The 72,089-nt window shown below is 37.4% G+C and overlaps 1 protein-coding gene across 3 annotated transcripts; it reads right to left on the bottom strand.

The window, feature by feature from the left end:
- Positions 1–44,265: 44,265 nt before the first annotated feature.
- LOC114284774 (kinase superfamily with octicosapeptide/Phox/Bem1p domain-containing protein) lies at positions 44,266–55,389 on the bottom strand. Of its 3 annotated transcripts, XR_003637030.2 has the most exons (10): positions 52,122–55,358; positions 51,918–52,022; positions 50,940–51,092; positions 49,884–50,047; positions 49,513–49,660; positions 49,120–49,242; positions 48,892–48,979; positions 45,127–45,324; positions 44,874–44,958; positions 44,266–44,774 (listed from the first exon to the last, which is right to left on the bottom strand). XR_003637030.2 is itself a non-coding variant. In XM_028227720.2 (9 exons), exons 1-8 carry the CDS (start codon positions 54,639–54,641, stop codon positions 45,164–45,166), a joined length of 3,462 nt encoding a protein of 1,153 aa, XP_028083521.2. In that variant the 5' UTR covers positions 54,642–55,358; the 3' UTR covers positions 44,266–44,774; positions 45,127–45,163. The 3 variants fall into 3 exon arrangements, 1 of the variants encoding a protein (XP_028083521.2); XR_003637029.2 differs by having other exon boundaries at positions 44,874–45,324; positions 52,122–55,389; XM_028227720.2 differs by lacking the exon at positions 44,874–44,958.
- Between the last annotated feature and the right edge of the window lie 16,700 nt (positions 55,390–72,089).

The following is a 72,089-nucleotide window of genomic DNA, read 5'->3' as shown; positions in this document are numbered from 1 at the left end:
TGGGAAAGTGCATCGCAATGCGAGAGACACGCGCGTGACAACGCAAGTTAAACATGGAGGTATGAAAATACCAATGAAACGTGCACAACAATGCAGGTGGTATGCATAAGAATGCAAGTGACGTGCATAATAATGCAGGATAAGTGCAAATTCGAATGCGTGTTTGACGCGAAACAACGAGCAAAGAAATGCAAATTTCTAAAGAGTGCGACTCAATCGCGACCTCCGGTTTACCTCCCGGAAGGTTCACAGCGTGCTCAAAAAGGATACATCTTGCTCTTGACGAGTGACGATGAAACATGCATCGAAAGTTGGAGTTAGAGTTCCTGCGGAGGGATTGCACGACGAAAAGTCCACTTTTCTTGTGCTTTCTCGGGTGCTGAAGACTCCGATGATTACCAAAATTTGCAGAGACCTTGGAGACCCTCTTGGGAACACCACCAACTAGGTATGGAGTCCAGGGGAGGCCACCGACCAGGTTTGAGTGCAAGGGGTGGTCGGCCTACCAGAAAAGGTGGCCGGCCGACCACTTAGCCCAAATCCGGGGCAATTTGGTCTTTTTGCTCTCATTTCTTTAAATGTACATGTCCAAAGCTCTTTTCCTCATAACTTCAGCTCTGAAACTGTCTATGCTCTATATGCGTTTTCCAACGCCCCACGCCAAGTTGTTTCGCGAAAACTTTCAGTTTTCTTCACTTTGAACTGATTAAAATTTGATTTCGGAGCTTCTTTTCTCATTTTCACCATTTGAGGTAAGTTTGTCTCAATATTTGGAAGATTTTCTCGGGAGTTGACTTTTGTTGACTTTTTCATTTCCCGAGAGTTGACTTTTGTTGACTTTTTCCAATTTTGGCTCATTTCGCTCATTTTTGCTCCTTTTTGCAGATTCCCTGAGATGGCGGGTCAATTTCTCCATGGCGGAGGTTCTCTAGATGTCGGAGGCGATCCAGATATCATGTCTTTGCATCCGAGGGTTCGGTCATTCATCCCCGAGAGGTACGATCCTCCGACTCATGTCCTCCCTCGAGCGATTTTTTATCACTTTACCGACTTCGACCCTCGAGCTCCTGTGGACCTGCTACTGCGGGAGCCGGAGTCCCATCTCTTCCATCAGGCACGAGAGGTACGTACTTCACCTTTTTACATTTCATGCCTTAATTCTACATTTTCCCTACATTTCATGCGATGTATGCTTATTGCTCGTTCTAAACACATTCGCATGCCATGCTTCTGCTCATTTTAGTACACAACTTGTTTTGCATGCTTAGTCTATAACACAATACCCCGTCTTGAACACACAGCTCAATCACTTGAATCACTGAAATCTGAACACACAGCCCAAATTTAATTGTGAACACGCAGCCTACATTTGTTGAAAGTTGAACACGCAGCCCAAACTTTAAATTTCTGAAATCTGAACACACAACCCAAATTTGATTGTGAACACGTAGCCCACATTTGATTGAAAGTTGAACACGCAGCCCAAACTTTGAATTTTTGAAATATGAACACACAGCCCAAATTTGATTGTGAACACGCAGCCCACATTTGATTGAAAGTTGAACACGCAGCCCAAACTTTAAATTTCTGAAATCTGAACACATAGCCCAAATTTGATTGTGAACACGCAGCCCACATTTGATGAAAGTTAAACACGCAGCCCAAACTTTAAATTTTTGAAATCTGAACACACAGCCCAAATTTGATTGTGAACATGCAGCCCACATTTGATGAAAGTTGAACATGTAGCCCAAACTTTAAATTTCTGAAATCTGAACACACAGCCCAAATTTGATTGTGAACACGCAGCCCAAACTTCTGAATTTCTGAACACGCAGCTCATAACACAACTCTGCTCGATCTGAACACAGGGGATGCGATGCCTGAGCTTACAGAAGTTGAAACAAACTCAGATGCCCGGCATTTTCCCTTTTTCGTTTCCTCCATGACCCGGGTTGAACCCTGTGGTTTTTGAAAGAACAAAATCTTGTTTTGTCCAAATGTGGAGAACGGCACGGCACTCTAAGCACAAAACGATTTTTTGAAATTAAGAAATGTATTCTTAACTGGGTATTGAGCCTACGACTGAACACAGCGAAAAAGACTCAACAACGGAGAACAAAAGGTAAACAACCTGAACATAATGAGATACGCTCGGAACGACTCAAGGCAAGAATCGAGACAAGCAAAACAAAAGACACGACACACAGACATGTTACAAAGACGAGAGACCTCTTAGTACGCGAGGAGCCAGTTTCTTCGGGTATTATTTCCCACCCTTTCTCATTTATGATCCTCACACCACTCGACCCTCAGGCTCTATTTTTGCGGAAAAAACCCTTTTCCTCACTTTTCTCTCAGCGCACATCTCTCTATTCTTTAATCTCTCATTTTTTATTCCTCTCCTGGGTGGTTGATGGATGAACAGGAAGTTACGGACTCACGGCCAATCATAATCAGCTCGCGGTTATTTCCTCCGGTGACATCTGTCGACGCACCGGAAGAGGGAACTGAGTATCTTGATCCATTCCAATCTTGTGCTTCGCACTTGGCTTGATATCTCGCTGCTTGGAGGATGAGAGAGCTTTCAGCCCTTTTGCTGTTAACTTCAGTTGTGCCCTTTTCTGGCAAGTAGAGTGCCCTTCTTGGCGAGTATGGTGCCCTTTTTGGCAAATGCATTGATAAAGGGGAAAAGATAGAAAACCTGACTCAACTGTGTCCCTAGTTCATCATTTTGACCATTTTTTGTTTTTGGTTTTCCACTAAAATAATTTGACCAAAATGAGGGTTAGATTAACACGCTTGTTCGATTTTCTGATTTGAAATCATGCAAGTCATGTTATGAGCACTGAAAATTTTCCTTTTTTGGGTTCAAGAAATGGTCCAGTTTTGAAAAGTGGAATACTTTTTGAGAAAATTAGTCAACCTCAGTAAAAATTCTCAAAACTGTTTTTGCAAATGGCCACCGCTCAACGAGCATGGAATCCTACTCTTGAGATGCACATCCTCAGATCCGAAGGAAAATTGCCCCTTGTCTGAACGACACCGTATGGCAATGGGATATTGCCCCTTGTTTGAACAGCACCGCAGTACACTGTATGGCAATGAAAGTTGCCCCTTGTTTGAATGGTGCTACAGCGCACTGTATGGCAATGGAAAGTTGGCCATTGCTTGAATGGTGCCGCAGCGCATTATAATCAGTCCTTAGAGTGCCGAACTCAACCAAATCCTCGGATACAGAGAAAGCAAAGATGATCAAAACCACTACATGGACACAGTCGAATTTGAAGTGTTTTACGGCTGGACTTCAGAATGAAGTTGCCTACGTATCCCAAAGATGGGAATCAAGCCTTACGTAGTTCGGGGTTTAAGGTACACTCGTGTATTAACCTCTCCTTTTGCGCTCTAACTTTTGCCAAGGCCGCCCTTCTGGATTTTCGGCCTTGCGAGCTTTGTTCTTCCTTTTTTTTCTTTTTTTCTTTTTGATTCTTTTCATTTCTTTTCTTCTTTTTTCTTTTTTCTTTTTTTTTCTTTTTTTTCATTCTTTGCATTTTTCTTTTTTTGTTTTTTGTTCTTTTTCTTCTGTTTCTTGCTCTAACTTTTGCCTGGGTCGCCCTTCTGGGTTTTCGGCCCAGCGAACCTCTCAAGGGTAAAAGTGTAGCTTTGTCCATGTCAAATGGTTTTGAGATCCTGAAGTCATCTGAATCCAGGAGAATGGCTATTGTTCGCAGATGATGTAAGAGTCTATCTAATGGGGGGTTGAATTTGCCCCTAGTGTTGTGGGTAGGAACTCAGTTGTCCTTCAGCAATACTTTCTTCTTTCTTCCCTTCTAGGATTTGGCATTCTTGCCGATCTTTGTTAGCTTGAGAAGCATCCCAATTTTTGACTCTTCGAGCGCATCTGACATTTTTCCTCTGCCCCTAGTTCGAGGGCTTTTGATCTAGCTTCGCAAGCTTCCTTTTGATTATTTCTGACCTCCTTGCCCCTAGTTCATGGGCTGCTTCAAATCTGGCCACACAGGCCTCACATCGTAATCGACCATTGAACATTCTGAATTTCAAGTTCAAGGTTTGAAAGTGAGAGGTCGAGTCTCCGGGCTGAGAGCGATCCTAAGCTGCACAATCTCAAAAGCGATTCCACACAAGTCTTCGCAGGACTGCGCAAAACATTTTTTGAAATTTTTTTTTTAAGAAAGCGACTAGTCGCTCGCGCCGAAGACAATGTAGAACCAATCTGGATCAAGCCAGGATCCTTCTCAGTACTCACATTAACAAGCATGATTTCATTCATTAAGGGCTTAGCACGCCTCTCTTTCTCTCAGTTGATCAAATTTTTGCAAACCCCGAGGAATTCCTTCCTCTTTGTTTTCAACACATTGTTCAAAAAAAGTTTTGAAAAACTTAGGCCAATACAATGACTTAAAGGCACAAAAGAGCAGGTGAAATGCACTGCCGTTTCATTCAAACTTCTGGCACAACTGGCGCAAGGCAGAAGCAAGCACAAGAGTGTGAAAGTCACTGCTGTTCATTCAAATCTGTTGGCATAACTGGCTCCAAGGCAGAAACAGACTCAAAAGAAAGTAGAAAAAAGACAAACACAAAACAAGACAGTGATGCCCAAGGTAACACCCTCGAAATCACCCGACTCCTATACAACAGGATTGACTCGATACAACAAGACAGACCTTAACAAAAAGACTGACCCGAAACAAAGAGACAGACTCAAAACAACACAACTGAACTGACCTAAATACCCCAGTTAGAAACCACAAAAACTAGCATTCACAAATGCTCAAAACAGTGCGTGCCATACGCCACATCTGGAGTAAACCGAGTGCCTCCCGCAGGGGGTTCACCCCCTGATCACATTACATTATCCTTTAGATTCACTAATCCAGGGACGATAGACTTTGCTAAGCTTGGTGGGAGGACGACCCCATTGTCAAACAAATCCTGTACTTCGTGGCGAAGACGGAAGCAATTGTCGGTGTTATGACCGGTTTGTTGATGGTACGCACAGTACTGGGTAGTATCATGCTTAGCTGGAAGGGGATTCGGGAGGGGGCGAGGCTCAAGAGGTTTGAGATGGCCATTCTCAACAAGGATTTGAAGAGCCTTAGACAGAGGCATATAGAGGGCATGGAAGACCCTACGACCTCGGGGTAGGTACTTCGAGGTTTGTGGATTTTTGCTGGGTGCACTAGCGAAAGGGTCAGCAGGTGCTGGCTTGGTTTGCCAATCTCTTCCGAGCACAGGATTAGAGCTCAAAGGATCGTTTCTGGTACGGCAGCCCTTTTCTCGGTTTTTCCCTTGGCTTGAACTGCTCTCACTCTGAGTGGGGAAAGTGTCATCCACAGTTTTTACAGCAACAGCGAGCACCTGCTGTTTATTCAGTCCTCCGGCTTTCAAAGCCTCAACAGCCCACAGGAGTTGTTCGTAGGGATCAGTGTCCACCTCCACCTTGTTCATACCACTCGCCTCAGCTTGGTAGAAGGTTTGAGTTGCTACATCTGAGCGGAGCCCTGTTGTTGTCGACATACCACTGCCGGAATTTGGGATGGCTTCAGGTTGGCTGAGCTCAATTACAATTCGCCCCAGTAGTGGGGGCTCCTCCGGCATGAAGTTCCCGGCATATGATGTGGTTGGTGGCGGAGCCGACATTACGTAGGTCAGATCAGCCACAGATCTCTGAAGATCGCCAATCATTTCCATCAACTCGAAAGTGGTCGGCTCACGAGCTTGAAATAGTTGGGATTCCCAGATCGGATGTGCAACAGGTGACCTGGGCGGTTGCGGCATGTCAACATCAGTCTCACCCTGCATGGTTATTCCCTGGTTTAATGCGGCTGCCATAACCACTATTTCGTCTGAATTCAGTGTTATCACGAGTCCGCTGAACTGATCGAAGGTGATGTGACTGGTGACTAACGGATTAGACGTCTGCCTTGTCCCAGCGAAGAAGAACACCAACTATTCTGAACTAAGTCTCTGAACCCCCCCTGAAAGAGAAGACAAGTAGCATTTCAGCCCAATTTCATCAGAACTGACACAGGCATAGCTGAATGACTGTACTCTACTATTGATCACTGTTTTTCAAATTCACTGCCCCAAAAACTGAATCTAATGCCCGCAGATAACTGATTTCGAAAATACTGAACTGGTGCCCGCAGGCCTGATACCCAAAATACTGAACTGGTGCCCGCAGGCCTGATGCCCAATACTCATAAACTGATACTTGCATTCGTATAGAGACGCACTCTAAAAGCACATAACAAACAAGTGAGAGCCAAAACACCCCTATGTTGGGGTAGGGTTTCCCTGTCCTATTTTGTCAGGAACTAAGGTTTCACTACGCACGCAGCGGTTTCAAACAACCTATAAATGGGTAAACAACCTGTCCTAGTTTGGAATGGTCACTATGGATTCCGAATATGCACTAGGTTGAATGGTCAAAAAGGGTGCCCCAGTAAAACCGGGATTTGTGTTCCCGTCGTGGCAGAGCCCGCAATCGGTCAGCCTTATGGCACGCTTCTCGAAGCGAGCCTCCGGCAAACCGTTCAGGAATAGCATACGACAAACACAGTGTCCTAGGCGCACTAATGCAAATGCAATGCAAAGAAACACATAAGTGTAATCAAAATAAGATATCATGAGTTTGAGTCAAGTTCTCTAACTCCCCAGCAGAGTCGCCAAAAACTGTAGATGCCCCTGAACGTCCCGAGAGGAAATCCCCCCCTATTTTGATCATTGGGCTCACTACAGTTCAGGACTCAATGTCATGGTCCTGTATCTAGTCTCGCAGAGTGCAATGCAAGACCAATGAAATCATCAAAGAGTCCAAATCCGGCAAATCGTTTTTAAAAACAGATTTTTTGAAAGAAGTGCCAAACATGGACTGCTTTGCCAGATACAGAGTCGCCACCTAAATATTTTATTTTGAGAAATTTAGGAAACCCTGACCCATTGCCTAAGGCCACGTGTCCGTCATCACCAAAGTTGCCTCGGCTCGGGAACTTGGGTACGATTGGGGAAGGTCACTTCGTGAGCACCCCCGCTTGCCCGATCAAAGATCGGCCTCTACTAACCATGATATCTAATTTTGAAAACATTATGTGTTCTTATTCTAGTTATTATCCTAGATTTACTATGTGATGCGCACAACATACAAGTATAGATTGGATCGCCTGAATTGGAACAAAACATTTCATGTTTGTTTATTTTGAAAATGGTTTGATGGTGCTACCCGCAAGTAGGCTAAAATGTGGATTTGCCACCCTCAGGTGGGCTTAGAAAACAAGATGATTTGCCACTATCTAGTGGGCTTAAAACTCACAATTGATGAATTGTTCCAATCCAAATAACCTAACCTTCACCCACAGGCATTCAGGCAGTTATATCACATAAGCAATTAGCCTTATGGTAAGCATGCTATCATGGCAGTCACTCACACACATGCAAGGATGCTAAAGCATAAAACTTACCGAGTACTCCAAGCCAAAACAGAAACTAGTTAGAAATCAATGCATGATCCTAACTATACGGAAATGCCTAATGTAACACATGCAAAAATGCAACTAAGATAGGCTCGGCTATTCTAAAGATGACATATGAAATGCTACAGCTAACACGTATTCAACTTGGAATTGAAATACAAATACAGTTAGTATAATGCGCCGAGCCCGGTGCATACAAGATAGATGAATCAATGCAAACATGCTATCATACTGTATGCTAATTGAAACATGCCCTAATCTAACCATCATAAGCAGGTAAATAAAAGGGAGAAAGACGTGGGGTTGGAAGACATACATCACACTCACGCACACTTATTACAACATTGCCCTCGCTCGGAGGGTCCGAAAGAATAATACAGTCCGAATGAATAATTACAGTCCGAATAAGTACAAAACCCTAATTAATTAACAGTTTAACTAGGAAAGCAAGTAAATTAGCATGCAAGTTATGGACTGCCTCGGCTCTGTTCCGAATGATAAAAGATGCATGCTTGAGTTGCTTGGCACGGAAATCCATTGCAATATCCCGATTCACCTCTGTTTACACTTAATCCCGGAATGTTGTGCGAAGCTCCAGAAGGCTATTGATTTCTTATTTGCTGTAACAGAGAGCAAGAAAGGGGCATGGCAAAGTATTTTCACATATATATGCATGACTACTCTTCAGGGAGTGTAGTCCTCGATCCTCATGCCACCAATCACGCATCTCGATACATGATGGCCGAGGAGTCGAATTGCACGACTCGATGTGAAATGAATGTACATATAAACACAACAAGACCTAAACTCCATCATGAGTAATCCGGAGTGTCGGCGACTGGGAATTGAGATACGTTCCGTCACTCGGAGTACGAAACGTCCCTCGTTTCCCGTGCTTGGGCTAACTCCTATGCCAAACACAATGCAAATGAGATGGCATACACAATGCGACTAACATACAACCTAGCATACGCAATGCTATGAGATGGCATGCACAATGCTCGATGTAACATGGCATACACAAAGCTCTAACACGCAACCTAACATACGCAATGCTATGAATTGAAAAGGCATACACAATGCATAATGGACTCACACCAACATGAGTGGACCTCAGCCACACTCACATCTGTGGCCATTAGATGAAAATGAGACAACCGAAATGCGTGCACACATGCACGCATACCGAGGATCGAACCTAAGGCATTGAATGCCACTCTACCAAAACATGGCAAGGATGAAGCATGGCATTCAAACATGTAATTTTTAGCATTGAAACATAATGCTAAATGGTCCCGAAACATGGAAATATGGCACCCGATGCTTGGAATAAGCCCCGAAACTCAATACTAGGCACATGCATTGAACCACAAGTATACAAATCAAGTATCATTTGATCATGAAGTCAAAAGACAGAGCCAAGTCAGTCCCAAAACATGCACATTTCTAGTTTAGAGCATGGCCAAAAGATGCTAACATGATGGACTAAAATAGCATGTAACATTGGCTAGTAAGCATGATTTACATGGCATGTATATGAAGCAAATGAGAACTCATCAAACCAGACAAAAACAGTGAATAAAACATGCCAAAATATGCCCAAATAATCACTGAAATGCAGCCAATGCATGCAAAAATGAGGGGCTTCTTTGGAAGGCCATTCAATGGGTTGTTAAGCACATATAAGATAGACACTTAGCATGACCAAACCAACTCTAGAAATGAGTTATTACAGCCCTAAAACTCACAAAATTGGCCCTGAAATCAGTCAAGGAAGCATACGATGAAAGACCCCCTCAAGAGGCCTTGAATGGAATTGTTCTACACATGCACTATAGACATAAAATATGATCAAAAGGGCCCCAGACAGACATAAGGCAGACCTTAAAACCCACAAAATTGGGTCTAAAAAGTGACTTCAATGCATGCAAAATAGAGCCCCTTTGGAAAGTCAATAATGCTAGTAAAGAAAATGAGGGGTGAGAGGGTCACCCCTCTATGATTTCAAAGCTCAAAACCTCATCAAAGCCACTAAAAATCCCCTGGATTTTAGTGGCTAAGAGGCCAAAACAAGTCCAATGCAAATGCTCTAATGCATAGCCCTAAATATGAAGGAATGAAGCATGCAAGGAAGGAGATGACTCCAAACATAAAAGTGACCTCAAGAAAACTTAAAGAGGAGGTCAAAACAAGGCTTTTTCTAGTTTATAATAAATCTCGAAAATGTTCACAAGTAAGGCTAAAGTATGATGCAAAAATAGCCCTAAAAGAGAGATAGAGAGTAAGGGGAAGTAGATGACCTCAAACAGCAAAGTGCTCTTAAACAAAGTTGAAGAGGAGCTCAAAATATGACACTTTCTAGTTTATTATAAATCCCATAAATACTTTCAAGTGACGCTAAGTAATGAAGCAAAAAAATGCAAGTTTAAGGGAAATAGACACTTACCCTTGAAGAGCCGACCTCCAACAGCTTTTGGACCAAGTTGGTGAGCTTTCAACCTCTGCAAATGACTTCCAAGGTGTTGGAATAGATGATGGAGGTGTGGTGCTAAGGGTTGTAGTGCAAATGGACCGAGAAAATTAGGGTTTTGGAGCTTGGAATAGTGACAATGGAGGAGGGAGGTTATATGCCTTAGTCAATTTTATTCAACCCTTTGATATGAAGCCAAGCCTCTCCTTTATAGAGGAGAGGTTCCAAAATATCCAAAAAGGTCCCCAAGTATCCTCCATACACGTGTATGGAGGATACACCAAATGGCCTCCAGTTGGCACAGTTGGACTACACTCAGAAAAAGCAAAAAGCAAGAAGCAGGCTGGCCAGTTCAAGTGGCCGGCCGGCCACCCCCCCTGGTCGGCCGACCAGGGGTCAAAAGGGTCAACAAAATTTTTTGGCCGGCCACCCCAGAAAGGTGGCCTCCCAGATGAGTGCAACACAGCTATGTAGAGAAAAACCAGAAAATGTGACCCAAGCGAGAGAAAAGCTAGCTTTTAGGCAAGGTTCAAAAGGGTCAAGAAGAGAAAACTGGTCGGCCTACCATATTGGTGGCCTCCCAGATGAGTAGATCCCAATGGTGGTATGAAAAGCCAGAAAATGTGGCTCAAAAGTGAGAAAAACCAGCTGTCTGTCAGAAAAATCGGCTTTTGGAGAGAGAAAATGAGAAAACTGGTTTTTCAGGGGAAAAGGTGGCCGGCCACCATCCTACCACCTTCCCAACAATGAAAATAGAGTCTCTACCAAAAATGGACCAAAATGGATGCAAAACGAAGGTTCGGGGGCCAAAACGCGCGGTTTGGGGCCCCGAAAGCAGGCTGTTAGGCATCGGAAGTGGCGTATGACCACGAAGGTGGTCTCCTGGGCCACAGTGTCTCTCTAAAGGGAGGAAATAAGACGTGTGCCAAAAATCAGAGCAAACGGAGGTAGTTAAGCGGTCCCGAACCGAGGCACACGGCCGACGGCTCCGAAAACCGAAAACCGGGCTCCAAATGGGAAAAATGGACTACGACCACGAAATGTAGCCTACGGCTGCTGAGAGATGGTCTACAAGACCTCTCTCTCCCTTCGGGTAGAGAAAATAGGACCTGATTCGCAAACCGAGACAAAGCACAAAAGAGCCTCAAAGGCTGGAGGCAAGGCTCTCAGCCGAGACCTTGAAACCTCAAATCGAGCACAAAATGCAACATCACCGAGCGCTCAACTGGTGACGTCTGAGTCTTAAGATCGGTCAAAAATGGGGTGTCTACAAAATCATAATTAAACATGCATATGGTACTGTTACGATCCCACATTAGTTAACACAAACTTTGACGATGTATACATAAGCCTCTTGGGCACCCTTCCTTCAAGTCGATTTTTAAGATTGAATTCTACCTAAGGGTTCGTATCATTTGATATCAGAGCCACCCACCACATCGAGTATGAGATTGGACACAACTATGTGGGTACGGATTTTAAGAGTGAGTTCTAATAAAATTTATACACCACGTCAAGTATGAGATTGGACACAACAATGTGAGTATGGATTTTAAAAGTGAGTTCTAATAAAATTTATATTAGTTTGAGATTGAGATTATCAAGTATGAGATTGGACACTACTATGTAAGTATGGATTTTGAGAGTGAGTTCGAATAAAATTTATGCTTGTGGATTCATCTTTTCTTGATAGATCGACTATGTTAAATATGAAATATTCAAAAATAAAATAAAATTTATCTTCACATAACAGTTAGATTTACCAGTTTCCATTTTAGGTCTGTTTTTCATTGACATTTTTAGATTTAACAATTTCTATTTTTGGTCTATTTTCTTCGACATTTTCTTATAGCCCAAACTGTAGGTAATTTTCAAAAGTGTTTTAGTTGGGTGATATAAATATCTTAGGAAACCTCAAAAGATTAATTTCATGATTTTTGTGGAACGTTGAGTTCAAACCTCCGCTTTTGCTCATTTCAGTATCTCTGTGCAAATTAGTGGGTATCTTAATAACATATTGATGAGTTCTAAAAAATTTCATAATTTATCATTAAGTTTATTTGATTTGTTGTCCAATTTTACGTCGTATTTACTTGTCATTTTTGGTGGTCATTAGGTTAATTTTAACATCATTAACTAATATAATTGCACACAACTTAGGGTCACTGGAAATTTGTGTGGTCGTTAATTTCAAAGCTCCAAGATTAGTAGAGATATGCGTAAGCTGACCTGAACACCCGATTATAAAAAAATAACAATTATTATTATTGCACACAACTTACTGATTTAACATAGTTAGGCTTAACTGTAGGAATTAAATGATCATTTTTAATGTTAAACTTGTGATTATAGTGAACAATTATACTTTACTATACTGTTAAAAAAAAATTTACACTTTACTATACACAACAGTCAAACTGTTTAATTGTTTTTCTTCTTGGTAAATTACACTGCCCTCTCTTAAGGTTTAGAGTAATACAATAATTTTTACAATTTTGATTAATGCAAATGATATGAAAACACAAAGATACACGAGAAAAAATACACATTTCATTGTAAAACAATATGAGTACATTATTTTTTCATTCATACGGCTAACAAATTTCCAATGAAAATAGGACCAAGTGTTATATATAAATTAAAATTTTAGGAAAACCCAATGTAATTATGCTAAATTTGTAGGACTTACTATATTTTTTTCAAATTTCAAGAAAGGTCAATATAATTTACCTTATTTTAGTTTTATTTTATTTTATTTCATTGAGCAATAGTTTTTTTTGATCAACCAAAAAACTTCATTGATGAGATCAAAATGTATATACATAAGGATTACATCAACAAAGAAGAAGAAAAATAATAAAAAATATAACTGTAGACAACTAGCATCCTATCCATAATTCCATATTTAAATAAATATTCCATAAAACACTTTATTAAGTGCTCTAATTTTTTATTATTTTTATCAAAAATATTAGAGATTCAAAAGTTTTACCAAAATTTTTACGGCCTCGTTTGGGAACAGGCTAATTTAGTAACTTTTTGGCTATTTGGCTAAAAAGGTAGGTAAAAAAAACTTGTATGTTTGGGATGACTTTTTGGCTAATTACGAAAAGATGTGCAAAAAGTAGAGAGAAAAGAGAATCTTTGACTTTTTGGTATGGGTTGTTGACTTTTTGGCTAATTTAGTAACTTTTTGGCTAATTGGCTAAAATAGCCTCTTGCCAAACGAGGCCTAAATGTCTCACATGGGTGTAAGACCCACATGGGACTCACATGATGTGGATCCAACACCCATGTAAGATATTTAGTAGAAATTTTGATAAAACTTTTAGGGCCTCTAGCATCACTCTATTTTTATTATCTTGCTAATGTGGGACAAGTTCCAAAAACTTGTTTCAAAATTTCCTCAAACAAACTGAAAGTTATTGAAAACCCAAAATCTAACTTAAATTTTTAGAAAATTCCCTAACAAAATTATGTTGTATATTCACTTTTTTGTAAGAACTTTAAGACACAATATGAAATATGTTAATTAGTAAATAGAATAAGAGGCAATATAAAAAGTGTTTATTTAGTATATAGAATAAAATAAATACTCCAAAAATATTGAATAATTTTTCTAATTCTATTGAGAAATTCTCAACAAAATTTACTAGAATTATAGTATTTAGGGTGTAGACTTTTAAAATTTATTCCATTCAAACTTTGGCTAAAATTGACACTCATCATCCTCTCTTTCTCTCCTAACTTTATTTTTCTCATGTATATTCCTACAAACTTTGCTCAATGGATGAATTCAGTTGATCAATCATGTATATTCTTAATTAAGAGGCTAGGGAGGTAATTTTTGTTAAAGGTAAATATATGTCTATTTTTAATTATTATGAGATTATTTGATCTAATTATTCTCATATTTGTAAAATATTTTTGCCTAAAAAAATAAATAAAAATTTGCTCGGGGGTTGATCGACATGCCATTGTGTATATATCTATACAATCAACAAAGCACAAGTTTCTATGCCTCTTTCGCTATGTTTTCTATTTTAAATCTTTTCTACTATAAGTTTCTATATTTCTTTTGCCATGTTTCTAATTTTAAATCTTTCTAGCTTATTTGGGGTGTGTTATATAAGCACACTTTTTATCTTTTTATTTTTTTTGAGCCATATCATCTCTTTACTTTTTTATATATTTTTTCGTAAAAAGTTAAAAAAAAAATACCTATTTAACCATGTAATAACAATAAGAGATAAACTTGATTGTAGGGTAAAGATGAGAAACAAATCCAACACTATTGATAAAATGCAATTTGGGATAAGAAAATAGGAGAGATAAGGAACAGGTGATCCTTAGCCCAATCAACCATCTATAATAATGGAAGAAGGAGCCCCTTATGACTTTTTCTTGTATAATAATAGTTTAGTATCCATAAATTAATGAAGATATTATTATCTCCCTTGCACTTTTTGTAATATAATCAACATAGATGCAGCAAACAGACGCAGTTGCTGAGCTCAGTTTGACTCCTAATCCCTCAAAACCTTTAATTATTATATGTACCCTTAATTGTCAACCCCCTTGTCTTAACTAACCCATCAATTTTTAGCATCCAAGAAGTTGACTTTGCGTAACTACATGGGATTTGATTTCTTTTCATCTCTTTATTCCATTTGAAATTTTTTTACAATACACACTCCATTTTTTTAGCATGTATCATATGTTTTAATTATCCCGGTCGTTAAGCTTAGGGTCCCGAGATTAGTTGAGGTGCGACACTCCGAAGGGGTGTTGGCCCGGACACTCGATTATTAAAAAAAAAAAGAAATCATATGTTTTAATTATAATATTTGTATTCTTTGGTAACAATTTGCGTTTGTTATGATTTAATTATGATTTATTATGATATAGTTATGAGTTATTGTGATATTAGTAATATTCTATTGTAATTATTATTTTGATTATCATCGAAAAAGTTTTTGATTATGACTCATTATGTGTTTTTTTAGTTATGATTGAAAATAATTTAATTATGACATTTGTAATAATCAATACACACTCCTTTCATGGCATGTATTATATAATATAAGCAAAAAAGTTATAGTTTCTTTGAGATTGGAAGTCTCGCTCTACTTTGTTTTATCTTTGTAATTTTATAATTTTCAAAATATATATGTCACTCAGCGGTGAAATCAAGAAACTAAATTAGAAAGGGCACTTATTGATTACAACTTAAATTTTTTTTTTCTCCTATAACCAACAATAAGAAGATAATAATAATTTTTGAATTAATAAGTACAAAAACTTAAATGAATTATTACAAAAGTATTTCACATAAAATTTTACAATTAACTTCAAGTAAAATAAAAAAAAAAAGTATTGTGTGTAACTAGTATATCATGGACAATATAAAAAAGTTATATATTTAAGTCTTAAAATAAATTATATAATGGTAAGATAAATCAAATTTTTATAAAATTTAAGCAAAAATTTCATATAATAGTGATATCATGTCATTATTGACATATGATATCACCAACCAATAGTAAAACAACATATGAAGGGTGAACTCCACATATAAATATTACTAACACTCTAATAATTTTTACATATATATAGAGTGAGATTAATTATATTTGAATATCAATAATGATGGATATTACCTTTTATATTGAGATTTTTTTACAAAATTTTCATACATAAAAATATAATTTGTTGTAGTCACTTCATTTTCAATAAAACAATCACTATTGTTTTCATAAATTTAAAAATACCCTTAATATTTTATTCTAAATATTATTTTTGTTTAAAATTTTATTTATATAAGTATGCAAAAATTAAATATATATATATATATATATATTCAGGAGGGCACATGGCGCCCTGATGCCACCTTACAATTAGCATAAAATATAATTTTGTTAAATTAAAATAATATTTAAATTCTCCTAATGAATTCCATTAATATAACAATAGTTATGGAATTACAATCACTTAATACCAATAATAGAATCAATAATTATGAAAATTATACAACATTAATTCAAAAGACTTCTCATTACCTTCAATAACCACATATTTTTCCAAAAATAAATTTTTTTTAAAATTTTAATTACACGTGTCATAAAAATTTCTTCATTAAATTATGTCATTATGGATATAATTTAATGCTTTATTTATAGAAATATCCAATAATGTAGTGCCTTAAATTATGGTTAAAATTAATAGAAATCATGTATTGTTTTTAATATTGGCATATTTTGTCCCTTTTTTTTGTTGTTGTTATTTTTCAGTTTTTAGTGATTTTTTTTTTTAATTTTCAAAAAGTTACAGACTTTAAAATCTGCTTAATTAGATGAACCAGAAAAGTAAAAAATAAAAATAAAAATTTTTGAAAAAAAAAAGTTAAAAACTTGCTTTTTAATTTTAATTTTTTTTTTTTAGATTTTTTCAAATCTATATATATATATATATATTATAGCAAAGTGACATTTCAGTGATAAAAGCTAAGGAATCTCCAAGATTTCATCATAAAATTCTTAATATTTATTAGTTTAAAAATGTTTTTAAAAAATTCTATTGACTAACACATCACATTGATCACATAAAATTTATTATTATGTTGTTAAATCTTTACCATTATTTCCTAAAACAAAAATATGGCTATAATTGACGAGTTCTCCACATTAAACGGTTCAGATCATTGTAGACGCGCCCGCGTGGGGGCCCTCACTACAGTTCGGACTCGATTTGTGTCACGGTTCTTAATCTGAACCAAAGAGTCCAAATCTGGCAAATCGTTTTGCAAAACCGATTTTTTGAAAAGAAGTGCCAAACATGGACTGCTTTGCCAGATACAGAGTCGGTGCCAAAAATGGGGGAATTTAGGAAACCCTGACTCGGTGCCAAAGGCCACGTGTCCGTCATTACCAAAGTTGCCTCGGCTCGGGAGCTTGTGTACGATTGGGGAAGGTCAGCTATGAGCACCCCCTCTCACCCGGTCCGAAGACCAGCCTCTACTAACCGTCATATCCGATTTTGAAAATGTTATATGTTCTTATTTCAATTATTAGCCTAGAATTACTATGTCATGCGCACAGCAAACAAGTATAGACTAGATTGCTTAATTTGGGAATAAGCATTGCATATCCATTTGTTTAGGAAAAATGTTTTGAAACTTGCTACTCGCAAGTAGGCTAAATACATGGATTTCAATGAGCTATTCCAACTCAGGCAACCCAACGTTCACCCACAGGCATTCAAACAGTTTATCATATAAGCATCTAGCCACATGGTAATCATGCTATCATGGCAACACTCACACGCATGCAAGGATGCTAAAGCATAAATACTTACATCGTACTCCGTGCCAAAACAAAGAACTAGTTAGTCAACATGCATGGTCCTAGTTCATGTCAATTTTGACTAATGCAACACATACAGGATGCAATTAGAGTAGGCTCGGCTAACCTAAACATGGCATGTGAAATGCGATCAATTGATGCACGTATTCAATTTGGAATTGAAGTACAAATGCAGTTAGCATGATGCGCCGAGCCCGTCGCATGCAAGACAAATATATGAATGCGCGCATGCATAGCATAAGATATGCTAAATTTAAATATGCCCTAGTCTACCATCATAAGCAGGTAAATAAAAGGGAAGAAAGAAGTGGGGATTGGAAGACATGCACACACTCACCCACACGTATTACAAGTTTACCCTCGCTCGGAGGGATCGAAAGAATAATACAGTTCGAATAATGAATTAACTATCCTAGTTAATTAATTATTACAAATTACCTAATTAGTTAACAGATTAACTAAGCTTGGAAAGAAAAACAGACAAGCCGCCTCGGGAAAAGAGCCCAATGCGATGCATGCTCGGTTCTGCTCGGAAGTACACTGCCATACATGAGCTGCCTCTGTTTTTCCTGCTATACTCCTCTGAAGACTGTCAAAGTTTCAGAATTGTTCACCTGGACACTGGGAGACACCACCGGCTGAGTAGAATATCCACCGGCAGTGGTATATGGCCACCGGCCGTGAATGCATCCATCGGCCATCACTGGGTTGCCGGTCGGTACTGAACAATGCCGGTCGGCAGAGAATGCCTGCAGAACTTGCAATCGACAGCAGCAGAGGACAAGGCAGAGTATGGCAGTGCAATTCAAACAATGTATGCACCAATCATGTCCCTTATCATGTTGGTGACTCAAAGGGATACGCTCCTTGGTTCTCGGACCATCAATCGCGCATTTCCATGCGTGATGGCCCGAGGAATCAAGTGTGCATTTTTGATATGGAATGCAATGCGCATGAACAAACTAATGGGACTCAACCTCTATCACAAGCACTTCAAGAGGCCAAGCATGCATGCAAATGGGATACAATCCTAGGCATGTGAGCTAAGGATGCAACATGGCAATGCAATGTATTCATGCAATTATGTGAGGTGAGCATGCAAGCAAACAAAGGGTGGACCTAAACATGGTTTAGGCAGCCCTCACTAAGCCCAAAAACAGTGGCCAAAGTGCCCAAAATGAAGGACTAATGGCATTCAAGCATGCATGTATACAAGGACCAATACTCAAGCACAAAAGGGCGACTCTCAAGCACACTTGAAAGAGGCATAACATGGACTAATGACATGCAATGTAAGCATTGAAAATCATGCAAGAACATGGTGTCAAACCAAGCAAACAAGATAGGCCAAACATTGGCATGCAAATGGCCCAAGTACTTAAAGCAAGTCAAGGGGACTTAAACCATGACTAAGTCAACCAAGCCTCACAAGGCTAAGAGGACTTAAAATAGGTCTAAGGCAAGCCTAGACACCACCCAAGGGGTACCTAGATGGCATCTAAGTGGCTCAAATTCAAAGGCATGCGCATTGACCAAGACATGGAGCATGCAAGACAAGCTTTCAAAGCTTCAAAGAGGCACCCAAGGTGAACATATAAGCATGTTAAAGGGACTGAAATAACATGGCAAATGGTCCCAACCCACTAGATTAGGGCAAAGATGTATACTATGCATTCACACGCTTAAGGCTAACAAACCGAAAATGCAAAGGGGCTATACTAAGCATGCCAAGATCGACCCAAACAACATAGGACAGACCTTAAACATGGCAAAATAAGCATGAAAGATTCACAAGGCTAAGCCTAAAATATGCTAGAACAAGGGTTTATAACCTAAGGCATGTTAAGGCAACAAAGTGGCATTATAAGGTAGGTATGCTAAGCATGCATGGTGTACCAAAACCAACTAAAAACAGAGGCATATTATGACATAATAAGCACAAAAAAACAGCCAAGGCATGGTCAACAAGAAGCTTAGCTAGGTGCTCCCTCAAGAGGCCAAAAATGGTCCATTTCAAGGACAACAAGGAGAGGGGGTGGCCCTCTCCTTCTTGGGACCTCAAGGCACCATCCTCACCTCTGAAATCCCTCAAGATTTCAGTGGTGAGGAGGCCCAAACACCAAGGTCTCGGAGCTTACACAAAATAGCACAAAATGGAGCCTTACAAGGCTTAGGAGGGGTCAAACAATCTCAAACCACAAAACACTCTAAACAAACTATTTAGAGGGCCTAAAATAGAACTTTTTTGTATTATACACTAAGCTCAGTTCTAAGATAGGCAAAAATAGTATGCAAAAATAGGGAATAAAGGAGTAAGATTGTTACCCTTGAAGACCCTTTTCACCAATGAAGCTCCAGCAGCTTCTTTGAGCTTAAAACAGCCCAAGAACCTCAAGAACAACCTCTGGTCTTTCAAGAAACCAAGGAAAGGTGTAACACTATGTGTTTGTGTGCAATAGTAAGACACAAACACACTTATACACACACAAAGGCCAAATGAGAGAGAGGTATAGAGATAGAATATGTATGAAACCCTAAACCTAAAACCAGAGCTCTCACACAACTTTTCTCTCTAAAATGTCTAACCTAGAGCCAAGAGGGGAGGGCTCCTCTTATAGAGGAGCCAATCTTGTAAAGCTTATAAGGTAAGCTAACAAGAAGTCCATCCCTCCATACACGTGTATAGAGGGGAGAAAAATGCCATACAGCTGTATTAAAATATCTGCAAAAGCAGATGAACAGTAGTCGGCTGCTCAAAATTGCCATTTTGTCAAAATTGAGTGCCGACCGGCAACAAATAATGCCGACCGGCAATATACATTGCCGATGGCATCAAAACACCAGCCGGTGGCCTCTGTCCATGGCCGGTGATGTGTGGGGATGCCTCACAAGGCATACCCTGCCCTTCCAAGGCAAAACACAAGTGTTTGGTGCAAAACCAAACACTAAACAGTCGAGTTCGGAGATCCTGAGGCAAGGCGTGTAGCCGAGACCTCCGGGAACTCCAAACGAACACAAACATGGATGATCACCGAGTGTTCAAATGGTGACGTCCAAGTCTTGAGGACGGTCAAAAATGGGGTGTCTACAGTTGCCCCTTTTTGGCAGAACTCGAAAGTCATAACAATGACGGGAGTTAATGTCAAAGCCCAGAGACGACCCATTTTTGACAAGGCCGAAGACTCAGACAAACATGCAAGACAAACAAGGTATGCGCCCGAAGGCAGGGGTAAAATGCAAGACAATACACGAAGCCGAGCATAACTTATGATCATGCAAAGAAAGCTGTAACGAAGCATACATGTGACAATTTTACAATGCAGAAAGGATGTAAGAGAATTATGCAATTCTCGATACGTCTCACTCGGAGGATACAATACCTGTGCGGCTTGTCTGGTTGTACCAGCCTCAAATGAACCGTACATACAATATCGTGCCTGTAAAGAAAACAACTCAACAGGTACGATGTTGTTAGCAACATGCATGACAATGCAAAAATGGATGCAAAATGATATGCAATATATACAAAACAATGTACAAATAATGCAAATGAAAATGCAATGTAATTGAAATAATGCAAACTATATGCAAAGCAATCGAATCATGATCCAATCATAAGCGGTTCGAAACCACACCTATGTCAGATAAATTGATGGGGATAACAAGTCTGTCTACCATAGAACGGTCAACTGAACTATGAGTAACGTAGACAGACACAAGAACAAGTATTGGGGGGGAATTGACATAAGTGGGGAAACGACCCGCTGGGGAAAGGACTACGATCCTAATGCCGGATGCAAAAATTACACTACAATGTAATATGCAATGCTGGGGAAATGGCAACGGATATGGCACGCGGGCCAAACCAAATCTTGCCTAGGCAAGGCATGTACGTATACAAGCCACGGCTAACATAGAACGGTCCACTGAACTATGTTTTGACACGAGAGGTATGGGCACATACCAGACCAAGCTCAACATGGAAAGGCGCAAGCCATAGATGGAAAATGATGCAATGAATGCATGCAATCTAAAACGCAATGGAAATGGCACGCGGGCCAAACCAAATCTTGCCTAGGAAAGGCATGTACACAAACAAGCCGCGACTAACATAGAACGGTCCACTGAACTATGTTTTGACATGAGAAGTATGGGCACATACTAGACCAAGCTCAGTCATGGAATGGCGCGAGCTATAGGCGGAAGTGATGCAGTGAATGCATGCAGATTACAATGCAATATGCACTATATTCTAATGATGCATGACAATGCAACTATTTACGATGATGTATGACAATGCATGTGTTTTTTGTTTTTTTTTTTTTTGAAATGCAAATGATGTATAAAATGCATGTTGTATGGAATGCGCGACAACACGCGGCTTTTAAGATGCACGTGAACTTGAATATGCGACGACGCGAGTCGCTTGAAATACATGTATAATGCAACTTATCGAAAGTCGTTCGGGCACGACAAACACCGAAGGACTTGCACCTTCAGAGGATTTAAGGTCTCCTAGACCGTGCAATACCTGCGCGGTTCATCCGGTTGCAGCAGCCTTAAATGAACCGTACATATAATATCGTGCCTGCAAAGAAAACAGACTTAACAGGTACAATGTGATTAACAATATGCATGTTACTGTATTTGAAAATGCGTGACAACGCAAAGCAAGTGGGAAGCATAACAATGCTGTGAAAGCGCAGAAATATAAGTGGAGCACGCGGTCTACGCGGGCAGCGAAATTGATCACAAGCATGCGGTCTATGCAAGCTATGAAATTAAACACAAGAATGCGGTCTACGCCAGCGGGGCATGCGGTCTACGCAGGTAATGAAATTGAATGCCAACATGCGGTCTACGCAAGCAAAACATGCGGTCTACGCAAGAAATGAAATTGAACAATCATGCGGTCTACGCAAGCAAAACATGCGGTCTACGCAAATAATGAAATCGAGTAAACATGCGGTCTACGCAAGCAAAACATGCGGTCTACGCAAGTAATGAAATTGAATAAACATGCGGTCTACGCAAGCAAAACATGCGGTCTACGCAAGTAATGAAATTAGCATGCGGTCTACGCAAGTGATGAATTAATTACAAACATGCGGTCTACGCAAGTAACGTAATTAACATGCGGTCTACGCAAGCAAAACATGCGGTTTACGCGGGTAAAACATGCGGTCTACGCAAGTAAAGAAATTAATTACAAACATGTGGTCTACGCAAGTAACATAATTGACATGCGGTCTACGCGGGTAAAACATGCGGTCTACGCGGGTAAAACATGCGGTCTACGCAGGTAAATAAATTAATTACAAACATGCGGTCTACGCAAGTAACGTAATTAACATGCGGTCTACGCGGGTAAAACATGCGGTCTACGCAGGTAATGAAATTGGACAATCATGCGGTCTACGCAAGCAAAACATGCGGTCTACGCAGGTAATAAATTTGAACAAATATGCGGTCTACGCAAGCAAAACATGCGATCTACGCAGGTAATGAATTGAACAAATATGCGGTCTACGCAAGCAAAACATGCAAAAATGCAATGAGATGCGTAAAACCGCGATGCGTTAGACAACGCGAGCGCATAAGACAGTGCGATTGATATGCGATACGCATGGGGCAACTTTTGAGTTTTGTAAAAGCCAAAAGGATACGAAAAGGATACACCTTGCACGAATTCGAGTGCCACGCACAGAAGACACGACCCGAGGTCAAAACGGAGGCCGGTTGAGCGTCGGAAATGCACTATTTTGCACTGTTTTGAGCACTAAAGGCCCTGGACCCCACTCATAACTCAAAAAAGGGCGTAAGAGGCTCCAAAATCACTGTATGAGGCCACCGGATGCCCACCGGCCATCAGAATGCATCACTGGCCGTCCACCGGCCATCATAAAACTCCATCGGCACAATATATTGCCGACCGGCAAAGAGTGTGGCCGACCGGAAAAAACTCCCTGTATCGGGGCAGTTCTGTCATTTTGCTACGGGTCTTTTAAAATAGGGTTTCCAACCCTATTTTTTCACTTCTCCTTGATCGAAAATTGCCCCTCTCTCTCTCTCTAGAGCATTTTCCTCCCTTGATTCTCTCCTTTTCTTGCGTTCTAGCTCCCATTTCGTTGTTCGATTCGCGATCTCCTCCGCGTTTCGGACATTTTCAACCGAACGAAACTTCGTTTCGGTGTTTTTTTCTTGATTTTCGCCACTCGGGGCTTGTTTCCCTCGAGTTTTTCTCGATACCCGTGCCTTTTCCGTATTCCGACTTTTTTGGCCTTTTCCGACCCTCTCGGAGTTTGACTTTTTGTTGACTTTTCACATTCTCGCCCGATTTTTCGCCTTCCGGCTATTTTCACATTCTCTTCGAGATGGCGGATGATCTTCCACAGGGCGGGGCTCCTCCCGAGCTCGAGATGGATCCCGAGGCCGAGCCCTTGCCACTCCGCGTCTGGCCGTTTGATCCGGAGACCTACAGGCTTGCAGTTCATGAGATGCTCCCCGACGGACTACGCCAGTTCAGGAGCTTTGATAGGCACGTGCCACCTGAGCTACTACTGCGTGAGCCTATCTCCCACCTGTCCTTCGGCGCTTCCGAGGTAACTTTCTTTCTCTACTTTACTTTCTGCAATGTAGGATACAAAACTGTCGTAGCTGGTTGTGCTCTTTAACTGCTTAATTCTGATATACTGTATACTATAGTTGATCGTAAACATACGTGTAACTGATATCTGTTTGAGACTAACACATGCACACACACTGCACTGGCTTTCAATCACCCAAACACACGGCGCACACTGTATTTCACTGCATACACACTGGTACCCGGTATCTGCTTGAGTCTGAAAACATGCACGCATGCCATGTTTGCACTGAACCATTCGAACACACTGACGCATCACACGTAGTTCACTGTAAGCACACCGACACCCGGTATTTGCTTGAGTCTGAAAACATGCACACATGCTACATCTACCCTGAACCACCCGAACACGCTGACACATCACACGTTGTAGTTCACTGTATGCTTCTTAGAACTACATTTTGAATATTGTCTTTCATTTGTTGTTCTTGATTATAGGGGGATTCCCATACCATCCGCGGGTATGGGAACACCGTTGCTCGGGACTGGTACCTCGAGCTGCCAGATGCGGTTCGTGACATCGTCGACGAGGCCGGCTTTGGCATCTTCTGTAGGGGGCTCTCTCGACTGACTACCTGCAAGCCCCTACTTGCTGCTCTGGCGGAGAGGTGGTGGGATACCACCGACTCCTTCCACTTCTCCGTCGCAGGGGATATGACGATGACCCCTTATGACTTCTCGATGCTTACTGGCATTGGGGTAGGGCGTGATCCGATCCCCTTTGACACGGATATGGACGAGTGGGACACTGCCCAGCTGTACCTGCTTGGCACTCAGCCTCCTCTCACTCGAGCGGGGTTCGTTAGGTACTCGTGGTTTGAGAGCCACTTCCGGATCCAGCCGACCTTGGCAGAGGAGGCGCAGATGTCCCCAGAGGAGGTGGACCAGTATGCACGGGGCTTCATCATGTTCCTCTTCGAGATGACTCTCTTCGTCGATCGGGCGAACACCGTGCCCTTATGCCTATTGAGCGCGCTGGTGGACGTCAGGCAGATCCGCCATTATGACTGGGGTGGCGCAGGCCTGGCCACATTGTATGGTTATATGAGCTCTACTTCCCGCCTCAGCGGACAGCTTCTCGGTGGCTACTGGCGAGCTTGGGAGGTACGTCTTCTTCCTATTTTACATTTCTGCCTTCTGCTTTCTGTATTCTGTACACTGCACATATATTGTACACTGCCTCACACTGACTGTACACTGCACACACTGTACACATATACTCTGCTTTACACTGTCTGCATACTGCACACTCTGCACAATACACTACACAACACACGGTTCTGCCATTTCTGCTTTATTCTGTATTCTGCCTTATCTGATAGTCATACTGATATCTGTTCTGCAGTTGTGGGTGTATGCCTACTTTCCTAGGCTTGCCCCAGTGCCCGATGAGGAGATCCCACTCGGCGTCCCCTTCTCTCATCGCTTCGATGTGCGATGCGTGCAGAGACCACGGGAGTCTTTTATTTTCTTCCGCCAATACTTCGACACCATCACCGCCGCGGAGGTATGTTCAACTTTAGAGTTTATTTTTTGTTTTGCTTCGCACCGTACGTTTTCAATAACAAATAGATAATGAACTGCATTTCATTTTCAGATCACCTGGCAGCCCTGGGCTCCGTTGCCGGCCGTGGTAAGGGATCATTATGAGGGCTCAGGGGAGACTGCCCGTTGTCGGATCCTGTTGGAGGGCCCGGTCTATTGGGTTTGGTACCTGGGTGAGCGCTTCTTGCGTCAGACCCTGGGTTTACCGGAGCATATAGTGCCGGGTCCACCTCCTTCCCACATGAGAGACACAGAGAGGTTCACCGCTCGGGAGATGAGGGAGTACACCACCAGCTGGGGTGAGGAGCATCACAGAGGCGAGGGCAACTACGCAGAGTATGTCCGGACCTACATTATGCGACCCTTGAGCGGTGGTCGCCGAGCTGAGAGGGAGAGACCAGCGGCGCCAGTAGCTGGAACGGGGGCTGGGGCTGGGGCTGGAGCAGGCACATCGAGGAGGGCTCGAGGGCATGGCAGGAGCGGAGCTTAGGGGGGACGGGGGACTGACTGGCCCGCCCTGCCTACTGTATTGTCATATAGAGGGCAGGATGGGGCGACCTACTAGATCCTCTTTGCTCCTCCCCCGGCTGGTCATGAGTTAGCCGGCATCCCCGACTTGCCTCCGGTATGTATTACTTCATTTTGCATCTTGCATCTGCATTTGATTTCAGTTTATTTGATATTCCGTGGAATACTGATGTATCTTATACTCTTGCAGGCGTCTTCCGAGTACACCCGGCAGTCCGTGGAGTTGAATGCCTCCATGATGGGGATGCTGCAATGGACCTTCGACCTTCTGGCGCTCTATAGCATTCCGGTATGTTCTTCTGACAATGGCCTCAAACCATTCATGCACTGCTTCACGTAATCTGATGCATGACACAACACCTGACACACTGATCTCACAGCCTCTAGTACACTGCATACACTGCATTTATACACTGTACTCTGCTCTGATGCACTGCTCACGGCATTCACACACTGTATTCATACACTGCATTCTGCACTGATAAACTGCTCACGGTATTCACACACTGTACACTACATTTTGCACTGACAAACTGCTCACAGCGTTTACACTGTACCCATACACTGCATTCTACACTGATACACTACTCACGGCGTTCACACTGTACCCATACACTGCATTCTGCACTGATACATTGCTCATAGTATTCTGATGTATTTGCCCTTTGTGATTTTCAGCCTCCCTTCCAGATTCCTTCGGTGGGCGGTGCTCCAGCTGGGCCTTCTATTCCTGCTCGGGGAGGGCGTGGAGACACTGCACGTCCCCGTACCAAGGGAGGGCGTACTCATGTCAGGAGTAGTTCTCAGGCGCCGACCCTTGACGATGACGATGATGACGACGATGATGAGTCCGAGGCAGAGAGGCAGAGGCCGGGTCATCTGAGGAGGCTGGAGATGACTCAGACTCAGGCTCAGACGGCGACGCCGATGATGATGCCCTTGGACCTTCGTCCAGGAAGAGGGCGAGAGAAGATCCCCGGGCCTGAGACTACTGAGGATGACCCAGATTGCTGCTTTTCTTCTTCTTTTTTGTACTTTTTCTTATGTTTTCTCTTTGCTGGTAGTTAGATTACCTTGTACTGCCGCAGGCAGATTTTTTTGTTTTCTTCAAAACTTTGTACTTGAAAAAGATTATGAAATGAAACGAACTTTTTATCTAAAAAAAAGTGTTACATTTACATATCCCATGTATTGCCTCGCATCACATCATATTACACCTCAATGTAAATGGAATTGATCTGTGGTCTGAATGTCGAACACTTGCATTGTAATAACAAGATAACCAAACCAAGTAACAGCAAAGCAACCTGCACAAACCACTGCTTAACCTGAACACACAGTCCACACTCTGCTGAGGATTAATCTGTATACGGCCCATAACCCAACACTTGGTTTATTTTGCACACGGCAAACTTTAAACAAAAAAAAGCCCAATCTGACAAGACGGCCTTCAAAGGTGAAACCGGCTAGGTTTGAAACATGCCCGGATGTCCCAACTTTTCCCTTCCTTCTTTTGGTTCGCCCAAATGTAGAGAATGGCACAACATTTCGAGCATGAGCGATTAACTCTCAGAAAAAGGGGTTTTCTTAACCGGGGTATCGAGCCTACGATTGAACACAGTGGGAAAGACTCAAACAAAAGGGTACACGACCTAAACACAACGAGACACGCTCGGAAAAGACCCAAAACAAAAGGTTGGGGTAAACAAAACAAAAGACACGACATACAGACGCGTTAACGAAGATGGGGGACCTCAGATCACGAGGAGCCAGTTTCTCTGGGTATTGTTTCCCACCCTTTTTCTCATTTGTGATTCTCACATCACTCCAGCACTCAAGCTCGGTTTTTCTCTTAAAACCCTTTTCCTCACTTTTTCTCTCAACTTACACCTCTCTATTCTTCATTCTCTCATTTCCATCCCTCCCCAGGGTAATTAATGAATGAATAGGAAGTTGCGGGTTCATGCCCGATGCCATTAGCTCACAGCTATTTTTTCTGGTGGGTAGAGTGCCCTCCTGGAAAGTACATCGATGACGGGGAAAGACAGAACGCCTGACTCAACTGTGCCCCTAGTTCATTATTTTGACCATTTTTCGTTTTAGTTTTCCACTAAAACAGTTTTGATCAAGATGAGAGTCGGATTAACGTACTTGTTTAATTTTTGATTTGAAAGCCATGTAAGTCAGGCTGTAAGCACTGAAAATTTTCCTTTTTGGGTCCAAGAAAATGGCCCAGTTTTAGAAAACGAAATAGTTTTTGAGAAAATAGTCAACCTCAGTAAAAATTTTCAAAAACTATTTTTGCAAACGGCTGATGCTCAACGAGCATGGAACTTACTCTTTGAGATGTGCAACCTCGGATCGGAGGCAATGGAAAATTGCCCCTGGCTTGAAGGACGCTGCACGGCAACGGAAAGTTGCCCCTGGTTTGAACGGCGACTTATGGCAACGGAAAGTTGCCCCTTGTCTGGATGGTGCCGCAGCATGTCGCAAACAGTCTTCATTGGTGGTGGTCGAACTCTTGGACACAGAGATAACGAAGACGGTTATAACAAATATATGGACACAGTCACCTTGGAAGGTGTTGGCGACTGGACTTTGGGATGAAATCGAAACCATTGCATGGACCGAGACACTATGAAAGCGTTGGGGGCTGGACTTCATGATGAAGTTGCCTACGTATCCCAAACCTAGGAATCAAGCCTTACGTAGTTCTGGTTAAGGTACACTCGGGTATTTTAACCTTCACTTTTCAGGCTCTAACTTTTGCCAAGGTGCCCGATGCGGGTTTTCGACCTTGCGAGCTTCATTTCATTTTCTTTTGTTGTTCATTTCATTTCTTTTCTTTTTCGCATTTTTTTTCTTTTCTTTTCTTTTCTTTTTTGTATTATTTTTTTTCTTTTTGTATTTTTCTCTTACTCTAACTTTTGCCTAGGTCGCCCTTCCGGGTTTTCGGCCCAGCGAGCCTCTCGAAGGGTAAAAGTGTAACAAGTCCATGCCAAATAGTTTTTGAAGTTGAAGCCTCTCTGTATCTAGGAGAGCGGCTATTGCAGTGATTTGTAGGAGAATCCATCATGGCTGCTTCACGAGCTTCTTCTGGTGAGATCTAATCTTTTTGATTCGGCTTTCGTGCCTTTTGTTCGAGGGCTGCTTCTAATCTGGCCATACAGACCTTATATGGCGTTTTGACCGTTGAACTTTCTGAACAGGTTCAAGGTTCGAAACGGGCGGGTTGAATCTTGAGGCTGAGAGCGATCCTAGGCTGCACAATCTCAAGAGCGATTCCACACAAGTCTTCACAGAGCCGCGCAAAACATTTGTTTTTGAAAGTTTTTAAGAAAGCGACAAATCGCTCGCGCCGAAGATAGTGTGGAACCAATCTGGATCAAGCCAGGGTCCTTCCCAATACTCACGCTGACAAGCATGGTTTCATTCATTAAGGGCTTAGCATGCTTCTCTTTCTCTCAAAATGATCAAAATTTGCAAAACCCGAGGAATTCCTTCCTCTTTGTTTTTATCACCGCAGTGTTCAAAAGAGGTTTTTTTTTTTGAAAAACTTAGGTCAATGCAATGAGTTTGGCGTGCAGAAGAGTAGGCGAGATGTACTGTTAGCCCATTCAAACCCTCTGACACAACTAACTTACACTAGAAGCAAGCATGAAAATGAGATAGCCACAGCTGTTTCATTCAGATTTGTTGGTATAACTGGCCCCTCGGCAGAAACAGACTCAAAAATAAAAACGGGTAATTACAAGACAAAATGGTGTTCGAGGTAACAACCCCGGAATCACCTGGTATTCTGTACAAAGGGGACTGACTCGATACAACAAGACAGACCCTTAAGCAAAAAGACTGACTCAAGACAAAGAGACAGACTCAAAACAAATGACTGACCCGATACCCAAGCCAGAATTTACAAAACTAGCGTTCACAGATGCTCAAAAATGCGTGCCAGACGCCACATCCAAAATATACCGAATGCCGCCCGCAGGTAGTTCACTTTCTAATTACATACTTACAGTATCTGTGTCCTCAAAATCCAATAACTGGGTGGTAACGGACTTGGCTGAGGTGGGCGGGAGGATAACCTTGTTGTCGATCAGATCTTGCACCTCATGACGGAGGCGGAAACAATTGTCGGTAGCATGGCCTGTCTGCTGGTGGTACGCGCAGTACTGAGCAGCATCATGCGTAGCAGGGAGATTCTTTGGGAGAGGCCGAGGCTCCAAGGGTTTAAGGTGCCCCCTCTCGGCAAGGATTTGAAGTGCCTTAGACAGAGGCATGTAGAGAGCATGAAAGACCCTGCGCCCTCTGGGCAGGTATTTTGAAGTCTGAGCATTCTTGCTAGACGCACTGGCGAAAGGGTCGGCAGGCACTGCCTTGGCTTTTTGATCTTTCCCGGGTGCAGGGCTGGGAATAGGAGGAACTGTTCTGGCATGACGGGGCCTATCCCGATTTTCTAACTGACTTGAACTAACCCTCAGGTGGAGTGGGGAAAGCATCCTCCACAGTTTTTGCCACAACTGCGGATACCTGTTGCTTGTTCATCCCCCCAGCTTTCAAAGCCTCAACTGCCCACAGCAGTTGTTCAATGGGATCGGCGTCTGCCTTCGCTTGGTCTTTTCCTCTGGCCTCAGCCTGATCGAGGGTTTGGGTTGATGTTGATATGTCATTACCATAGCTAGAGGCCATCTCCGGTTGGCTAAGTTCAATCACAATTCGCCCCAATAGCGGGGGCTCTTGGGGTACAAAACTCCCGGCATATGGTGCGGCTGGAGGTGAAGCTGACATTCCGTAGGCGAGATCCGCCACGGACCTCTAGAGATCACCTATCATCCCCATTAGTTCAAATGTAGTAGGCTCGCGAGCCTGGTACAACTGGGGTGCCCAGACCTGGTGCGCAACAGGCGACCTGGGTGGATGTGACATATCAATGTTGGTCTCACTTTGCAGAGTGATCCCTTGATCTAATGCAGCTGTCATAACCACGATCTCTTCTGAATTCTGCGTCGTCATAAGTCCTGCCTCAATCAAAGGGGAACACTAGCTATTCTGTTCCAATTCTCTGAACTCTCTGAACTGAAAGGGAAAACAAGCAGCATTTCAGCCCAAACGGATCAAATACAGGTGTAGCCGAACAACCGCACTCTATTGCTGATCACTGTTCCCCAAAATCACTGTTCCCAAAACTGAACCTGATACCCGCAGATAACTGATTCTCATCAACACTGATACTGGTGCCCTCGGGCCTGATACTCAAACTTGCAAACTAGTATGTACATTCCTGTAGAGATACACTCTAAAGCACATAGCAGATAAGTGAGAACCAAAACACCCCTATGTTGGGGTAGGGTTTCCCTGTCCTATTTTGTCAGGAGCTAGGGTTCCACTATGCACGCAGCAGTTTTCAAACAACCTATATCGAGTAAGCAACCTGTCTTAGTTTGGAATGGTCACTATGGATTCCGAATATGTATTAGGTCGAATGGTCAAAAGGGTGCCCCTGTAAAACCGGGGTTTGTGTTCCCATACTGTCAGAGCCCATAACCGATCAGCCTTATGGTCATGCCTTGACAAGACAAGCCTCCGGCAAACCGTTCAGGAATGGCAGATAGCAAACACGGTGTCCTAGGCGCACCAATGCACATGCAATGCAAAGAGACACATAAATGAAATCAAAACAGGATATCACGAGTTCGAGTCAAGCTCTCTAAAATCCCCAGCAGAGTCGCCAGAAACTGTAGACGCGCCCGCGTAGGGGGCCCTCGCTACAGTTCGGACTCGATTTGTGTCACGGTTGTTAATCTGAACCAAAGAGTCCAAATCTGGCAAATCGTTTTGCGAAACGGATTTTTTGAAAAGAAGTGCCAAACATGGACTGCTTTGCCAAACACAGAGTCGTCACCTAAATATTTTAAAATGGGGGAATTTAGGAAACCCTGACTCAGTGCCAAAGGCCACGTGTCCGTCATTACCAAAGTTGCCTCGGCTCGGGAGCTTGGGTACGATTGGGGAAGGTCAGCTATGAGCACCCCCTCTCGCCCGGTCCGAAGACCGGCCTCTACTAACCGTCATATCCGATTTTGAAAACGTTATATGTTCTTATTCCAATTATTAGCCTAGAATTACTATGTCATGCGCACAGCAAACAAGTATAGACTAGATTGCCTAATTTGGGAATAAGCATTGCATATCCATTTGTTTAGGAAAAATGTTTTGGAACTTGCTACTCGCAAGTAGGCTAAATACATGGATTTCAATGAGCTATTCCAACTCAGGCAACCCAACGTTCACCCACAGGCATTCAAACAGTTTATCATATAAGCATCTAGCCACATGGTAATCATGCTATCATGACAACACTCACACGCATGCAAGGATGCTAAAGCATAAATATTTACATCGTACTCCGTGCCAAAACAAAGAACTAGTTAGTCAACATGCATGGTCCTAGTTCATGTCAATTTTGACTAATGCAACACATGCAGGATGCAATTAGAGTAGGCTCGGCTAACCTAAACATGGCATGTGAAATGCGATCAATTGATGCACGTATTCAATTTGGAATTGAAGTACAAATGCAGTTAGCATGATGCGCCGAGCCCGTCGCATGCAAGACAAATGTATGAATGCGCGCATGCATAGCATAAGGTATGCTAAATTTAAATATGCCCTAGTCTACCATCATAAGCAGATAAATAAAAGGGAAGAAAGAAGTGGGGATTGGAAGACATGCACACACTCACCCACACGTATTACAAGTTTACCCTCGCTCGGAGGGATCGAAAGAATAATACAGTTCGAATAATGAATTAACTATCCTAGTTAATTAATTATTACAAATTACCTAATTAGTTAACAGATTAACTAAGCTTGGAAAGAAAAACAGACAAGCCGCCTCGGGAAAAGAGCCCAATGCGATGCATGCTCGGTTCTGCTCGGAAGTACACTGCCATACATGAGCTGCCTCTGTTTTTCCTGCTATACTCCTCTGAAGACTGTCAAAGTTTCAGAATTGTTCACCTGGACACTGGGAGACACCACCGGCTGAGTAGAATATCCACCGGCAGTGGTATATGGCCACCGGCCGTGAATGCATCCATCGGCCATCACTGGGTTGCCGGTCGGTACTGAACAATGCCGGTCGGCAGAGAATGCCTGCAGAACTTGCAATCGACAGCAGCAGAGGACAAGGCAGAGTATGGCAGTGCAATTCAAACAATGTATGCACCAATCATGTCCCTTATCATGTTGGTGACTCAAAGGGATACGCTCCTTGGTTCTCGGACCATCAATCGCGCATTTCCATGCGTGATGGCCCGAGGAATCAAGTGTGCATTTTTGATATGGAATGCAATGCGCATGAACAAACTAATGGGACTCAACCTCTATCACAAGCACTTCAAGAGGCCAAGCATGCATGCAAATGGGATACAATCCTAGGCATGTGAGCTAAGGATGCAACATGGCAATGCAATGTATTCATGCAATTATGTGAGGTGAGCATGCAAGCAAACAAAGGGTGGACCTAAACATGGTTTAGGCAGCCCTCACTAAGCCCAAAAACAGTGGCCAAAGTGCCCAAAATGAAGGACTAATGGCATTCAAGCATGCATGTATACAAGGACCAATACTCAAGCACAAAAGGGCGACTCTCAAGCACACTTGAAAGAGGCATAACATGGACTAATGACATGCAATGTAAGCATTGAAAATCATGCAAGAACATGGTGTCAAACCAAGCAAACAAGATAGGCCAAACATTGGCATGCAAATGGCCCAAGTACTTAAAGCAAGTCAAGGGGACTTAAACCATGACTAAGTCAACCAAGCCTCACAAGGCTAAGAGGACTTAAAATAGGTCTAAGGCAAGCCTAGACACCACCCAAGGGGTACCTAGATGGCATCTAAGTGGCTCAAATTCAAAGGCATGCGCATTGACCAAGACATGGAGCATGCAAGACAAGCTTTCAAAGCTTCAAAGAGGCACCCAAGGTGAACATATAAGCATGTTAAAGGGACTGAAATAACATGGCAAATGGTCCCAACCCACTAGATTAGGGCAAAGATGTATACTATGCATTCACACGCTTAAGGCTAACAAACCGAAAATGCAAAGGGGCTATACTAAGCATGCCAAGATCGACCCAAACAACATAGGACAGACCTTAAACATGGCAAAATAAGCATGAAAGATTCACAAGGCTAAGCCTAAAATATGCTAGAACAAGGGTTTATAACCTAAGGCATGTTAAGGCAACAAAGTGGCATTATAAGGTAGGTATGCTAAGCATGCATGGTGTACCAAAACCAACTAAAAACAGAGGCATATTATGACATAATAAGCACAAAAAAACAGCCAAGGCATGGTCAACAAGAAGCTTAGCTAGGTGCTCCCTCAAGAGGCCAAAAATGGTCCATTTCAAGGACAACAAGGAGAGGGGGTGGCCCTCTCCTTCTTGGGACCTCAAGGCACCATCCTCACCTCTGAAATCCCTCAAGATTTCAGTGGTGAGGAGGCCCAAACACCAAGGTCTCGGAGCTTACACAAAATAGCACAAAATGGAGCCTTACAAGGCTTAGGAGGGGTCAAACAATCTCAAACCACAAAACACTCTATACAAACTATTTAGAGGGCCTAAAAATAGAACTTTTTTGTATTATACACTAAGCTCAAAAACAGTTCTAAGATAGGCAAAAATAGTATGCAAAAATGGGGAATAAAGGAGTAAGACTGTTACCCTTGAAGACCCTCTTCACCAATGAAGCTCCAGCAGCTTCTTTGAGCTTAAAACAGCCCAAGAACCTCAAGAACAACCTCTGGTCCTTCAAGAAACCAAGGAAAGGTGTAACACTATGTGTTTGTGTGCAATAGTAAGACACAAACACACTTATACACACACAAAGGCCAAATGAGAGAGAGGTATAGAGATAGAATATGTATGGAACCCTAAACCTAAAACCAGAGCTCTCACACAACTTTTCTCTCTAAAATGTCTAACCTAGAGCCAAGAGGGGAGGGCTCCTCTCATAGAGGAGCCAATCTTGTAAAGCTTACAAGGTAAGCTAACAAGAAGTCCATCCCTCCATACACGTGTATGAAGGGGAGAAAAATGCCATACAGCTGTATTAAAATATCTGCAAAAGCAGATGAACAGTAGTCGGCTGCTCAAAATTGCCATTTTGTCAAAATTGAGTGCCGACCGGTAACAAATAATGCCGACCGGCAATATACATTGCCGATGGCATCAAAACATCAGCCGGTGGCCTCTGGCCATGGCCGGTGATGTGTGGGGATGCCTCACAAGGCATTCCCTACCCTTCCAAGGCAAAACACAAGTGTTTGGTGCAAAACCAGATACTAAACAGTCGAGTTCGGAGATCCTGAGGCGAGGCGCGTAGCCGAGACCTCCGGGAACTCCAAACGAACACAAACATGGATGATCACCGAGTGTTCAAACGGTGACGTCCAAGTCTTGAGGACGGTCAAAAATGGGGTGTCTACAATCATCGAAATAAAATCCGTGGTGGACTCCCATAAACCCAACAATATGCTCCAATCCAATGTCAGACTGAAGAAAAGCTTGGCCCATCTTTTTCACCCGAAAATTCTAACTGCCATATATCTTTTCCACGCCATTCCCATCCTCTTCACCCTATAAAGGTCAAGTTCATTCAACTTAATTATTTTTAATCTCTTCTTATTTTTTTATGTTGTATATTTGTGCATTCTTTAAGCAATATTTTACATTATTCCTCTCTTTACTTTGTCTTACTTTTTTTTCTTTTTTTTTTTTCAACCTGTAACACCCTAAAATATTATCATAAGAACAACTCAAATTTACTCTAACAACATGATCTTGTTCCCAACTTAAAACATTTATTTCATAAATGTATACGAGATATAATGCCTCATTATTAACATTATCATTAAATCTCTAACATTTGTGTTCATTATACTCTAGAGATTTACAAAAGTATTCCACATGTAATTATACATTCAACATTTCTTAGAATATGAATTTATAGCGTGTGGCACAACATGTCGAATACAATTTAAGGCCTTCATGGGCTACTAGTTCCAATGCTTATGCCCGGTTACACAAAATGGTTATTGAAACCAATATATGTAAAGCTCTCGGCTTGTCAAAATAATAATCAAAAGAAAAGAGTCACGTGCCCTCAAAATACATTCCACACCTTTAACTCGGCGAAATCACCACATCTTTTTCTGCACAAAATCTACTAGGGTAAATACAAAGCCCAGTAGGAAGATCTTAACAAAGTATATATATTTTATACAATCTCCTGAAATGAATGCATATGTCATGTCATGCTTAAAATATATTTCTTTATCTTTTGGAAATCTTGTGCACAATGCAAATTTGAAAACACAACCATTCAATAACTTCCATATAATTCAAGAGGTGGTAAATACGACTCAGGTAATCCTTAGGTTGGTGTTTGCAAGTAGGCATATCAAGCACTACCAATCGCCACTTTATCGGTTTCTAACAGAAAGGCACGTGGTATCTCTTCCATGCGTGTTTTTGGCCTTTCACCATGGACACTTAGGCCAACTTAACCAATACCAAACCACACCCCCTATCCAGACTTACCAACATATTTATCTCAAAACAATACAAGATGATACCAACATATTTACCCCAAAACAATACAAGATGATCTTACTTTACAAAACAATTCATTTCTCAAAGCAATAATTGTCAAATGCAAATTCGAAATCAATAATAACAAGATGAAATGAAATGGCAATGTAACATGTAACAATGCATAATAATAGTTCCATTTTCAATTCCACCACACAATATTCCATTGTGATCAAAATTTTCACATCTCTCCTCAATGTAATTTCACAATATATATCATTCGGGGAATAAATAATAATACCATATTACCCACACTCTCCACATGTTAATCATAATTTTCAAACTTGATCTTTTCAAGACAAACTAACAATAAGTTATTCATCAAGCTTCAAAATCAAACCGTCCCCATTTTTTCATGGAACCCCTCATTAGGTACAATTACAGAAATCCGTCCATCAATTATTCACCATAATAATTTATCAAGCATGAATTTCGTAATAACTCAACATTTTTCCAAAATCTTCAAATTTCTAGGGCTTCCACCAAAAACTAGGTTTTTCCTATTTTTTAAAGAATTTTTCCAAAACAACACTCACACTTAACAACATAGCTTTTACTCTCAAAAGTTTGGGAAAATATAGAGAAAATTCACTTTTAAAATCATCTAGAGTTCATGAACCCAAAATTATAGTTCAAAATATGAGAGGAAGGTTCCAAACAAGTATAAACTTGCAATAATATGTATATATATATATATATATATAATTCTAAGAATGCCCATACCTCAAGCTTGGGAGAAGAAGGAGAGAAGAACCCTAAAATCGAACGTTGATGAAATCTTGATTCGATCGGTGAAACCGTAATCCTCGTCACCCTCTTCAATTTGGTGTAAAAAGTCCTATCAAAATCTTGATAGTTTTTTATGAATCTTGGAGAGAAGTTTGAGTTTGGGTGGGTTTGTAGAGAGATAGAGGAGAAAAGATGAAAAAGTGTGTAAAATACGTTTTTCGCATCAGATTTGAGGAAAAGAACTCAAAATTCAAGACATGCATGTCAAAAACCGCACGAGCAATTCAAATTCCGCATAAGCGAAAATCTATATCCGCACAAGCGAATTCACATGCCTCTCACAAGCTGTTTGAGCCACAAAAAAACCTAGAATTTCAACCAAATCTACACGAGCTGTTTTCAAATCTGCACGAGTAGTTTTTAGCCTAGAATTCTCCAAAATCTCTGAGTGATTTCGCTTGAGCGGTTACCAAATCCGCATGAGCGGTTTTGCCAGCCAAGGCCAAATATTGATTCCACACCCCGATACAAGTTCCAACGCCCAAAACTCAAAATTTTAACCTGGAAACATTAATAGAGGTTAAGTAAGAGCGGAATTGAAATCTCAACGACCCGATACGAAAACCAAAACACTGAAAGTAAAACAAATCACCTGACTACGCAATATTGGTCAAGTCTAGGACCCGGAACATCACACAACCAATTTTTATATTTTATAGTTTTTCTTATTATTACTTCAAAAAAGTTTCAAACTTAATTGGGAGGGATTAATGTGTTTTATAATTTTTTGTAGGTATTTATTTTTATTTAGTTGTCTTTTAGATATCTAAATAGTTTTATTTTTTGCCATTTGGAGTTCGGAAGATTTTTGCCTTGTGTTGGTTTGGGTGTCATTTTTTTTTTTTTAATTTCTCCGTTCCCTTTTTATAATGTTTTATTTTGATTAATAAAATATTTCTTTCTATTGGTCAGTCAAAAAATTTAAAAAAAAAAAAAAAAAAAAAAAAAAAAACTGTAAGATGATAATATTACTTTTAAAATCTTTATCCAAAGCTATTAAAGATTAGTCAATTATATATCATTATTTGTATTTAATATGTGCATCTTCTATCTTTTCTAACATTCCTTCACTCTGTTAATTGCGAGTTTATTTTTCTCAAGTCCAACTATAGATACTATATAAATCACGAAATTTTTCATGTGTAACCGACAATCATAACTAAACTATTTAGAGATGCATGAGATGCAATTGTCACATTTAGAGATACATGGAGTCTAAGTGAAAACAAATCTAGCTTCAAAAGGAATAAATGATTTTATTTCAACAATATTAATGCAAAATATTATTGTGTTAATGCAAAATAATCTAGCTTCAATATTATTTTATTTCTCCACGTCGTTGCAAGTGAATGGATTAATGCAAAATACTATTTTATCTAAGAAACTGTAAGTGCTTTAAAATATTAATCTAAGGGTTTGTTTAGGAAATGAGTTGACTTTTTAACTATTTGGCTTGTTAACTATTTTAATCTGGAGCTAAAAAGTTTTGTTTGGGAATGATTTTCTTAACTTTTTGTGAGAGAAAGAATATAATGATTATATTGGATGAGATGTTTTATCTTATTGGGTTAAAAAGCCTATTTTGTTTTTTTGTGGTTATCTTAGCCAAAAAATCCCAAACCTCAACTTCCCAAACAGAGCTAAATCTTTTAAATTTTTTTATTCTTAAAAACATATAATAAAAAAAACATATATGTGACATAAAACTATTGACTCATTTGACTCATATCTCATTTGAAATTTTGAAAATTTTTAAATAGAAACTCCAAAATGTAATTTTATCTATATTTAAGTTACATCTCAGTTGAAATTTTAAAATCTTTAAATGAAAAGTTCAAAACAAAATTTTAGTTATCAAGTTTGAAATTTTGAAAAATCGAAAATTTTATTGAGATTCACAAAAAATGTCAAAGCGTAAAAAATAATTGATGATTTGTTATAAATTGGGTGAACTAGCATAAGACAAGCTACCATTATGAAACTCTAATAAATAAATTATTTATATTTTACCATAAGGTAATTTTTGTAATTTACCTTATATTTTGCCTTTTATATTTATCAATTATGTTATAACACATATTTTTGTTATTTAATATTTAGGGTGAAAAAATATAATAATAGTAATAATTAAGTGTAGTTGTCTTGAAAATAGCTAAATTTATTTGATTGTAAATAATTTTATCGTAATTATAAAAATATTTTTTTATTTTTAAAATAAAATTTTAATTTATTAAGTAGAACCGTACATAGAATGAATATTATTCTAGTTTTAGAATGATCCATTTCATTTTTCTCCTTTCTTTTTATTGTTACTAAAATGATTTTCTATCGATGTAAAACCAAAGTGCATGTCCAATTGGTCTCATCCCTTTGGTAGGGCTTCTAAGTCAACTTATTCGATTAAAATAACTTAACTAATGAGACATGGTTGTAATTTAGATTCTAACTTATTTGATTTTTTAAACTTTTTGCTCAAGTGAGATTTTCATTTGAGATTGAAAGAAAACGATTGAAAAGATTGTTCAAAATTTCACTTATACCTTTGAGATTTAAAATTAAAAGTTGGATTTTCTTAGCATCGCACATCCCAACTATGGGGATGTTGAACATTAAATTTAGAATAAATTACACTTTCCATTTCAATAATTAGACTAAAATTTCACTTTGGTACCTATTGTTTTAATTTGAATAATTTAATCTATATGCTTCAAGTTTAGTTTCAATTTAGTTATTCTATTCAAATTGTCGTTATTTTTTTATTTAAGTAATTGATAAAGGTACTAAAATCTTTAATTTTAATCGCCAACTTAAATAGAAAAATCAAATTGAAACTAAACTTAAATGTAAGGATCAAATTATTTAATTTAAAATTATAAGGATCGAAATGAAATTTTAATCAAATTACAAGGGTTAAAGGTGTAATTTACCCTTTACAATCCATGCACAATTACTCTTTGCCCAATTGGATATTAGCACATCAAAGAAAAAGAGAGGGCATTTTTGGTACTTTGCAGTTCATCTTTCATATGAACCACAAGATTGACTTGAAATTAAGAGAGAGAGAGAGAGAGAGAGAGAGAGAGAGAGAGAGAGAGAGAGAGAGGTCAATCCCGTGTATTAGGTATGAAGAGTGGTGTCATAGAATTTGACCTTGGCATATTTTATTTTACAAGCCAAGTCGGTAGATGTTATTTGGAATGAGTGACTGTTTCAATGGTGATCACAGCAGGAAATAGAAAGCTTGACAATGATATTATTCATGGCATTCATGGGGACACAGAATAAAGTCAACAAGCTGTTTGAAATAGTATATACATATGATGCTAGTACTACTTTGAGTAGGTATAATGGACCTACCAAAATCACGTAATGTTGGTTTCATTTGTTGTTATGGAGTTTCAAATTGATAATGCTTTGGTTCGGATGATTAGGTTATGATCAAGTACAATCGGCGCGGGGTCGGGGGCCTGGTCCCTCCAACCTTCTGTAAAATTTTTATTAATTTTTTTTATATATATTACATAATGGCTTCTTTAATTTTAATCTAACACTAAAAAAAAAATTATAAAGGCCCTAATATAGAAGAGGTACCTTTTAAAGAAAACATTTATAATAATGTTATGATGATCATATTCTTATTAAGGCCTCGTTTGGGAACAGGCTAATTTAGTAACTTTTTGGCTATTTGATTAAAATATGAGCTAAAAAAACTAGTATGTTTGTGATGATTTTTTGGCTTTTTACGAAAAGATGTGCAAAAAGCAGAGAAAAAAGAGAATCTTTGACCTTTTGGTATGAGTTGTTGGCTTTTTGGCTAATTTAGTAACTTTTTTACTTTTTGACTAAAAATGAAGGTTGCCAAACGAGGCCTAAGTATTATTTATTTTCTTATGTGTCGATGCTATATTAGTATCAAATGTGAGTGGTTAATGTAATAAACAAATTATGGTAAAAAAGATGACCATTCTAACATTATTGTAGTTCAAAAAAAAATTGAAACTTTATTGAAAAATTTTAATTCGGTCCATGTTAAAAATAATATAGTTTATTTGTGAGTTTCTATAATGTATTTAATGGAATCACTTGTAAAACTTTATGTACCTAAAGATATTGTATAATAGATTAATTATATTAAGATTACCAAATATTACCTTAACGTTTATCTTTAAATTCTTGTTTTTTGGCATCCTTAACCATAAAATTTATACAAATAATATTTAATTAAGACAGATCTTTTATAATTTTATTGGTCCAATTGATCTCTATTGTGTAATATTTAATAATAATTTAATCAAATAAAACTCCAACGGATCCATCGACGGCTCAATAAATTTATCCTATACCTTCTCTTGTGCGAAATGGCCTCAACCAGAGAAATCTTGGCTCTGCCCCCAAGTATAATAGAATTCAATAAAAAAGATTTCCATTTAATTATGTCAAAAAAAAAAAACCTCATGTGATGGTTTCGCTTGTTATGAAAATTCAATCATTCCATCCTTTGTTTTTGGATGATAATGTCATGATCATGTACAATGAGTGGTGGTGGTGGTGGTGGTCAAAATTTTTTGATAATAAAATTTTAATGTATTAAAGATAAATAAAAAAAAAATTTCTTAAAAAATTCAACACATATCACTATTACCAAAATGTTAAATTTTAAAATAATATAACTTTTGACTTAAATGTCGATTTTTAATAAAATTAATATTTTTAGAATTTTCTTACCAAGATTAATTAAATAAGATCCTTGTTGACTAAAAACAAAAAACAAAAAACAAAAAAAAAAAAACAAAAATTTGTTACTGTCGAAATTGATGTAAATAATAACATATAACAAGTTAATTACTCTGTCTCATAGTAAACATGTTTTTCTGGTTCACAATAACATGTTACTCTGACAATATTGTCTAAGAACAAAAAATTTACTTTGCCCTTACTTAATTATGTACCTCTTCCTTAGAGAGTTTATGAAATAAAATAAATTAGACTTTCCTTTTCATCAAACAAAGATTCAATGGATAAATTTTGACTAAATTTCCCAAAAAAAATACAATTGCTCAATACTAGCAATAACCTATTTTGCTTGTATTTTGTACACAAAAATTATCTTTTATTTTCAATAAGTGCTTTAATAATTTTTATTTTTTTCTATCACGGGTGTTAGGATTTTGTCCTACTATGTTTTTGAATTTCACATACGAGCCTTAAATTCGCGACCTCTCTCATATGAAATTTTGAACACTAGCCAATCCTCGGTTGTAATATTAGGTTGTGAAGTTTTGGATTGAAATGATGAAAGTTGCACATTTGTAAAAGCTACATGCATGGTGATGCGGTGCTCTAGTTTGTGTGAAAACTCAGAAAGAGCGTATGCAACAAAACCTGAAAAAATAATAATAAATAATAATAATCACTCTTGTTTTGTTTTCATTTTCAGAATTCATTTTTCAAAAACTTCTTTTTTTTTTATTTTTCATACTTTTTTGTTTTCACAAATTTTTTTTAATATTTTAAACAAATTTTTTTTTTTAAAGATTTTTAGACATACCTGACATAAATACACTTAAAAAGTATAATATTTATGAAAAAATCTTAAAAATATTCACTAAATACCAAAAATACAATATATATATATATATAAATTCAATATGTTTTTCGTATTTTTGTGTATTTATTAATTGGGTAAATTATACTAATAGTCCTTATAGTTTGGGACTTGTGTCACTTTAGTCCCTGACTTTTCAATTGTGTTCAAGGGTAAAATCATCAATTTGATAAAATATAAACTAATTTGACAAAAATAAATGTCAAAAAAATATTTTTGAATTTTTAAAAATTATTTCTATCCACTAAAGATAAAATTAGGTAAATATGATACATCTTTTAGACATTTATTTATTTTTTTACCAAATTAATTTTTATTATGTGTTTGGAAGATGATTATGTAAAATTAATTTTTAAAAATTAATCATGTAATTTTTATTAATTTTGATTAATTTTACATAATTTTATCTTTAGTAGATAGAAATAATTTTTAAAAAATTAAATTTTTTTTTTCACATTTATTCTTGTCAAATTAGTTTATATATTATTAAATTGACAATTTTACCTTTAAAATTAAAAAATAGTATCTTCAATTGTCCTTATTCGAAACAAGATTCAAAATTTAGGATCAAATGTGTCATAATTAAAAAATCAGGGACTAAAGTGATACAAGTCTCAAACTATATGAACTGTTAGTGTAATTTACCCTTACTAATTTTTAAAATATTTTTTTCATAAATATTTTACTATTTAAATTTATCTAAGTAAAATATATCTAAAAAAAAAAAATTACTTAAAATTTTAAAAATAGTCACTAAAAATAAAAACACATGAAAAGCAAAAAGCTCAATTTTCAAGAAATTGAATTCAGAAAATTAAAACTAAACACACTGAATATACTTTATTTTGGACAAACCTAAAGTAATTAATCATATTCCTACTCAGCATTCTCATAAGATTTTGGCAAACCCAAATGAATGAATTCAAAGAGCATAGATAAAGGGCATAAACAAAATAAAAAAATCAAACAACAAATTTTCAACCACCATGATCCTGCATTTTACCTTCCCTAATCTAATTTCGTAATATAATTGATGATTTCAATAGTCACTGCTATATCATTAACATACTGTCTGATGAATAAATAATAATAATACCCTCGATTCAGCAACTCCATACGGCCAATCAACAGAACTTTATATCACCGGTAAGATCTCCATAACCCAAATGACAAATTCTTCATATTCTTACAAAATAATCCAATTTTTTTTACATCTCCAGAACCAGATTCTACAGTAAACATATAATATGTTGAAAGGGAACATAGTATGAAATGACGTAATGTCGAAAACATATAACAAAAGAAGGGCTCCAAGTCTCGTCTGAAACTCTAATACTATGTTTGGTTGGGAGATTTGATGAGAGATTTGGAAAGGAAAATGGAAAAGGTAGATGAAATGTAAATAAAACATATTTATATTTCACTTAATTTCACACATTTTTTCCCTTTCTTTTTTCAAATTTCTCCCAAATCCTCCAACCAAACACAACGTAAAAGATAAATGCATCATTCTGCAGCCAAGATAAAGCCAAGGTCACTAATATCTTCGACTTATATACACATTCTTTCATAGCCGGTCAGTTCAGCCTCAGAAGGACAGAATAAAAAACACCCATGTAAGGAAGAACCGTACCACCATCCCAAACACATCCAAAAATAATAACAGCCTGCAAAATACAAATTTAAAATTTCATCATTTCCGCAAAAACCATATCCATTGAAAGCAAATATTCCAAAATAAGTAGATGTAAATAGGAAATACTTACATTCTCCATGGGCAATCATAGCTCTCCTCAGGGTATGTATTGTAGTCATTCTTGTAATACCGGGTTCAGAGCACATATAATTATACTTCATAAAAAAAAAACCCTTTCATGTCGATAATAAAAGTTCAAGGGAGAAAAATGAGGGCATGGGAATGCATATTATTAGCCTGCAGACTAGGGAAAGGATAGGCTGACTGAAAAACTGCAAAAACTATTCTTTTTTTATTTTCGCTCTTCTTAGCATTCATCTAACCTTCATTCAAGAGAAATTGTTTACTCCAGGATTGGCATTATTTCATTGGTGCAGCCATGTTCCTCAACCTCTGAGAGATTTCTGAAAACGATGGTCTCTCTGCCGGCTCGGAGGACCAACAACTTTCCATTAAAGACTTCCATTCAGGATCACACCATGTTGGAATTTGCGGGCGTAAGGTGTTGTTTACAATTCCTCCTAAAATAGGATAAAGAAGAATAATGAATTGAGGACACTTCAACTCCTAAAATAGGATAAAGAAGAATAATGAATTGAGGACACTTCAACTCCTAAAATAGGATAAAGAAGAATAATGAATTGAGGACTGAAGTGTCGCATTTTGTAAGATAGTGTAATATACAAGCACAAGAAGTCTGCTATGAATGTATTTGTAGATTACAATACAAACATAGATATCAATTATGGACAATAATTAGGTTTTTCTAAACCAACCAGCACTGTTGACTTGGTTCTTCAGTGCAATTCTCATGTAAACAAAGGCGCACACACCTTATTGTCACGGAAAATGCAGAATATAACGGCATGAGAAAACCACGAAGATTTCAATGGATCAGCTTATTAAGAGCACAAATAAAGCAAAAGTCGTAACAAAACAATATTCAGCATTATGCCAGCCCTTAGATTTCCAGTCTACCAATATAATAAATAAGAAAATTTTACATGACAATAATAACTTCCTCGTTATTTTAGTTGGAGGCCCTGATCTCAAGCTCTCCACCAATAGGAAAGTTTTGCGATCAGCCCCAAAGACAACCCCACCCCCACCAAAACACACATGCACAAACATCACTCGGTCCTTTGGGCCATCAACAACTCAAGGGAGAATAAGACATTTAGCATTGTCAATAACAAAGGCTCAAAGAAATTATTACTAATATCTAAACAAGTGTGTAGATCATTAACAAGTAATTATCAATATTGTCTAAAAAGCCCAATATAATTGGTGACACTCAATATGATTAACAAGAATCAGTAATTTTATAGTTTAAAACTAATTTCAAGAATTCCCAAAAAAATTTACATCTGCACGTACAAGAATTAGTCAAATGGTATAAACAAAATAATCTAAATAGTCAAATGGTCAAATGAAATTCAAACTCACATGAATTCTTTTGAAGCTTGGCCTACCTTTACACCAATCCCTACTTCACCACTCGACTCTCCTACATCTCTTGTGAATAAGAACTCTATTTAGAAACCCTCCTAACATCCTGTAAATCCTCCTCCTCAAAACCTCTTCTGCTTCACTGCCTACCCCCACTATTGTATCCCATGGTCCCCTTGATATTCTTCTGCTTGAACCCACCCTTGTCTTTAGCATCCAAAAGGTCTTAAAAAAAAATCCGTCTTCTCCACTCCACACAGAGGTAATATAACCAAAGGAGGGTAGCAAACAAGAGAAGACGACTTTGGATTCCTGCCACTTACTTTGTCCACCCTAAAAACTTGAGTTCTTTTACCAAACCCATGTTCTTCTCTAAAAAACAAAGGAGGTAATATAGGCCACCCTTGCCAGTCAAGTCCCTTTCCATTTTTTTATGTTATTTTTTAATGTATTTTTCCTTGTTAATTCATTCAATTGCAAGCACAATTTTGTTCTAATACATTTCTCATTTAATTTAACTAATACTAAGGAAGAATTATACAAGTATATTGATAGGTAGTGAGAAAGCATTAATGAGCGCAACTTGAAGATTGGATATTTATTAATTTATTAGAAATTACCTTATATCTTTTATTTATTAGGTTTTATTGTTTTATTAGGATTTAATCATTGTAGTTTTTTGTTTTGTTTTTTTGATAACTTTAATTTGTGTATCCCAGGATGCCTATAAAGAGGCCTTTTATGTAATGGTTTTATTAAAATATCATTTGGATATAGAAGAATTAAAAATATTTGATTTGGGATTATTCCCCATATTTCTCCTTCCCTGTTTTCCTTATTCTCTTTCATAACTCTTCTTCCTGGTTCTACGTCAGATCTTCAAATTTTTAAGATTAATTTGAGAAATAAATGACAACCATCAAATTTAACCACTATGATCATCAAGGATTTCTTTGAATCTTTTCACAGTTTAACTCGTAAATAAAATTATTGGAATATATTGAAGTAGGAAAGAAGAACATTTTGTAGTTCTTTTACCCATTCATATTTCCAAAACAAAAATGAATGTCACTCTACACATACTCTGATTCATTTTGTTGTGCAAATTGAATTCTTTCATTTTAAATTAACTAATTCAAGACATGCAAATTTTTGAATGAGTTAATTCAAAATTTCTATAAGATATGAACAATATAGACATTGAATCTCTCAATTTTAGATTAGTTCATAAAAAATTAAATTTACATATTTGGATGTATCTCATTCTATTAGCCAATCCCATCTATTTAAATGGTCCAATTCAAAAACGGTCCAAATCACAATTTTTAGATTGCACATACATTTCTCCTATTGCCCTTGAATAAAACCTAGCACCCTTGAACAAGGGCCATTGATTATGGAGTTGATATTACGGAAAATTGATGCTATGATTTGTGTGACATTTTCTTTACTCTTGCAAAGGTAAGCTAAATGGTTCATTTTTTTTCCTCTCTTTCTTCTTCTTTGATCATATTGTGCCTAATGTTTCTTTCCTTCTAATCCACACTACAAACCCTTGATTTAGCCCCCTCCTTTCTTATAAACACATAAATCTTTCTTTTACCTCCAAATCCTAGAAACTTTCCATAACTAAAACCCATAACAATACTTAGGCCTTGTTTGGGAACAGGCTAATTTAGTAACTTTTTGGCTATTTGGCTAAAAAAGTAGGTAAAAAAAACTTGTATGTTTGGGATGACTTTTTGGCTAATTATGAAAAGATGTGCAAAAAGTAGAGAGAAAAGAGAATCTTTGACTTTTTGGTATGGGTTGTTGGCTTTTTGGCTAATTTAGTAACTTTTTGACTAATTGGCTAAAATAGCCTCTTGCCAAACGAGGCCTTAGTGTAGGCAGCATTAACCCAAGTTTCGTAAAGTCATCCTACATCAATAGGCCTCTAATCAAGTGCACCTCACATATAATGGAAGCAAAATGAACCCTAGTAACAGAATTACTGGTCTACCGAACAAGATTACAAAAAACTTAACTAAAGGCAAATTGGTTCCAAACCAATCACCATCCTACAGTGTAAATTCTTAAGCAGACATAATTAGGATAAAACATTAACTTTTTTATATGCTAGGATAGAACAACAATTGAAAAGTTCACCTTTGCAACATTAATACAATTTTTTCCTGTCCCAAATTATCTCTGGCATAAGAATTAAAATATAAAAGGGGACAATAAAATTAAAGAGTGTGGAACCAGTTCAATGAGTTATATTTGGGGGATCAAATGGAAAAGAAAGGGAAAAATCCAATATCCTATGTGAATAAAAATGTCTTAAACAGAAATCAGCACTAAAACCATCCATTATGTCAAGCTCCTTTGTTTACCAAGCACTCACTTTTTAGCTTAAAACAAAACAAACATACTGACTGCAAGACTTCTACAAGATTATAACAAGAATGTCCTTTTTAAGTAACTGCTTAAAAAAGTAAGAATTATATTTAATTTTGTAATGAAGAGTATAATTCTTATCTTCTTTTTTAGTATATATATATATAAACAAATAAAAGAAAAAAAAAAAAGAGGAGGAAAAAAAGAAGATAGGAATTATACATTTTGTTGCAAAACTAGATAGATATATCAGTACATACCTATTATAGAAGCACAATGCATATCCGCATACGGTTCGTCTCCCGTGAGCAATTCCCACATGACAATCCCAAATGAGTAAACATCAATCTACAATGCAGAAAAAAAAAAAGAAATAATAATATACACAAAAGAAACTAAAAAAGGAAATTAAAAACCTCTTAGAGAGAAAATGAAGTACAATTATGTAAACTGAATATTTCTAAAGTTTATGCTTAGAATAATCTTACCTTTTCTGTAACCATGTTACTCTTTCCACTAAGAAGTTCAGGTGCCATCCAAGGTAAGGTTCCACGAACACCCCCTGACACTAAAGTGTGTTGTTTTACTTTTGATAAGCCAAGGTCACCAATCTAAAAAGAAATGCAAACAATGGATGAGCGATCACATTTTGTAACAGAAGCACCATGTAACAAGAGTTAAACATGATCAAATCCATTATAAGTTAAAAAACCATATCAAGCTTCCCATCTGAACTACTAAACAATTACAGCAGGTGAGAAGTGGAAATGAGAACTTCCAAGAAACCTCAAAAGCAAATCATATGACTAAAATGTTTGCCACAACCACAAGCACAAGACAAAAACTAAATAAACATTTACAGAAAATTTGATTCAGCATACCTTACACACTGGTCGGTGTGGATCTCTCATATTTACTAACAAGTTTTCACATTTTAAATCAAAATGCACAATGTTCTTTCCATGCAAGTACTCCATTCCAAATGCAGCATCCATAGCTATGATGAGCCTCTTACGACGATCAATTGTTCTGGACAACAGTATAATTAAAATCAATCATTCACTGTCAAATCAATGAATAGTTTGTATATTGAGCAAACAAAGAACACCTTCATATACATCATACCTGCAATAGGAAACAACTAAGATTTTCTCTTCTTTTTATTTATTTATTTATTTATTATTATTAACAAAGAAGAAACAGCTAAGATTTTCTATAGGAAACAGACTATAGAGCCATAAAAAAAGACTACCTGTCTTTTTTCCGTATAAACTGTTTCAAAGATCCATTAACCATGAATTCTGTCACAGTCGCTAAAGATCCATCAGGACCATCACGGACTATACCATAGAAAGAAACAACATTTGGATGATGTAATGAGCTTAATATCAAAGCCTCTTTCCAAAAGTCTGCAATCTATAAAGCCCAATAAGAGAAAAAGTCAATTGAGACTAGAAAAAAAAATGCTAACTGCAGCACAATCAACTCCAGGCAACAAAAGAAGGTATAAGATGTCTTCCCCTTTTTTCTTTTTTAAATAAAAGCAATTAGATCCTACCAAATTCTACATAGACAATGCATAAAAGTGTCGACTAACTAGAATAGAGTTAAGATGGCAATGTCATGCACAGATACACACAGCAAATTGAACAAGCATGAACATCATATACAATATTTTATTTTCCATCCAAACTTAGACATGGGAAGGAAACAAACGAAGGATAGAGCATCCCCCCACATGAGAACAAAAACCAATGTTCAAATTACATTGATTAGCAAGTTTCAGGGCTAAAATGGGAACTGTTTCATGGCTGTGAGAAGAATAGATCAGAACCATCTTAAAGGATTCATCAGGATCATCTAAAACAGCCTTGGAGATTAACTGTAAAAATATGTCCAACGTGAAAAACCATGGTCATGCTGTAAGTATAGTTGCAAATGTAATAACAAGACCAAGATTTCAGTTTGTTAGGTGATACTGAAGGAGCAAGCTTCTATACATGAAATCAGTATGTCTAACAGCTCTATAGTAAACTTTCTTTTCTTTTTCAATTTGTTGACAGTTCCAACAGAGACAATTCTCCTAGTTGAAACAAATTTTCTTCTTCATATTAGACAACAACATAGATTTTCGTTTTTATTAGCTCGCACCACCATCAATAATAAATGATGTGCCCTATAAAACATGGCTTTATCAGATTTCTTCATATCATCATGCCAGGAAACATAAAACAAATCCACAGTATGCATAATGTCTGGATGAAAGAGAGAGAATATCATGAAGGAGTGTATAGGATATAGAAAATACCAGACGTTCCCTCTCAGAAGGTCTCCCAGCAAAGCAGCTGGCTTTGATTCTCTTTATTGCCACATCAGAACCCTTCCACTTGCCATAATATACAGACCCATATGTACCCGAACCTAGTTCTCTAATCTCCTCCAGATCGTCATTTTTAATAGTCTAAACAAATAATGAGCACATCAGAAAAATGGAAGCACATGAACAAAGCTCGTAAGAGAAGAAATATAATATACTAGCAAAATTGCCTAGTGCCTGATGGCATTTCATTATTTGTAAAGCAATACCTAATTGTTAGCACATTTTTCAAAAACTGATCTGTTTTATTATATGTGTCTGTGTGTGCGCACGCACGCGCTCGCGTGTGTGTGAACTGTTAAGTTACCAGTTTTCTCAAAAGCCTAAGCTGATAGGAAATGGGCCTAGCAATGTATATCAAAGCTATCTAACACCCTCTCTCACGTGCAACCCCATCCTGCACGTGGAGAAACAAACAAAAAAACCAAACAGAAGGAGAAGCAGACAACCAAACAAAGAAGAAGAAATCTAATGGGTCTGAATACCAAATATCAATAGAGAGACTTTAACCCAAGACCTCTTTCAACCAGAGCTCTGATATCATGTTGTTGGCCTAGGTTGGGGCTAGCGTCCTGCGTGGCGGAGGTCCACGGTGAGGCCGAGTCACAGTCAACTTGTGGAGCTTGGCGTTGTACCCTTTAAAGAAATAAAGTTGCGCATTTACCACTGCCTATGGGTTTTGGTGAGATGGTAAGTGCTTTACCCTACACATGTTAAGTTACCAATTTTTTCAAAAGCCTAATCTATTAGGAAATGGGCCCAACAATGTATATCAAGTTATCTAACATGAACATGTATAATGAGATGAAGATGCACTTATCAGAAAATGAGATGGAGATAATAAACAGATGCAGGCTAGGTACATGATATAAATGTACTAATCATGTGAATGAGACAGTGAATAGCAACCTGTAATCCCCTAGCAATAGCTTCGGCCTCAGCCTTTGTTGTCTCAATCTTGGAATTGTTCGGATTGTCATTGTCAGAATCCAATTCCATGTCCCCATGCACATCCTGCCAACAACAAAAAAATGTAGGAAATTTGAGAAGGGAAATATTACGTCATGGAAATATTACGTCATGCTCTAACAAGAAAATATGATGAGTTCTCACCACTAACTCTAATTCATTTCCAGTTTCTTCTTTTGCAGTTGCACCACGCCCAGTAACGGAATTAGTATCTTCTTGAACTTTAGCATTCACGTCCTCAACATCTTCTAATGCTGCCTTCTTTACAGAAGCAATCAATTCAGGTAAGAAACTCAGTCGATCACAGAGTTCTTTATCTTCAAGAGGAGCCTGAGCACCAATTTCATCTGATTTAACAATGCCACTGCACTCTTCAGCAGGCCTCAAGCCATTTGAATGGATAGACTCATGAGGTGCCACCTCATCAAGATTCGTCTTTTGCTCTGGAGCAGAGACACTCTGCATATTGGAGACTTCGACCTTGTCTGCATGATTCGTTTCTTTTCCTTCTCCAGTAGTTCCTTTCTCCTCCATCCTTGACGATTCGGCAACATTTATGTCATTTCTTAATTCCAGGCCAGAAGTGGTTAAAGAAACCAACTTATCATTCGTCAAAGTCCAGGCAGGATCAGGTAACTGTACAGCTTCTGTAGGAGTGGCTAAATTTATCATATCAGTTGGGGATTGAACATATTCTGCAGCATGTGAGCATTCATTTTCCAGAATACATACATTAGGTGTCAATTTTAAGGCATGGCCATAAAAATTTCCTGGGAAAGCAGATCCATCAAAGCCCATCATTTTTTGTGATGACTCAACCAAAGGATTTTGATTCTCCGTCCCAATACAGAACCTGGGACTACCGTCCAATGTACCCCTCACAAATCCTGTACTTGTACCATTTGCTAGATGAGGTGCAGCACATACTTCATATGAGGGAGCCCCATGCAATGGGTTATGAACATGTCTCCGTAAATTATGTGCAGGTGCATGTCCATTTGCCGTTTGGTAAAGATTATCTGCTCCATACACATAAGGAAAATTCCCATACCTAGCCCCACGCTCATCAACAGAAGGAATATGGTGGACGTGAGAAGCAGAGGCCAAAGCTTGGTCATGAAACACTTCATTCCCCAATTCAGGTCCAGACCTGAGGAACCGTGGGTCTTCGGGATGAACATAATTTGGGGTCACGGGATAGCCTTCTGATATATTGCCTGGAGTAATGGGGATATTCATACCAGTGCCATCTACAAAGTAGTGCTCATTCAATCTTCCAGTTCCAGGAATTTGTGATCTTGGTTCATCAACTCGAGGATTTAACTGAGGCTGCAGAATCCATCCTCTTTCCTGATTATGAGTTTCATTGTAGATTGGTCGAGCATCATTTTGTTCTCTCTGGTAGAAGCCATGGTGAAACTTTGCATCTTCATTCAACACATAAGCTTCCCTATTTGGATGGCACTCAGCACACAGACCAGAAACCTGCTGAAATGCATTGGCCATATGGGGCTGCTCCAAATGTGGTTGTTCTCCATGCTTCCAAGGGAAATCAGGATAAGCTTCATTTCTTTGGAAAGTCATTCGGCAGTGCTCACAGATGTTACTTCCGTCAAAAACATTGGGGCCATGAAGTATATTACCCGGGAAACCAGATTTATCACCAGGTATACCCCCATTTGGCAACCATACTACATTGTCCGAAAATTGCGGCTTGTGGTCATATGGGAATGGATGACTCATTTGCTGTCGACTGTATTCCTCAGACATTCTATCCAAACCTTTTTCTGAGAACTCCCCATATGGAGAATGGAATCGAGCCGAAGAAGGTGAAGTTGGGAACTCTGCCACTGGCCTTGGATCATGGTTCCCAGGATGCCTAGGGGAGTAGTATGCAGGACTCCATGGAGCCTCCATTTGCTGGTGCTGCCCTGAACCCGTATGAGGTATTGTGAGGTGACACAAGTTAAACTGTGGAATGGGTAACTCATAATTCCTCTGGTTATGGAGGCTACCCTCAAGGCTTATCTGGTTAAAGTACTGCTCTGCAACATGGATATCATCTACCGTACCTGTTACTATTGATTCACAACCCTGCTGTTGCCTAAATTCAGGGGATTCATTAAGGCTGTTCAAAGCATCAACATATCTCCTCTCAGTATCCCTTTCATCCCCATCCACAAAATGCGAAGAACCATCCTGATCAGGATGCGGAAACAAAAAAATCCTGAGTCTAGTGAACCCATCTCCAGAACCCAATTTATCATACTCCTCCATCATGTTGGTTACATCATCATCATTCACAACTGACACGAGCGCATCAAGATCCTCGTCAGGCTGCTGATATTTCAACACTGTTGCCCCTTCATAAAGCTCTCTCATTTTCACCATCAGCTCTTCATAAGTAATATCTCGGGGCACACTCACAATTCGCGTCTCACCACCCACATACCGCAGCTTCCCATCTTGGGGGCGTGGCAAAATACTACCTGAAAAACTACATAAAAATTTTACACGTGGGTTTTCGTCAGTAGAACTCGGAAGAGAACCCGGGGTGGTGGAAGGACTATCCATTGAGTACGCTGCCTGATGGCGTTGCTGATCAATACGGGTTTCGAATTGCAATAATGATTGTCTCAAGCATGCAGCTTCTATACAACACATGAGTATCACTCACACCCATTTGCCGAAATTTTCCATTACCCCAACCACATGTGCCAAAACCACTCTCTCACCTAACACATACCAAATTATTATTGATTGATTCTCCATAAATATTGCCCAAAAGCTTCTCATTTACAAACAACAATCATCAACACCCCATTACCTCCTTGGAATTCAATAGATTTAAACAAAACAGTACAACGAAATTTAGCTCAACCCCTCGAAACCCTAATTCCTTAATCCAGATTCAAATTCCAATAACAAAATCAACCACTTTTCAATACACTGAATTAGGTATAGAAGAAAAACGCTACCTGAAAATGGCGATTTTGAGATTCAAGAAACCCTAGAAAACGAAGACAGCCTCAAATTCACGAAACCCTAAAGAATCAAAAATAGCCACAGAAGAGAATCTTCTTTCTCTCCCTCACCTTTTTGAAATTTTTGTGCGTTCTGAGAATAGACGAAGAAGATCTATGTAGAACAGCTCACGATAGATGTATATCTATGTAGAACAGCTCACAATAGATGTATACGTAAGAAATATATGTATAGAGAGAGAAAATGGAGAGAGAGAGAGAGAGAGAGAGAGAGAGTGAGGGATTGGAGCCCTGTGATGAAAAAATGAGAAATCTTTTGGAGAAGATGATGACGAAGCACCGCCATCGTTCGTTGGTTCACTCCTTTGCCAGGTAAGGAGACACGTGGCATCATTCCGTTTCACCGAGCCAGAGCATCTATTTATCACAACGGTATATACTCATCACGCGCCTTTTCACACCGTGTTAACCAGAGAAAATATCATTGTATCATCTACACTATTCATTCTATTTGCCTTCAATTTTTAAAATTCACTTTTCAATTTTTTTTTTTATTTTTCGTATTTTTTTATTTTTATTGAATTTTTTAAATATTTTAAGTAAGTTTTTTTAATTTTTAAATACACATAATATAAATACACTTAAAAAGTATAATTTTTGTGAAGAAAAATCTTTAAAAATTCACTAAATATGAAAAATATAAAAAAAAATACAAAAATTCAATTTATTTTTTGTACTTTTATGTATTTATTAATTTTTTAAAATATTTTTTTACAAATATTTTACTATTTAGAGATATTTAAGTAAGGTGCATCTAAAAAAAAATTGTTTAAAATTTTAAAAATATTCACTAAAAACAAAAATAAAAAACTTAATTTTCAAAAAATTGAAACCAAACACACTAATTAGTGTCTAAAAATTTACTAAATCCATGTTTTGTTAGTAATATTAATTTTATACTCAAACTATTTGATTTTACATCGAGTGTCTTCTACAATTATAAATATAAAAAAAAATAAAAAATAAAAACTGAAGGAATTGATTAATTGATCCATTCTAGTCAAAATTATCGATTTGGTTTGATTTTTATTAATTTTGATTCTAATTTTAAAAATAGTGAAACCGTTTAAATTTGTCTAATTTCTACTTCCAAAACTTTAGTTACAGTTTTATTTTGCACTCCAACTATCATTTTTTGAACCCAAAAAAATATCATTTTACCTTTCAAATTATCAATTAAAAATTAATTCAACCATTATTATTTTAATAATATCAATTTTATACTTAAATTATTTAATTTTCTATCAATTTTATCCATATTGTCAATTGTTGTTTATAATCAAACAGAAATAGTTGATGTGAGACCCAAATTTTATTTGAAATTTTTTTATCTTCTAAATTATTCTCAAAATATCAATGAAACCCTAAATAAAATGAAATTTTGGGGTTGATATTTTAGAGATAGTTTGGAGTAAAATAAATATAATATTTTAAAAAGTCCCTTAATTTAAGTTATAGAAACAAATATATATATATATATATTATTAATAAAATTCAATAATAAAATAAATATAATATTTTAAAAAGTCCTTTGATTTAAGTTATAGAAAGAAATATATATGTGTATTTTTCTTCATTTATTTATTTATTTTAACTAAATAATATAAAAGTTAAAATTAATATTTTTTTAAATAGGTGGGATGGGATGGGTTGAGTTAAAACACTTTATTTCAAGTATAGTTCAAAAACTAAATGCACTCAAAAATTTTGTCTAGCCTAATCCTATAGATTAAATATTTTTTCCAAGTCGAAAAAACATTGAGTTGTACAGGACAGTTGGGCGAATCATCAGGCCGATGGCCACCCCTAGTTTAAAGGTAAAATAAAATTTCAAATGAAATTTCAGTATCAAGTCAGTAATTTTTGTTTGATTATAAACGACAACTAATGACGAGAGTAAAAAATTATTTGTTTTTTGAAAACAAATGAGAGTAAATTGATTAAAAAAATTAAATAGTTTAGATATGAAATTAATATTATCAAAACAGTAAGGTCATGTTTGTTTGGATGGACATGAGCTTGAGATTGGATTAATAGTCCAATAAAATTACTAATTCAATGTTTGATTAAACAATTGAAGTACGGACTAATTATTTTAAACTTGACTATTAGTTAAGATAGGATACATAATCCAATGGATTTGTACCCCTAGGACTATTAATCATGGGAATGCTAATCCAGTCCGCCCAAACAAATATGACCTAAGAGTTTAAATGATTTTTATGAGATAATTTAGGTAACAAAATAATATTTCTCTATACTACATGTCGAGATACTATAGGTTTGATTTAAAAAGGACAACTAATTGCACGTCGTATTCGTTTTGTAAAAGGACAGGCCTAATGGGTTTCGATTCCGTAATAGGTTGAGACTCTCTATTTTCAGTGATAACGTCATGGTTGCTATTTTGGGGTTTTCACTTTCCCGTGAGTAATCAAGTGAACCATGAGGGCTTCATGTTTGTCCACTGATATGAAACACATGTGGCTAAAGATACAAATATAAAAGGGAAACTACATATCGATGGAAGTTGGGGAAAAATATTACCAACACAATGTATCTCACAGCTTTTTATTTGCACCTTATCACAGGTACACTTGCACTCTTCATGTATTTGTAAAAAAATTTTCGACTTCCACTTGCACGTACTTCTTCCAAGATAAAAAGGAAAAACTATATGCAATGAGAGAAGGGAAAAAAATTTATAAACACATTAAAATATAAGTGTCTATAGTGAAATGTAAATGAAAAACTGTGAAGATACAAGTATCACTTATACATCTATATATGTTGATAATTTTTTTCACCTCTTTCCGATTTCCCTCGTATAAAATGAATGTGATGAGCTGCGAAGGGTAGTGAGAATATTTTCTACTTCTCAATTGGTTGTCCTATAGGCCCTGTTTGTTTGGGGTTATAGGAAGGGGATTGAGATTACTAATACTTTGGTATTACTACTACCTTATTTGTTTTGAGAGATGACTTTGGGACTACTAATACTTTGGTATTACTAATACCCTTGGAAGGAGGATTCATAATGAGGAGGTAGAGATGGTATTAGAAAAATAGTGAAGGGATTAGAATTTTTTTTATTTTTTTTATTTTTTATATATTGAGAATTTTTTTTAAAATATTAATGTTTAATTTTTATATTTTTGTATTTATTTTATTATTTTATATAAAAATAATTTAATAATTTCTCACTAACAATCCCCTCACTATTAATCACCTCACTAGCAATCTCTTCCATTCTATTTCTGAAAACAAACCGGCCATAATACTTTATTTTGGGGGTGTCACACCATATGATAGCAATGAGAGTGTAGTGGGACCGTCCACGTGTTTGGCCTTAAGCTATTAAGCCCTGATTTGGTTGATGTGTTTTCTTTTTTTTCTTCTTTTTATTTTATTTTATTTTATTGAATTATTTTAATTACTATTATTATTAGGGGTAATTATTCAAAAAAAAAAATTCTTTCAAATATTTGTATTCTAATTAATCTAAATAAGATCATTGACTCTATTTTAGTTTTGGATTTTTAAAAACAACAGTTAGTATTTTTTTGTTTTCTTTTCAGCTAACTTTTTAATATTTTAGTCATTTAAAAAATTTAATAAATACTACAAAAAAAAAATACAGGAAAATTTACTAATCTTTATATTCTTTTATATTTTTTAGTATTTAGTAAATTTAAAAAAAAAATTCACAAATTTTTAAATTTTTAAATGTATCAAAATTAAGTGTATCTAAAAAAAATAGACACAAATAGTAAAATGTTCACAAAAACAAAAACAAAAACAAAAACAAAAAATGTGAATTAAAAACTCTAAATCTATAGTAATGCATCAAAAAATTAATAGCGACTTAAAAATTAAAATCAACCTAACATTGTATAGAATCTAACAATTTATATCTATCTATCTATACCGTTATTAAAAATAAACAATTCAATTGGTTTCCATGAACCTCTTTCTCTTCTTTTGTCAAGTAATCTTCTCTTCTTCCGTCATATGTTAATTTTTTTATTCAAAAATAAAAAATTTGTAATTATAAGAAGGGCACAAAATTTGGACCTATAATCATTGATTCATTAATACGATAAAGAACACTTTTATTACTAAAGTAGTATACAAAGTATGTTTCAATTTAAAATTAAAACTTATATTTTAAACATACACATATATATCTATATAATATGACAAGTAGGATTTTGAATTTGTTCTACAAACAATTGTCCTATGCACGGTTGGGATCATTGATAAGAACATGATCCCACGACCTAAATCTGTGAGATACAAATAATATGAATGGGTGAGATTCCACACATACAAATAGTTGAACGGCTGAGATTTATTTAATCTCAAAATGAATGGTGGTGATGAGATTCTACTCTCTCACTCACTGTACTCCAACTTCCTGCCCAAGTCCAAGTAGGACTGCAAACCAAAAGATCCATGCACAAGGGCCGTTTGGTAGAGCTGTGGAAAAGTGATTATAACTTATAGCCTAACAGCTTATTACTTATAACTGTGAACATAAGCTGATTTTTGACTTATAAATTAAGCTTCTCCTCCCCCGTTCAAAGAATAAGTTGATTTTTGACTTACAAAAAAGTTATAAGCTGTATTATTAAGCTGAACCAAACACATCAAAATAGCTTAAATTAAGCTAAAAGCTGAAATAAGCTGGAAATAAGCCCTACCAAACAGGGTCAAGATCGAACTCGGTTAGATCGGTTAGGTAAGTGCTGGTTTGAATTTTGTTTATTAAATTTTTATTGTGTTTGAATTTGAGTTTGAACTCATTAAAATTTTAATAAAAAAATTTAAATATATCAAAACTCGACTCGTTAACTAATGTGTTTAACATTTATTTAAATAATACAAAAAAAGAAAATATTAGGTTATGTATTATATGCACCTTATAATTAAAAAAAAAATAGCATAATTTAATTTTTTGAGTCATAATTAAAAAAAATACCATAACTAAACATAATATAATGTATAATTAAAGAATTCATGAGTCATAACTAAAGAAAAAAATTATTTATAACTAAAAAAAAAATTACATAATTAGGGTTGCATATAATATATCCTTTTAAAAAGATATATATTAGAAATTCTCTAGAATAAATATATTATTCATACATTAAATAATGTAAAGCTATTTATAAAAAATAACATAACTATGTTATTTATATGTAAATATTAGTTAACTATAGATAATACATTTATATAATAATAGTAGATATTATTATTTTGGTAATATATTATTTTTTTTAATATGTTTATATATATTACATATATTGTATAATCAAAATTTTAATTGTCTATTTAGTCTCATACGCAAGTATAAATTTATAATTTTTTTGACTTGTTAAGAGTTGCGATCAGGTTCAAACTCAAGTCAAGTTTAAACCAACTGGTTCAAACTCAAGTCAAGTTTAAACCAACTCAGATTGAATTTCATTCGTTAAATTTTTATTGAGTTCATACACAAACCTGAACTCATTAAAATCTTAGTTGTCCTTTGACAAAAACTTTTTTAGTTAACTTTTTTGAGTTGTAACTTTTTTAGCTTGGGACTAAAATGTTCATTTAGATTGGCTTTTTTTAACTTTTGTGAGAAAAAAATAAAATAATTATGATTTGAATATGATATTTTATCTTATTAGCTTTTTAACTTTAGCCTTTTATACTGTATTTGGTTGGTAGATTTGGAAAGAGATTTAAAAAGAGAAAAGGAAAAGGTATGTGAAATTATGTGAAATATAGATATATTTTGTTCACATTTCACCTATCTTTTCTTTTTTTCTTTTCAAATCCCCTAACTAAATACATTATTAATAACTATTTTAATGCCAACTGATTTTGATAAACAAAATCTTAATAAATAAATCTAAACATATTAAAATTCAACTCGATTCGACTTTATTCAATTACAACCTACCAAAGGACTTTCCCCCCTCTCTCTCTCTCTCTCTCTCTCTCTCTCTCTCTGCAATAGAATAGTGTAATCGGTCAGGTAGGGTAGGGGAGAGTCCGGATCCTCTCCTGCGTTTCCCTGCAGTGGATCCTGCAATGTCCCAAACAACGTCGTTTTGAGTCAAAATTTCAATAAATAATTAAAAAAAACACACAGAACCAGAGAACAGAAGGAAGAGGAAGAAGAAGAATAAGAAGAAAAAGAGAAGATGAGAGAGAAAGTGGGAGAGAATGAGATTCGTAGTGAGAAGAACCCTACAAATCATTCATTTTGATGAAGATATTGAATGCTTGAAACCCTAAAAATCTATAAATCTTTGTCAAGCATAGAACAGTGTATACTTAGGGTATACAAATCTTCCCTCTTCTCCTCTTTCTCTTTCTCTTTCTCTGTGCTTTTTTCTTCTTTCCTCCCCCCCCCCCCTTTTTGGTGAATAAATTAAAGAAAGAAAGAAAGAATGAATGAATGTTAGAAAGAAATCCTTGGATTTACCCGTGGAAAAAGTAATGGCTCAATTGGATCAATTGCGGGAAGTCAATTTTGGAAAGGATCCTACCAACAAGAAAAGACCACGAGAGTCTGAAAAATTGAATTGGACAAAGAAAAGCATAATGAGGGAGCTACCGTATTGGAAGAAACTAAACCTCCGATACAATCTTGATGTCATGCACATTGAGAAGAATATTTGTGAAAACTTTTACGGGACGATGTTGGCCATAGATGAGAAAAACAAGGACACATACAAAGCACGTGATGATTTGCAAGAAATGGGCATAAGACAAGAATTGCATCTGCAGAGGAAAGATAACAGATCTATTGTAAAGCCTCAGGCAGCCTACACATTGGATTCTCGACAAATAGATGGTTTTTGTGAATTATTGAAGTCTATTAGTTATCCAGATGGCTATGTAGCAAACATCTCAAGATGTGTGATTTCTAAAAATGGAAGATTATCTGGCATGAAAAGCTATGATTGCCATGTCCTGCTTTAGCGACTTCTTCCAATTGGCATGCGTGGTTTTGTGAACAAGGAGATCTGTACAACACTATTTGAGTTGGGCAACTTCTTCCAAGAACTGTGCTAAAAAACATTAAGGCAGACTGATTTGGAAAAAATGGAGGAACAAATTGTGCTCATACTTTGCAACTTAGAGAAAATTTTTCCTCCACCTTTCTTTGATGTGATGGTCCATTTGGCTGTTCACTTGTCGCATAAGGCCATGTTTACTGGACTGGTGCAATATCGATGGATGTACCCGATTGAAAGGTAATCATTATGAACATATGGTTATTTATTAATTTGTTATAACTAAACTATTGTGCAAAAATCCACCCATAAAAGACTATTGTTTAAGAAGTAATTTTCTTGCATCAAGTAGCATAATTTTCATTGTCAATTTTTGTTGAAGGTTTCTCGGGACTTTGAAAGGGTATGTCAATAATACAGCACATCCAGAAGGTTCTATCGTTGAGGCTTACATTGTCAAAGAGTGTCTTACTTTTTGTTCAATGTACTTAAAAGGGATTAATAAACCCGAACGAAATGATGATGGTGGTGAACGTGGTCCTGGGATGGAGGTCTTCACCCAAAATGCTCGTCTATTCTCACCTATCACAAGGGCTCTTGACCCTTCACAGAATGAACGAGAAATGGCTCATTGGTTTGTGTTATACAATAGCTCTAAGGTGGAGCCATATATTAAGTATGTATTTCAATTTAATTATGTTTATGCATAATCGTTCCATTTTGTTTCGAACTCTCTAAGTTAATTACGTGTATCACATTTCCTTGTGTAAGGAGCAGAAGAATATTGTACATAATCTACAGGGACGTGACATAACTCGGGTACAACGAGAAGAATTTCCAAAATGGTTTAAAAATCGTGTAAGATATACTAAAGAAAATAACTGAATACAATTGTTGTAACTTTCAATTCACATTAACTTAGTACACTTGTTATATGGTGTTTTATGTAGATGAATGATTTGTGAACGAAAGGGTCACCTAAAGCAACTGACGAATTGTGGTCATTAGCAAATGGTCCTGGATCGGTAATTGACTTTTATTTTTGGTGCATCTACAATGGAATTCGATTCCATACTAGAAATCGTGAAAATCGTCGTACTTGCCAAAATAATGGGTTGGTCGTAGAAGGGGACCATAATGGGAAACAAATTAATTTTTACGGCTACTTGTGCAAAATATGAGAATTGAAATACTTGCATGGAGGTACAGTGGTTTTGTTCCGATGTGAATGGTATGACACCGGTCACAAGAATAGAATATACTCCGATGAACATGTCACAAGTATTGATGTTCCAAGACTTTGGTATAAAGATGACCAATTTGTTCTACCTAGTTAGGTAAGGCAAGTATTCTACGTCAATGATACCAATAAAGGCAAAAATTGGAGAGTCGTTGAACGGGTTAAGCATCGGGGAGTATGGGATATACCAAAGCAGGATGATGTCTCTAATGATGCTTTTCAATAGGATGAAACCACTAATGGTGTTGGGGTAGTGATCCAATATAACGATGTTCAATACAACAGGGATGATATGGATCTTGAGATCATGTTCAATGATCAACTAATGGCAGAGAATTTAGTTCACAATGATGATGAGGATGACACAATCATAGAGTATAATGATGATGAAGATGATGAACAGCATAGACAACCTGATGTTAATGCAGATCCTGATATAGATCTTGATATAAATTATGATATGTAGTGTTTGCTTTTTTATTATATGGACAAGTGTTATAATTTAATAATAAATTGCTTGGTTTACATTGCATGGCATTGTTTTTCAAATTTCATAGCGTTGTTTCTCATTTCATTTCATTTAATTATATGCCATATCTATAGTTACGAAGATGTCCAAAAACGGTAAATCATTTCTGAAGCCCGGCGGCTTGGTCCAGAAGACGACGAAATATGAGAAGGATAGAAAAAAAATAATTCAAAAAAATAAAATCAGATTTGATGCTCTAGGGATAAAGTCCCTCAAGAATTCAATGTTTGGTTCTATTGAAAAGGACAATAGTGAAAGTTGTAGGGTGGGAAAGAGAAAGGTAGGTGAAACTGATAATGACGAGGACTGAGTTCTTCAAGTGATAATGGCGAGTCTTTTGATTCTCAAGTGATTGAAGTAATAGATGTGTGTATAAAAAGTAATTTCTCTATTTTTTTCACTTGTTATATTACTTGTGGTATGTCTAGTTATTTCAAATTTATTTTTTATTAAGCAACCTTAAATTATTGAAAATGTACTAACAATTCATTTTTATATTATGTCAGGATATTCATATGGGTCTTGGTAAGAAAACAAATAGGTGTGTAGCCCACCTAATAGTTTCACAAACACCTAGGAAAAGAGAAGTACTCTTGATGAAGATACACTTACTTTTCTGAGACGACCTGTAGCTGCATAAGTTAATCATTCAGAGAGCACACCTGAGGTCTCGACCCAACCTATCCATCTTCCTGCCTTATATGCTAGGCCCGATTAGCTCCCTACCTTCGCCACTCAACCTGACCACCTTTCAATTCGATGTACTGTGACTAACAGTGGAGGTGAGAAATAAATGACCACTTAAATGAAATGATAATTTCTTATCTCAGTATTTATTTAGTGCATTCATGTTTTATGTCGACTAAATTGAATAAAATTTTGGTCATAATAGCATCAATTCCAATTTTGGGCAAGAAGCGTGTACGAGGACCAACCCGAGGAAAGAATGTGGAGAAGATTAGAAAGGAACGTGGTGATCGAATACCCGTTACACTTAACCGTTTGACCAAAGAAATAAAAGGGGATTATGCCACACCGCTAGCAGCTGCTCTTGGCCAACAAATTCGAGTTCATGCCCCAGTCCGAAATAATGGATGGCTAGAAATTGCCTTTGGGTTAAGAGATTGCATTGTTATAAGAGTTGGGGTAATTTGAAATATATGTATTATATATTTAACATGTTATTTTATGTTAATCGCAATGATATATAAAATATATTGAATTTTATTGTTTCCAATTGTAGCAAACTTTTGACTTTGGGGACTACAATAATGATGTGGATGTGAGATGTATTATTGATCATAAATGCCAAACTTTATACATTGAATGGAAAAGTAGATTACACACACTACAAATCCCTTAAAGAAAACAAAGTATCTGACCTCAAAAGTCAGACACTATATCCTTGTACAAAGGATGATTGAGAATGGATGATTGACAATCTGTGGGAAACTGATGATTGGAAGGTATTTATAAAATTATTTACTAATGTAACATCCTCCTGTATATTAATTAATGTTACCTATTTTTGTTTTTATTTGTAGGAAAAGTCAGAGAATGTGATGAAAGCAAGAGGTTGTGTGAAGTATAATCATACGAGCGGCTCGAGATCATTTGCATCGCGAGCATCTATCCTTGTAAGTGTAGATTTACAAATTTGAACATACTAAATTCTAAATACAGAATTATTGTTTGACTACAAAATCTAATGAAATGAAAGATACAAGGAAGCAAACCGACTATTATGAAACTATTCGAGGACACCCACAAATGTCACCGAACATGGGGGAGTGTGGATAAATAACATGGTTGAAGAACATCATGTAACCATAACTATTTCAATTTCAATAATATATGTTTGCATTTTGATATTATGTTTTAAGCTTACTTATATTTCATTCATAGGCCACTATGGTTTCAAAGATCTTTAAGCAATCTCAACCTAATGTCACACATCCATTGTCTGAGGAGCAGATTTCCAGGGAAGTACTTGGGAAGAGGGCGGTCTACTTGAAGGGATACGGGATCTACCAGGACAGTACTTCATCTTCCACACATTTTGAGGCTCCTAACTCCGAGGTGATTGTTCTTCAACAGCAGTTAGTTGACCAGTGACAATAATTAGCTGACCAAGGAAAGCAGTTACTTGACCAGGCTCAAAACATGAGTACAATGCAAACTATAATTCAAATGTTGGCAGCTAAAAATGGGATAGATCTAGCAAACATTCCGGGGTTAGTTCCAAGCAACAATGTCGGGGAGGATGCATCGGGTGTAAGGGAGGATGAAACTTCTCTCGGTTGAAATAGAGGTAAATTTGACACCTCATTAAATTGATTTACACTTTAGGGTAAACTACCAATAGGTCTTAATAGTTGGACTTAATTCCCATCAAGTCCTATTGAAAATAAGTCTTGGTAAAATTGTCGCTAAAAATAATTTTTTTGTGACAATTTTTTATATATGTCGCTAATAAGGTATGAAAAATGAAATTGCACATTCTGTCTGATTTTACTCTTGGTTAAATGTATTGACTTCATGTTAACTGCTTAAATTGCTTCCAATTATCACAGAGAATCACTTTACTACTGAAATTGTTCTCCAATACTCTTGCAAATGGATTTTTTCTTGTTACCATCAGCATTTTTGGTCAACTTTGTCTGTCTTACTTGCGTACTGGAAGAAAGTAACCCAGCGAAAATCATTCTCTTCAATCATCTGAGATTGACTATATGCTGCATCGGGATATTGAATCTACTAAGGTATGCATCCCTTGTGACCATTACACTTTCTTCTATTATACTTCATTTTTGTGTGTTTGATGCACACTGCACAAATGGCTTGAAGTAGCTGCTGTGCTTGGAGAATTAGAATAAAGATGGTTTGCAAGTTCTCTTAAGGTGCAGCTGCGATGCAGCAATATGTCGTTTTTCTTTGTTTATGCATAACCTGTTCATTACTCGTGGTTGGCGAGGGGGAGGAGGGGAGGGGGGAACGAAAAAGGTCCTTTAAGTAGTAACAACGATGCTCAATGCAGATTCCTTATCAATAGATAAGCAAGTATGTTGTCCTATCCTAATGTTTAACTGAAATTTTGTGTGTGTTTATAAACACCCTCATCATTATGTCAATGCAAATAAAGGGTTATGAATGCCTCACCAATACTTGCAAACCAAACCAAACTAAGTCTAATGTCCCAATCAAGTGGGGTTGGATACATGAATCATTTTTTTGCTATTCTGTTCTGTCAAGGGCTATATGCTCAACTAAATTAAATAAAATAATTTTTTTTTTACTACCGCATACTTTGTCTATTTAGGTCTACCCTCCCCCTACCATTTCTATTTATGGTGGTCATATGACTCTTCTTTATTGTTACCATCTATAGTTCTGCATCGTACATGATCAAACTATCTTAGCTTGTTTTCCCTCAACTTATCTTCAATTTGTGTTACTTCTACCATTTTAGAAATATACATTTATTTCTAGATTTTATGAAAAGTCTTTATTGGCATTGCCGAATGGCATCCCTTATGAGCTTTGGCTCAACATGAGATCTTGTAGCACTTACCAATGAGGTCCTATCAATTACGAACCCCAATGCTACACTTTTTAGTTATTGGTAAGTACTCTTTGAAATTGTAGCTTCAAAGCCAAAGAGGAAAGGTTCTTCTAATTTGAAGGTTTCATTGTAGCAGCAAAGAAAAAGGCAATTTATGCTGCTTAAAATAAGATAAGGAGGTTTCACACCTCCTGGGCTCTGAAGGTATCACTAATCTGGCAGTTATAAATTTGCCAGTTTCCAAGCTCATTATAAAAGATGTGTAAATTCACTATAAATAAGTAATTGAAGTAAGACTACCAATAGATCAGGCAGGAGACATACAATCTATCTTTCCTGATCTTACCACACATCTATTTAAACAATTTTCATTTTAACTACACTCACTTTATGAATGTATTATTTTTTATTGCCCAACAGTTGATATTTCAATTTTTTTGGTATTCATCGATCACTATGATAGACACACTCTGCCACACTTGAGCCAACTTACTTTTATTCTATTTATCACATCATCTCCAACCTCACCATCCTTATTAGTAATTGAACCTAGGTTTTTAATAATTGTTGAAAAATAACTTCAAAATTGTTGGAACAGCTATGCAAATATCTATATAACAGGTGTGGCATGGGGTAGGGGTAGGATCTCATTTGATCCTTCCTAAACTTGCAACCCCCCTCTACCAAACCCATCTAATTAGGGATGTGGGTGGTTTTTCCATTAAAGTGATTCTTCTTATGATTGTCTATTCCTTGGAAATTAAGTTTGTGGTCCATCTTGCTAGCAGGGCATTGAAATGTTCTGTTGTCATAAGTTCAGAACAAATGCATTTGAAGGAGTTCCCAGCAACAAGAGTGTTGCTGAAGGACTTCCTAGTTGGATAGAGTGATGCATGATAGTGATGGCATCTTCTAATTTCCAGTAGAGGGGTTAATACGTGTTATTTAATCCATGTGACACCCTCAGATATGTCACACCTTAATTTTTTGGCATGTAAAAAAGGTGCAAATAAAAGCCTAGAACTAAACATCCAGAAAGCAAGTTGCACAACTATTTTTTCAAAGAATATTGTGTTTGCTGATGTTTTGCACTCTGGATTGCTTATGGTGCCAATCCTGAAGAAATTGTGAAGTGAGGCTATTATGCATGATCCTCCAAATCCCATGGAAATTCAGCTTATTTGTAATAACCCCAACCTCTGATTAAAGCTAATCCATGATTAATTATGCCTAATTAGAAATTTAGTTGAATCTTGAATTAAAATGCATGTGTGTGTGTTGCATTGTTGTGTTTATATCTGTTGGGCGTAGAAAGATCTGTTCACGATTTAGTTTCGGTTTGCAAATTGAAAGCCTTATCGGCATTCGAATCAGAAATTGACTTGATTTATGTACTAGTTAGAATTTATAGAATTTTATGGTAGGTTTAATTAAAATTCGGTTCGGAACGATTAAATTTGATTAAAATAAGGACATTTGTTTATTTGTGAACCATTACCACTTATTAGGCTAATTGAGCCCCACTCACCTCCTCCTTTAGTCATTCTTAATCACACTTGAGCTTTGAGAGGAAGAAAACGTGGGAGAGAGTGAAAGAGGGAAGGAATTGGAATCAAGCTTGAGGATTAGGTGAAATTGCTAGGAGGCCTTGGTGGTTTGCTCATGAACATCTCTAACCATAAGGAATTGAGAACTTTAGGTAAGAATGTTAGTCTCTAGCCTTGTAATTTAGTTTGATTAATGCTTGAAATCAGTTATGTAGGCGAATTAACATGTGAATTGAATTAAAGGTTGGGAATTAAGAATGAATTCATGCATGCATGCATGTTTCATGGCATTTTAGAGATTTATTTCAAGAATTCCTTCATGCATGTGTTGAGTCTATTCTAATTTTGGAAACACAATGAGTTTCATGTGATTTGGTAGCATTTGATCATGTTTTGAAGAGCCTTAGCTCAAAAATGTACTTGCATGTGATGTTCATAAATTGATTTTGAATTTAAGTTGAGTTGTGCAAAATTGATAGCCTTTTGGGCCATGATTTCTTGAAATGATCTTTTAAACATGATGTTCTATGAGTTATTAAGTGTTTTCCAAAGTTTTGGGCCCAGAAAATTGAGTTTGATGCTTCAAAGGTCGAATTTGAGCTTGGTGATCAAATCTGGAATTTCTAGAAATTTGATCCATGCTCGAGCGTGAACTCTGAGTACGTGCACTCCGCTCAAGCGTGGAAGTATACGCTCGAGCATGAAATGCATGTACCCAGAAGTTTGTGGGTTTTACAGTCCGCTCGAGCGAGGGTCTGAGTCCCACGCTCGAGCGTTGGTCGAGCGCCCGTCGAGCGTGAAAATCATGCATCCAGTACTTTTTCATGAGTTTATAGTACGATCAAGCGAGGAAATTCACGCTCGAGCAAAGCTTCTTTGTCAGCATGTCCGCTCGAGCGAGGAAAGACACGCTCGAGCGTGGACCGTATTTTCAGCAAATCTTGATAAATGTTTTCCAATGCATTCTTGCACCCTCATTCCATCCTAGGCATTTCTAAGCCATGTTTAAGACTCCACAATAAGCATTAAGGGTTAGAAACACACTAAGAGCAAACGACGTAAGTTATGTACAATTCGAATGTGTGTTTCGAGTGTGTGTTCGTATATGTGTTCATGTAGGTCACGCGCCTCAGAACAAGTGAAGGGTCGCCTTACCATCTAGTTAGGGCTACCAATCATCTGTGAGTAATAACTTTGTAAAGTTATGTTTAGTGTTAAGTATTTTCTGAATATTATGATACGAAGTAATTAGTTCTCTGAAATGCCATGCTATGTTTGAAATGAATGAATGGTTGTCCAAGATTCTGAAAGTTATTCATGGCATTCTTAGCATCATATGATATGCATTCCTTTATGGGTCATTAGGTCCCTTTATGGGTCATCAGGTCCCTTCATGGGTCATCAGAAACGTCTCTGTGCATATGAGTCATCAGAATGCCTTCAAGGCTGTCCCTTTATGGGCCATCGGATTTGTTAACGCTAAGGGATGCACGTGTGACTATATGCAAAAATCTGATTATGAAAATGATTATAAGTTTGTTTTTGATTTGGAATCTGAATATGCATAAGACTCTGTTTCTGATAAGAATCTGATTTCTAACTCGGTGATGGACATCATTCGTTAAATCCTTTACTCTGTTATTATTCACTGGGCTTTAGCTCACAGTTTATATTATGTATGTAGGTGAGCCGGCGTCCGACCAGGGCTAGAGTTGACGGCCTTCATTTTTGTTTTTGTCAGCCAACCGTTGTGCCTCCCGAAGAGGTTCCGATCGAAGTCTAGTTGCATGACTGTTTTTGTACTTATGCTAGTTTTTGAATGTTTGTAAAGTCAGGTCTTGGGAACTCCACTTATGTAAATGTTTTGTAACTTTTGACGTCCTCTGACCGACACGCTTGTGCATATATATATAAGTTTCGAAATCTTCTGTCCCATGTATGTCATCACAGCTCATTGGACCCTATATATTTTGTATAATTGCTTCTGCAGCCCCTTATCTTGTGCTTATCTGTTCAGAGGCCTTTGGTAATTCACGGATTACTGGCCGGTTACAATGCTAAACCTACAGGGGCGGGGTTGGGCCGTGACAGAGTGGTATCAGAGCACGTGTTCTACCGCACACACAGGTCCATATGAGCTTAGGAAGTCCTAGTAAGAAGTAGGGGCATTCCATCTGCATGTTTATGTGTATTGTTCGAAAGTGAAAGCATAAGTTCAAGTATAAACATGTGAATTTGAATACATAAAGTTTTGTTTACCTATAGCAAATGGACAATGCAAGGAATGATGACACAACAGGGTTCTCTGATGCCCAAATGAATAGAATGGAACAAATGCTTGCAACCCTAATCGAAGTGGTAACGCAACAACAGAGGCAACAACCTTTACCACCTCCATCCCTGCCAGCTCAAGTTGAAATGGGCACCGGTGACATCATCAACTTGACACAGAAGTTCATGAAAATGAAACCGCCAACATTCTATGGTGGAATTGAACCGTTGAAAGCAGAGACGTGGTTATTTGAAATGAAGAAACTGTATGAGGTGTTCCCTTGTTCTAAAGTCTAGAAAGTCCTCCTAGCCACCTATACTCTAAAGGATGAAGCCTAAAGGTGGTGGTTACTGATTCGAAATGGCCACGAGAATATGACGTGGACTCAATTCAATACAATTTTCTATGACAAGTACTTTCCAAAGTGCTTCCGAGACCGGAAGGTTTCAGAATTCCAAGAACTCAAACAAGGCAGAATGTCTGTAGCCGAGTACGAGGCTAAGTTTACTGAGTTGGCTAGGTTTGCTCCTCACATGGTGGACACAGACTACAAGAAGGCTCGCAAGTTTGAGGGTGGATTGGATCTGGACATACTGGATAGGGTGGGAGTCTTGAACCTACCCACGTACGTGAATGTTTTGGATAGGGCATTAATGGCAGAGTCCATTCTAACAGCGAAGAAACAAACTCTCATCCCACGAACTAATTGGACGGAGAAAAGATATGGAAACAGTTTCAAAAAGGGTCGTTCATTTTCTGGGAATAAGAGGCGGAACACAGGGTCTTATAGTAGCTCAAACCAAAGTAGTGGTGCTATGTCGACTTGCTCGGAATGTGGTAGGAAACACAAGGGGGATTGTTATCAAGCTTTGGGCACCTGTTTTAGATGTGGAAAGATTGGTCAT

The sequence above is a fragment of the Camellia sinensis genome, chromosome 4 (genome assembly GCF_055761805.1).
Source record: "Camellia sinensis isolate YWXY chromosome 4, ASM5576180v1, whole genome shotgun sequence".
Lineage (NCBI taxonomy): Eukaryota > Viridiplantae > Streptophyta > Magnoliopsida > Ericales > Theaceae > Camellia > Camellia sinensis.
Note: the sequence above shows the minus strand (reverse complement) of the source record. Positions and strands in the feature narration are given on the sequence as shown.

What these genes read in the sequence shown, in the direction of transcription:
- LOC114284774 (XM_028227720.2), bottom strand. Translation starts at nt 54,641, where the DNA reads ATGTGTTGTATAGAAGCTGCATGCTTGAGACAATCATTATTGCAATTC. An exon ending in TTTATACGGAAAAAAGACAG is followed by an intron (nt 49,661 to 49,883) that starts GTAGTCTTTTTT and finishes ACTGTTGTCCAG; the next exon opens with AACAATTGATCGTCGTAAGA. An exon ending in GCATTGTGCTTCTATAATAG is followed by an intron (nt 45,325 to 48,891) that starts GTATGTACTGAT and finishes ATCCTATTTTAG; the next exon opens with GAGGAATTGTAAACAACACC.